This window comes from Cricetulus griseus, chromosome 5 (assembly GCF_003668045.3).
Source record: "Cricetulus griseus strain 17A/GY chromosome 5, alternate assembly CriGri-PICRH-1.0, whole genome shotgun sequence".
Lineage (NCBI taxonomy): Eukaryota > Metazoa > Chordata > Mammalia > Rodentia > Cricetidae > Cricetulus > Cricetulus griseus.
In genome coordinates, this window is record NC_048598.1 from 141,316,575 (window position 1) to 141,388,663 (window position 72,089).

The window sequence follows — 72,089 nt, forward strand, 5'->3', positions numbered from 1 at the left end:
TTTTTTTCAATTTTAGAGAGGCACATATTAGAATGCAGATGCTATGGAATAGATAACCAGAAGAAATTATTATTTTTTTCTGAGACAGGGTTTTTCTGTGGCTTTGCAGGCTGTCCTGGAACTAGCTCTTGTAGTCCAGGCTGGTCTTGAACTCACAGAGATCTGCCTGCCTCTGCCTCCTGAGTGCTGGGATTAAGACATGTGCCACCACCTTCCTGTTCAGAAGAAATTCTTAAAGCCTCAGAAAAACTATTTTTACATTCCACCAAGTAGATTTTTTTTTTTTGAGAAACTGACAGGTATTATTGATATCACATTTCTGTCCCTTTCTTATATCCACTGAATTAACATAACCTACCCACTTTTACAGATAGTAGGTTAAATCTAGAGTATACAAAAAAGATAGTCATTAAAAATTTTTTCTTTTCTTTTTGGTTTTTCGAAACAGGGTTTCTCTGTGTAGCTTTGGAGCCTATCCTGGCACTCGCTCTGGAGACCAGGCTGGCCTCAGACTCAAAGAGATCCGCCTGCCTCTGTCTCCCAAGTGCTGGGATTAAAGGTGTATGCAACCAATGCCTGGCCAGTCATTAAAATTTATCATTAAACATTATTTAAAACATTGAATGGCGATATTAATGCCAAAGAATTTCATTCACATAGATGATTGGCTCTTTTCTTGTCAGGGAAATCTTCTAGGTATTTCAGGATAATGGAATTTCTGGACAAGCTCAGTAGAACAGAGAAAAATATATTAAGGGAACGCATTTCAAAGCAAATATGCATAACAAAGACACACAGTGCTTATATAATGTTAGGATGTTACAATAAATTCAGTGGTACTCACACTCAGACTGTACAGGGGGTGATGCTCATTGTTTAACAATGGGTAAATAAAGTAAGACATTAAAGGCAAAGTCAAACAACCTATGGTTTATCTTAGATGACCAGGACACATCACAATGATTTAGGTGTGTGTTCTTCTCTTTTAGAATGAAACATAAAAGATATTGAGAAACAAGCCTCACACAACAGGGAAGTTAGAAAATTACACAGTAATTTAGATGAGATTTGGTGAATGGCATACAGCAAAAATGAAAGTGAATATGAGCTTGGTAAGTTTTAGATAAAAATTGACAAGCATTTGTGCCTGATTATTTATATCTTACAAATATAAACAATGTAGTAAAATGCAAACAGAAGGATTACAGGTAAATAAAGGTAATCTAATTATAAGATAAATTTGAAGTGTTCCTAAAAACTGGGTCTCAAACCTGAATTTACAAAAAAAAAAAAAAAAAAAAAAAAGAATTACCTAGGGCGGACAAAAAAACAAACTCTCATTCCATGACAAGACCAATTATATAAGAGTCCCAGGTGAGACATCTGTCCTTTGACAAAGTTTCCCCAGTGATTCTAATGTGCACACAGTGTTGAACACAACTGTTGTCTCAATCATTCTCCAGATGTTCTTTTGAGTTATAAAACAAAAGAAAATTAAATAGGAAGTGAAACTAGTATGAGAATTGCTTTTCCCTATGCTTATATTATAAGCAGAAACTGAGGCCACATGTAAACTCTGTAACAAGACAACTATGTGAGGCACGGATTCTGATCTGTGTTGCTTTTAAAAATAAACAACACGTAAGTAAATTTTCCAGACTAATCAAGCTATTGAAGCTGAGCTTGAGTCAGATCTTGTCTGACCATATGTTTGACATGTAAAACATTAAATTACACTTCAAGATACATAATTGCCTTACACTATTTCCTTGAAATTATTTAGAAATCCTCAAACATTTAAAGTATGTTATCATTTCTCAGCATAAAATTTTGGAAGAGTCTACATAGGTACTTAGTAAATCATTCTCAGATACACAAAGTAAATTAAAAATGGGCTCTAAACGTATGAACTTTGGTTGGTATAACAGAGCTCATAAAGAAAATAAAATCTCAGGTTTTCCCCATAACTTTAAGACTTAAAATAACAATACAGAAGATATAGAAACTGTGAGGTCAGAAACATCTTTAACTCTGAGGCCACAATTGCATATTTCACAGCACATATTTAAGAGAATGAAATTTCTGTGAAACAAGAGGTATATTGTTTTTCCCTTCACTGATTTACTTACAGGAAAATAAACTTACGTATGTTATGTTTTTTAAACTTGAAGAAAAATTTCACCAACCAGAGACCACTTTGTCAAAAATTCAGTTTTTATTATCCTCTAATTTATCAAAATTCATTTGATATATATTATAAAACAAGCATTTTTCTTATCATTTGATTCTCATAGAAATAATTATTCTATTCCATGGTCTTTAGCATATATTTCTGAATACAGAATTCACAAATTCATCTTGTTTTCACTGTAACCAAGTAATTTGTAAGCCCCTTTCCAATAATTTCCTATGCTGTCAGAATTTTCTCTTCCTGTTTCTTTCTTCTTTTTTTTTTTTTTTTGAGACAGGGTTTCTCTGTGGTTTGAACTAGCTCTTGTAGGCCAGGCTGGCCTCCAACTCACAGAGATCCACCTGGCTCTGCCTCCCAAGTACTGTGGTTAAAGGCAGGCCCCACCACCGATCGGCTTCCTGTTTTTAATTCATCAAATTTTTAAGTATCTTGGCCCAAATCTTATTATGTTTTCTAATGGAATTTTACTCTTCATACTTATTTAATTGATCTGACTTAAATATAAGGATTTCATAAGTGAATTACAGATTATATTACGAATTTTAATGTTTTACTTTGGAATATGTTAGATTTATATGCATACACACATTACCTATCTATATATATGAAGCATATTTAAAGTATTTTCCTTGTACATCTGTTAATGTGTTCATGATCAGATGCTTCTACCCATACATGATTTCATAATATTTTAAATATATTTCTATTATATCTCTGATTCACCCAATATTACTTCTACTATATTTTAGGTGTTAAGGGCTTAGTTTCTGGTATTTTTATTATAGGGACTTTTTTATTTAATTTTTATTTAATTTTTACAAATTATGATTTCACATGTCAATCCTATCTCCCTCTCCCCTCTCCTCCCCCCAATCCCCACCAGCACCTTCTCCCCTCCACTCCCCATAAAGGGACTTTGTTCTTCTCAAGAATTTTATATATGTCATAATGGAACATGATCATATTCATTCCCTTTTTTTCTGTCTCTGCTCTCTCTGTGTTCTTCCCCAATTTTTTAAAAATTTATTTATTAGTTCCAGTTAGGAACAAGCTTGTTTCACATGTAAGTCCCTTCTCCCTCTCCCTCCCTCCACCCCCATCCCTCCTGCCCACCCCACCCCATCCACCCACCACTCCCCAGGCAGGGTAGGGCCCACAAAGGGGACTCTGCAAAGTCCACCAATCTTCCTGTGCTGGTCCTGGGCCCTTCCCCATGTGTCCAAGGCCAGAGTGTACCCCTTCAAATGGGATGGGCTCTCAAAGTCCCTTCTTGCACCAGGGAAAAATACTAATCCACCACCAGAGCCTCCCTGGAGTGCAGAGGCCTCCTTATTGACATCCATGTTCAGGGGTCTGGATCAGTCTGGTACTGGCCTCCCAGAGAGCATCTGGGGTGGATGTGCTCTCCCTTGTTCAGGCTAACTGTTGCTGTGGGTTTCTCCATCCTGGTAGAGACCACTTTGCTCTTCATTCCTCCCTCTCTTCAACTAAATTCCAGATTTCAGCTCAGTGTATATCTGTGGATGACTGTCTCTGCTTCCATCAGCCCTGGATGAGGGCTCTAAGATGGCATAAAGAGAAGTCATCAATCTCATTTTAGGGGAAGGGCTTTTAAGTTATCCTCTCCACCATTGCTGGATTGTCAGATAGTGTCATCCTTGTAGGTCTCTTGAGATCTCCCTGATTCCAGATCTCTTCTCGGACCTATAGTGGCTCCCTCTGATATGGTATCTCTCGTCCCACTCTCTCTCCTCTATTCTTCCCCCAACTCAATATTTCTGCCCCTCCATTTCTTCTCCTCTACTCCTCTTCTCTTGCTCTTATTGTAGCAGCTCCCTCCCCCTACCCTCATGCTCCCAATTAGTTCAGGAGTTCATGCCACTTCCATTCCTGGGGACCATTTATCCCTTAGAGTCCTTCATGTTTCTTAGTTTTGTTTGGTGGAGAGGATTATAGGCTGGTAATCCTTTGTTCTATGTCTAAAATTCATATATGCGTGAGTACATACCATCTTTGTAGTAGGGATACTGATTTTTTTGAGTTAATTTTGTATCCTGCTACCTTGCTGAAGGTGTTTATCAACCATAGGAGTTCCCTGGTAGAGTTTTTTGGGTCACTAATGTAGACTATCATGCGGTCTTCAAATAGTGAAAGTATGACTTCATCCTTTCCAATTTGTATCCCTTTGATCTCTTTTTCTTGTCTTATTGCTCTAGCCAGAATTTCAACTACAATATTGAAGAGATATGGAGAGAGTGGACAGCCTTGTCTTGTTCCTGATTTTAGAGGAAACACTTTGAGTTCCTCTCCAATTAGTTTGATGTCGGCTATTGGTTTGGTGTATATTGCGTTCATCATGTTTAGCAATGTTCCTGTTATTCCTGTTCTCTCCAAGATCTTTATCATGAAGGGATGTTGGATTTTGTCAAAGGCTTTTTCAGTGTCTAGTGAGATGATCATGTGGTTTTCTTTTTCAGTTTGTTTATATGGTGGATTACATTGTTGGATTTTCGTATGTTGAACCATCCTTGAATCCCTGGGATGAAGCCTACTTGATCATGGTGGATGATTTTTCTGACATGTTCTTGGATTCGGTTCACCAATATTTTATTGAGTATTTTAGCATCAATGTTCATGAGGGATATCACTCTGTAGTTCTCTTTCTTAGTAATATCTTTGTGTGGCTTGGGTATCAAAGTGATTGTAGCCTCATAGAAAGAGTTTGGCAATATCCCATCTGCTTCTATTGTGCAAAACAGTTTGAGGAGTACTGGAATTAGCTCTTGTTTGAATTTCTGGTAGAATTCTGCAGTGAAGCCATCTGGCCCTGGGCTTTTTTGGTTGGGAGGCTTTTGATGACTGCTTCTATTTCATAAGGGGTTATAGGTCAATTTAAACTGTTTGTCTGATCTTGATTTAATTTTGGTAGGTGATATTTATCCAGAAAGCTGTCCATTTCCTTTAGATTTTCCAATTTTGTGGAGTACAGGTTTTCAAAGTATGACCTGAAGATTAGCTGGATTTCCTCATTGTCCGTTGTTATATCCCCGTTTTCATTTCTGATTTTGTTAATTGGCATGGTCTCTCTATCTCTCTATGCCTTTTGGTTAGTTTGGCTAGATGTTTATCTATCTTATTGATCTTCTCAAAGAACCAACTCTTTGTTTCATTGATTCTTTGTACTGTTTTCCTAGTTTCTACTTTGTTGATTTTGGCTCTCAGGTTGATTATTTTCTGGCATCTACTCCTCTTGGTGTGTTTGCTTCTTTTTGCTCTAAAGCTTTCAGTTGTTCTGTCAATTCTCTAATGTCACTTTCCTCTAGTTTCTTCATGTGGGTACTTAGGGCTATGAACTTCCCTCTTAGCACTGCTTTCAGAGTGTTCCATAAGTTTGTGTATGTTGTGTCTACATTCTCATTAAATTCTAGGAAGTCTTTAATTTCTTTTTTTATTTCTTCCTCAACCCAGGAAGGGTGCAATTGGGTGTTATTCATTTTCCACTCGAATGTAGGTTTTCTGCAATTCGTATTGCTGTTGAATTCTAGCTTTAATGCATGGTGGTCTGATAAGATACAGGGAGTTATTTCAAATCTTTTGTAACTGTGGAAGTTTGCTTTGCTGCCAACTATGTGGTCAATTTTTGAGAAGGTTACATGTGGCACTGAGAAGAAGGTATAGTCTTTTGTGTTTGGATGGAATGTTCTATAGATATCTGTTAAACCCAGTTGGGTCATAACTTCTGTCAGATCCTTTGTTTCTTTGTTAAGTTTCTGTCTGTTGGTCCTGTCTAGTGGTGTAAGGAGGATGTTGAAGTCTCCTACTATAAGTGTGTGTGGTTTTATGTGTGGTTAGAGCTTTAGTAATGTTTCTTTTACAAATGTGGGTGCCTTCGTATTTGGGGCATAGTTGTTCAGGACTGAGACTTCATCTTGATGGACTTTTCCTGTGATGAGCATGAAATGCCCTTCTTCATCTCTTTTGATTGATTTTAGTTTAAAGTCTAACTTTTGTTAGATTTTAGGATCGCTACAACAGCTTGTTTCTTGAGCCCATTTGATTGGAAAATTTTTTCCCATCCTTTTACTCTGAGGTATCACCTGTCCTTGAAGTTGAGGTATGTTTCTTGTAAACAGCAGAAGGATGGATTCTGTCTTCATATCCATTCTGTTATCCTATATCTTTTTATGGGTAAGTTAAGACCATTGACATTTAGGGATATTAATGTCCATTGTTCAATGTATCTTCTTTGTTTTGGATTTATTGTTGGTGGTGTTATTGCATGTGGATTTTGCCTTCCTACTTCTTTTTGTGTTTGGTAAATTTAGATTATCTATTGCCTGTGTTTTTGTGCATGTGGTTATGTTCCTTGGGTTGGAGTTTTCCTTCCAGAAACTTCTGTAGTGCTGGATTTTTGGATATGTGTTGTTTAAATCTATTTTTGTCATGGAATATCTTGTTTTCTCCATCTATAGTGATTGAAAGTTTTGCTGGGTACAGTAGTCTGTGTTGACATCCATGCTCCCTTAGTGCTTGTAAGGTATCTATCCAAGACCTCTGACTGTCAGAGTTTCCATTGAGAAGTCGGATGTGATTCTGATTGGTTTGCTTTATAATGTTACTTGTCCTTTTTTGTTTGCTATTCTTAATATTTTCCTCTTTATTCTGTAGATTTGGTGTTTTGATTATTATGTCTCAGGGGGACTTCTTTTGTGGTCCAGTCTGTTTGGTGTCCTGTAAGCTTCTTTTACTTTCTTAGGCATATCCTTCCGTAGGTTGGGGAAGTTTTCTTCTATGATTTGTTGAATATGATTTCTGTACTTTGAGCAGTGTTTCTTCACCTTCTTCTACACCTATTATTCTTAGATTTGGTCTTTTTACCATGTCCCACATTTCCTGGATATTTTGTGTTAGGGATTTGTTGGACTTGAGGTTTTCTTTGGTTGATGAATGTATATCCTCTAGTGAGTCTTCAAAAGCTGAGATTCTCACTTCCATCTCTTGAATTCTATTGGTTATATTCACATCTTTAGTTCCTGATCATTTATCCAGCCATTCCATTTCCAACATTGCCTCATTCTGTGTTTTCTTTATTGTGTCTATTTCAGCTTTCATGCTTTGATCTATTTCAAGAACTTCCTTCACTTGTTTGGATGTTTTTTCTTGGTTTCTTTAGATTCTTAGGAGATTTGTTTATTTCTTGAATTTTTGGTTTGTCTTTTCCTCGATTTCGTGTAATTTTTTGTTTGCTTTTTCTTCTATTTTTTTAAGGGATTTTCATGTTTCCTCTTTAAAGGTCTGTATCATCTTACTCAGACAATTTTTGAGGTCCATCTCATCTTCATGCTCTGTGTTGGGCTTTTCAGATCTTGTTGCAGTGTAGTCCCTAGATTGTGGTGGTGTCATATTGGTCTTTTTGTTGTTGAGTGAAATCTTATTCTGTCTTTTTCCCATATCTTCTTTTAGTGGGTGTAGGTGGGGTCTCTCTCTCCTCTTGTGACCCAGTGGTGTGTGGGGCCAGGAATTCAATGTCCACAACTCTGGATGATCTTGCCTTTCCTGGTAGTCTCCTCACTCGTTGTGGATAGGTTGGCAGAAAGAGATGGAAGAGTGGGGTGTTTCCAGATTCAGGGAGCTCCTCCGTCTCTATGCATGTCTACCCCAAGCAGGCGAGCACAGGCCAGGGGTGGTCAGGATGAGTGATGGTTTGGGTGGGGGTTGGGTAAGGGCAGATGCTCACTCACCTTGTTCCTGGGTCGGTTGCTGGAAAGGATTGAAGAGTGGGGTGCTACCAGATTCAGGAAGCAGGGATCTCCTCCCTGCCTGGCTATGTCTACCCCAAGCTGGCAGGCACAGGCACGGGGGTGGTCTGGGTGAGTGATGTTTTGGGCGGGAGTTGGGAAAGGGCAGAGACTCACTCACCTAGTTTTTGGGTCGGTCGGCGGAAAAGGCTCTTCCCAAAATTTTTATAGTTGAAATTAAGCTTAAAAGTGTGTGGTTTGTTTAATAAGGTTGACAGAGGCTTTATAGCATATCCGTGTTCTGCTCTGTGCTCTCACAATATTTTTCTTGTGGAATAATGGACAGCACAAACTAGTTTTATATAATATACTCGACAAATTGATTATTAATGACAAGACTTACCTTCTTTATTACTTGATTTTCTGTTGTGATAAAATTCCGTGACCATGGGCAACCTGAGTAGGAAAATTTATACTGGCTTGCAGTTCAAGAGACTTATTGTCTATAATAATAGGGATAGCATTATGTTTCAATTCAGCCTCACGTAAAGTCTCAGGATGAAGCAGAAAACTGTCAGATTGTCAAAACATCATGTGAATGATATCTAATTGAGTTGCTAATAAAGACCCAGCTTTCTTCTAAAGCCTCATGAGCCTAGTTCAATCCTTGTGACTCTCAACCTTACTCCCTAACGTCTTCCAGACTCTTAATAAAATGGTCTAGTTAAGCTATTCTTACAACATTCAGTGGCTTTTCTAGTACAAACTTTCAAAGTCCTCCAATACTCAAACTAATCAGGTTATTCAAAGCATAAACACAGCTTCCCTGTACTAACTCCTGTATTAAGGACTTTTCTGTGCCTGGGATAAAATGCTGAAACCAGAAGCATCTTAAGGAAAACATTTATTTTCTCTGACATTTCCAGTAATTTAGGATCTATAATGGTTGGAATGGTATGACATCAGGAGGTGGAAGCTGGTTGGTCACCTCTTGCATCCACACACAGGAAAAAGATATAGTTAGCAGTGAATGGGACAAGACCCTCAAAGCCTACTTCTACAGTTCTACTAAACATGGTTATTAATAATGTAGTATATACCTTTAAGTATCTAAAAACAGAGTAATTTGGTTATGCCTACCAGAAAGAAAATACAATAGACTGAAACAGATATGTGAATTATCTTGAATTGATTAATGACTTCCTAGTGTACCCATGAAGCAAAATATCACATTGCATTTCTCACATATGTAGTACCATGCAGAAATCAAATAAATTGAGAATTAATAACATGAAAGAAAATAGATAAAATTATGTAATTTGTTTTCAGTGTTAATGATCAAGATCAAATAATCACTTACTTTTATATTAAATTAATTATAATATAAGGCATTTTATAATGTGCATACAAACTCAGAAGATTAAAAAGATCAAGTAAATTTAAGCATTTTCCCTCTATATTGTCTGAATTCTTTTCTATTCTTTAGTTTTCCAAAATTGAGGCTGTGTTTAAGAGCAAAGCACCTTTGCCTAGTCTGATGGCTACAGACTTTTTAACATACATATCTTGAGGTGAGTTTTTGCAGTGAAAGTTGTAAAAGGATAGCTTCCACCAGGTTGGAACACACACTCTATATTTTTATTCTGTCATCTGGATGAGCTGCCAGGCATTGAATGTGATCTCGAAAGCATTCATCCGATGAAACCCCTGTTGTGACAAACAATGAGAACAGAGAGCTGATTCTTAGGCTTGAGGCACATCCATAAAATAGCTGTCCTATTTTTTTCTTAATCTTTTTACATCTTGTCTGAGACATTTCACAAAATTTTAGATTAAATTAATTCCCTGCACTACACATGAGTGGACTCGGCTTTTGAGAATATTGCATTTTACAAACTGAATGTGTACAGTGCTGTGAAACAACTCACCCAGATTGTGTGGATGCTCTGGGAAAGAATAGCTCTAAATTCAGCCTTGGACACCTGTGAGAATTGATTAAATCTAGATCAGATATTTTGTATGCTATTTGACACCCTCTAGTGATTCATAGACCCTTCTGTCCCAATTACATACACACATATATTAATGGCATGAAAAATAACTAAAATATATGTGCTGAAAATTAAAAACTTAAAGCTATCAAATATATATATATATATATATATATATATATATATATATATGCACAGTGTACCTGTCATTGTGTTGAGTACTCTCCGGCAATGTTTATTATATCTATGCATATACATGTTTAATGAAGAGTTAAGTGAAATGGTTAATATGCTTTGCATGCAGCATCTGTGAAGGAGAGAAAAGAAACTATATCAGAACTTCTGTAGCGGTCTTACAAAGATGGATTCATTGTAAGAAAATGGAGATCCACTGAATAGACCTAAACTATCTTTAGCATTAGTAGGGTCAAAGTGGAATGTTTGTTAATGTTCTCAGATACTAGTGTTGAAGACGCATATGCATGTAGTGAGCTTGGAGGAAAAGAAACTTAGGAATTACTATAAAAATATAGAGGGAGACATCAAAGAAAGGTTAATGCAGTGGAATCAAATAGCCAATTAACATTCACTGAATGCGAGAGTTGCCAGGATGACTATAGAGTTCCTTTTGGTCTAGACAGTGTAAAATGTCACCATCAGTAAAGTGAAAAATAGGAGCACAGTTATGGAAAATAGTGTGAGGCCATTTAGTAGCCAGGCTTTGTGGATTTGAGAAGCAAGATGATTTGTAAATGGGTCTATTTGGGGGAATGGTACACCCTAGATTGTATATGTATAGCATATATTAAAAAGATGCTTCAAGTGGTTAAAAATGTAAAACAAAGTGAACTCAACTTGTAACTGAATTACGGATAAGGGCACATACCTGAATTTGTAAAATTTATAGAAGTGTTACTTAATGTCATCCTATTTTATTTTACATTGAATTTATGAATGTATTACTTAATTAAATCTAGATTCAATCTTCTATTTTTTGCTTCTCATAAACACAACATTATTTGACTCTTGTTTCTTTGCATCCTGTAAATAGCACTGTCCTCTAAGTTATAGTTTTGATACTAAGACCTTTTTAAGAAAGTGTGGTTTGCTCTTCTTTTCTAAATTGTTATATTTATAAAGTGATCTGCAGGGCCACATCCAGCTTTTGGGGGGCTACATAACAAACACTGAGACAATATCATGTAGGATGAATTCTGTGCAGATATTTCCAGTAAAAGACAACTCCAAAACTTTTGACTTAAAGAATAAGGTTGACTCGGCCCCTGGGGACCAAGGAACCCAGAGTCTGCTGACTTATCTGTGCTAGTCCCACTCCCACCCACCTGGAGAGTGAGTGCCTGTACCCACCTTGACACACATCTGAGTATCTGACCCTCTTGCACCCACTGGAAGAGAACTTTGGACCCATACACACCAGGAGAGGAAGAGACATAATCTGCACTTACTGGAAGAAGATATGCAAAGACAACAATGTAAGAACTCATCCAAAAACAGAAAAACCAATATGATGCCATCAGAGTCTAGGGACTCTATGCCAGCAAGACCTGAACATCACAACACAGATGAAGCAGAAGAGAACAATCTTACAAACAGCATCATACAGATGATAGAGACTGTTAGAGGGGAAATGAGAAAATCCTTCAAATAAATGGAAGTAAAGACAAACCAAAAATTGCAAGAAACAATTCAAACAGAGCAAGGCTCAAAAGCCGACATAGAGACAATAAAAAAAAACCACAGTCTGTGGGAATGCTGGAATTAGAAAAAGTGGGTAAATGATCAGGAACTACAGATGGAAGCAGAAACAACAGAATACAAGAGATGGAAGAGAGAATCTCAGGGGTTGGAGATACACTAGGAGAAACAGATTCATTGACCAAAGAAAATCTTAAGCACAACAAATCCCTAAAACAAAATATCCAGGAAATATAGGACACCATGAAAAGGCCAAACATAAGAATAATAGGTATAGAAGAAGGTGAAGAAACCCAACTCAAAGATGCAGAAAACATATTCAACAAAATGATAGAAAAAAACTTTCCCAACCTAAAGAAATACATGCCAATGAAAGTACAAAAAGCCTACAAACACAAAATAGATTGTACCACAAAAAATTCCCCTCATCACATAATAATTAAAGCACCAAATATACAGAATAAAGAAAGAATATTAAGAGCAAAGGAAAAATGCTAAGTCACATATAAAGGCAAACCATGTCAGAATTACACCAGACTTTTCCATGGAAACTCTGAAAGCCAGAAGGTCGATAATAGATATTCTGCCTATACTAAGAGACCACGGATGCCAGCCCAAACTACTATACTCAACAAAGCTTTCAATCACTATAGATGGAAAAAAAGATATTCCATGAGGAAACCAGATTTAAACAATACATAGCCACTAATCCAGCCCTGCATAAAGTACTAGAAGAAAAACTAAAAGTTAAGTACACTTACAAAAACATAGGCAATAGATAATCCCACTTTATCAAAAGCCAAAAGAAAAAGCAGGGTAAATCCACAAACAATACCAACAACGGCAACAAATAAAAAACAAACAAGAATAAGCACTTAATGGTCCTAAATTTCCCTCAATATTAATGGTCTTAACTTGCCTATACAAAGACACAGGCTAACAGAGTGGATATAAAGAAAGAATCCATCCTTCTGCTGCATACAAGAAACATGTCTCAAATTCAAAGACAGACATTATCTCAGAGTAAAGGGTTGGGATAAGAAATTCCAATCAAATGGACCCAAGAAACCAGCTGGGTAGCTATTCTAGTATCTAAAAACTTTGACTTCAAACTAAAATCAATCAAAAGAGATGAAGAAGGTCATTTCACACTCACCACAGGAAAAATGCATCAGGAAGAAGTCTCAATTCTGAACGTTTATGCCCCAAATGCGAAGGCACCAACATTCGAAAAAGAAACATTAGTAAAACTCAAATAACACATTTGTTATTTGTGGTTATTCATAAAACAGTAAAAATTCCAGCTTAGAAGAGGCAGGCACTATGGCTACATATTGAATACTGCACTTTGAGTAACCTTAAATTGAAACCTATCACTAGAAGTATATTAAACAAATCTTGGAATTTTCAAGTTAGAAAATTTATAGTTATTCTTACATTTTATGCTAAATGAGTAGTTTTAGAAATGTTGCAAAATTCACAATCTCTAGGCATAACAGTATTTTGTGAAAACCTGTTACTAACTAAAATGTATGCCCTGGAATAAGTATTCATAATATAGTCAAGGAAATGTTTGTGTAAAGACATACTTTTAATTATAGTATGATGAATGAGATTATAATGCTTTGCCCATGGTTCGATTACAGTACAAATCAAAGATCAATATATTCTGTTTATTATATATGTAAATGCTTGCTTACAAGGTGGCTAAAAGGAAATTATAAGTAGAAATTTCAAAAACATTTTTTAAATCAAAAAATATAATTTATGTTATAAAAGATTCTGTGGTCAAGACTGAAAATGTAATACATTTCAAGGGCATTATCTGAGCCTAAAAGACAAGAAAGTATCTTTTATGTTTCCAAACATATCAACCAAATTTTATTGTCTTTGTTTACTTTGAAATTCAGAAAGTTTAGCATTGTAAGGCTCAAGATATGGAAGTATATTCTTTATTTTATTTCCTTTAAATATTCTAGGGGAGAAGTTATTGTTCTGACCTTTTGTTTATTTTTAAATAGTATACTTTGCAGTTTATAAATTTTGTTAAATACTTGTATATCAGCATATGTTTCTCTGAGCATATGTTTCTCTTATTCATACATGTGCAAAGCTCATAATAAATGGAAACAAATATATTTTGTGAATTACAGCTATTTGTAATGTCCTTAAAATGATTACAAGTCACATTGTCCTTTGTTCCATTATTTAACATAATGTGTTAGATAATATTTTACTTATTCATTTTGAAAGAGTGCAAATGTAATATTTCACTGGAAATATTTAGTTCCATTTAAAATAAATCCACCCTCTAAGAAAATGTCAGATAAATTTCTTTTGTTTTCTTCTATACAGTATGGCATAAATTTGGATAAAAAATGTAATGCATTGTCTGTGTTACCAAATCATTGGTATAGATTTCTATCCATGAATTGTTACATAAATTAACTTTGTTCAGACATCAGGCTTATACAATTCCATATGATTGGTTTATAAAACCTTATCTGAAATTTCTAAATTGTACCCAATTTTCATGAATATTTAGGAATGACCACTTATGCATTCTTGAAATTGCTTGGTAATAAGGGGTGCTAATAGAAGCATAATTTTCTTTATGTAGAATACATTCTATATTCTGTAGCATATTCACCTTGTATTTTGGAAAGAGAAAACAAATAAACAACTTGTATTAATGCTTATTCTGGCTTTACATAACGTTGATTTTGAACTTATTATGTTTCCACAGTTTACAAGGGAAACATGAAAGTGATAATAATTCCTCTTGGTAGTACTTAAAACTTGAGTAGTAAAATGTTTAAATTTGATGAAGTTAAGTCACTTCAGCCCATGTTAGCCTGTATCCACAGTAACATTATCTCAACCATGCATTTACCAAAAACATCACAGACATATCTGTAATAACTGATGCCAGAATTAGTGACTGAAACTTTTGTTATTATGTTACCCATCACAAATGTGTCTATATGATGAATTAGTGGCCAACTGTTGATACTGATCATTTTAGAAAGATTTGACTGCTCTTCTCTCTGCACTCCTATATATTAGTCACATCCTGAGTACTATACTTTTTTCTCATAATATTTTTTGTCTTCTTATATGGTCATAAGATTCTTCAAGGTAATAGAATTTTTTTTCAGTCTGCTGACCTGAAATGATACCTTTTAAAGTGCATTTGATACATGCATGTCCTTCTACATATCCAATATTCAAGTAAATGATGTACATAATGAGAATATATTTGGCAGGAATATATAGCTAAATATATACTTAATTTTGTTAACAACATATCATTAATTTAGAATAGAGATTTATAATATAATTAACTCATTTAAATGTGACTTATTATAAATTAAATATATTTAAATTGTATTATGCTTTAATGCCACTTTAAAGGTTAAAGTAATTACATATTAGTCATAAAATTAACTATGTGACAAGTCTATACACTGGATTAAATAATTTTGTTCCAGTCATTGAATCTAATCCATTATGTTTCCTTTTGAAATATATTGTAGAGGGTCATTTTTTTTCAAACTCATGACAGACCTTAAAATTATGTCTAAAAATAAAAGGTGCTTTACAGGAGATGTAATGGATTTAGTAAATATTGAAGATAGAATATTATCAGACCATTCATATTGGATGTAATGTTTATGAAATAAACATAATTCTATTTCAAAGAAATATTTTTAAAATAGTATAAGCTGGTACTACATTTAACATAAACTAAGTTTTAGATGTAGTAACATTATAGGTAATAAAATTAGTAATCAATTCACAAAGTAAATGCATTTAAAATATTTATTGGGGGTGGTACATGCACATGAGTTCAGGTGACCATGGTGGCTTTGAGTCCACTAAAATGGGACTATCAGGCAATTATAACCTGCTTAACATAGATTCTGGGAATATAGATTAAGTTCCTCTACAAAATGGGTGCATTGGTACATACTGTTAACTATGGAGCCATCTGCCATCTATAACATTCAAATCTGTTTTTGTTGTTTTTTTTGTTTGTTTGTTTTGTTGTGTTGTGTTTTTGAGTGTGTGTAGATGCATATGACTGCATGTGGGTGTGGAAGGCAGAGGAGTGCAATTCTTAGAGCTGGAATTACAGGCAGTTCTTAGATATCTGACATGAGGGACTGAACTCTCATTTTTGGCCATAGCAGTATTTGTTCTTAACTACCTGGCATCATTTTATAATATTAGCTTAAAGTTTTTTATTTAAACAGGTTCTATGGAATTTTTGACTAATCACACTATTTCTTTACCTTTTATCTCCCTATTATTTCAAAACCCAGAAGTTATAAGAGGATTGGGTAGCATGGGCCTGCAATAGAGATGGCCAGGCCCAGGTCCTTGAACTATCCTTTGAAATAAGAAATACTTGTTTTACATGTGGTAGACAGATTCCCATTTCCCTGAGGAATCTCCATACTGATTTCCAAAGTGGTTGTATGAGTTGGCACTCCCACCTGCAGTGGAGGAGTGTTCCTCTTTCTCCACATCCTCTCCAGAATAAACTTTCCTTGGTAAAACAAGCTTGTTTCTAATTTTAAAAAAGAAAAACCCTGACTAATACAAACACCAAGATCCGGGGGAGGGGGAAAAATCATTGTCTATAAAAAAAAAATACAAGTTACAACTAAGAAAAAATTACTTGAAGTCTCGACTAAGTACACAAACTTAACTATGTCTGTGATAAAAGCAACTGACCATTTAAAATTCCATTATAATTTTTGTCTTTTTATAGACCCATGCAAAACACATTTTCCTATTATTATATAATAGCCTGAAGAATTTTACTATTGTACACTTTGAGTTATAGGCACATAAAATGCGCATCAGATAACACAGTGCTGGTGTTCAAAATGTAAATATGGATGACCCTTAAATATAAAGTTAACACAGCAGTCTATAAACTTTTTTATACAGAACTTTTCTTCAAGGTAATAACCCATTCCTATGCCATGGGATGGGGCAATAAATAAACTAAACTGGTGTGTTTTGTATGGAAACCTAAGAAAACTGCAGCTTTTCATCAAGATCACTTCAGCTTTTACCAGAGTGACAGCTGTAATGCACATAATTCATTTGGCGCATTGGAGCTGTCCATCTGCTGGGTGCTGAATTCATGGTTGACTAATCATCTGTAATAGAATTCCTGTCTAGTTCTTTGTGCATAACACCATATTCTAATGACTTCAGATCATTTATCCTGCATCAACTTAGAACAAAACATCACACTATTCTCTCTGGAGAAATACTATGAAAACAACTAACTACAGAGAGTAATTTCACTAAAAATAGCACTCAAGGCATATAGTAATTATATTTTAACATATATCGCTACATTTACATATCTTTGAAATCATATGGTGACATTGGTCTTCCAGAGAAGTGCTCATTTGTTAGCAATTACTAGAGGTTTATCATTTATTTAATGTTCATTATTGGGACATTATTTTACTGATATTAATAACTACTGATTTAGAGTAGTAATAAAACTGCCCTAATTAGTATTTCATTATTGTTAACATTTAAGCAGAAATTCTGACTGGAAATGATGTTCAATTATTTCCCAGTCTAATTATTCACCCAGCAAGCACTTAATTTCAGCATGCAGATTTTATACTCCAGATGCTTTGATATGTTTCCACAATAATAATGAATAGTCTTAACTTGAATTCTTTTGATTTTACATAGTGAATCAGTTGTAACATGATATGGTACAGAAGTATACATCACTATGCATCATTTGACCAGTACCTGAAAAAAACAATGGATTCTACTGTAAGAGAATATGCTTTTTTGGGCACATAGGATATACATGGCTTAAAAAACTTTGGACTACCTACTCCTGTAGCTTGTCAGTTTACATATATTGAAAGTCAACATCTTTGTTTTTGAATAGCAGAAAAAAATTCCACATCAAATCCCTCTGCTCAGGGTTCAGGGAAATGTGTACAAGGGTGGGCAGAAAGAGTACAAGAGTCAGAGGGGATGGTGGACACCAATGACTCAAGGCCTTATAGAAAGAACAGAGAAAGTCCACATATGATCTCTCAGAAAATGAGTCAGCATGCATTGGGCCTGCATGGGTCTGCACAAGATGGGGTCTTAAAGCAGAAGAAGTGAATGCATGACCTCAACCCTAACTCAGAAGATATTCAGTTTATATTCACTTGCAAATGAAAAGAATTACTTTTCTTCAAGGGGAAATATAATGGGAACTCATCACTCTAAGTTGAAACCTCATGCCAAGCAGTAGCTGGCCAACATAAATGAACGCAAAAGCATTCTCCCTGGTATCTGTGGAGGTTCTTTGTCTCATAATGTTTTCAGGTATATTCTTTGTTTGTTTATTTGTTTTCAATCTTACAGGACCATTGTTTATATATTATAGTTTCTAGTTTTGTGTTTTATGGGATTCCTGTGTTTTTGAATTTGTTTATATGTGTTTCCTATGCTTTTCTTTGTGTTTTATATTTATTTTTTGGTTTGTTATTTGTTCTATTCTGATTTTTCTAGTTTATTTTATTATTCATCAGATATCTAATGAGAGACAGAAAGGAGTGGATAGGACGGAAGGCAGGGAGGACATTGGAATAGCAATAACAGGGGAAACCATAATCAGAATATACTATGTGAAAAGTCTATTTTCATTACAAGAAAATGTTATAAAGAGAAAGAAAACAGAAAAACAAAACCATCAATCAACCAAAGAAAGAACTGGATAGACCAAAAATGCAATGTGTAACAGTTTTGCATTTTTTATCCAAATAGCTTGTCTATTAGAATTTTGGTAGCAATTTTTTATCAATAGATTTACACAAAGCAGCAATAAGATACATTAAAGCAATTTTCTTTGACCATTGTCAATATATATGGTATAGTGGAGGTGTCTGATGACAGTAGGTGTAGAGACTTATATTTATTTATTTATTTATTTATTGATTGTTTGATTGATTGATTAGCTTTAATTGATTCTTAGTGAATTTCACATGATGCATTCCTTCCTGCTTCTCTCCCAGTCTCCCTGAATCTATCTGCCCTCTGCCTTTACAAGCTGCCCCCTACAATCAACACCCAAAACTAAACAAAACAAAGAAACAAAACAAAAACACAACAGAGGAATCTTGTCATGGAAGCTGTAATGTGTCCAACTGAGACACATAGTTTACCTACTAGTCTGTTATCAAAAATTTTTCATAGATAATAAGTGTGAGATTTTAGGAATACAGAATTTGTAAGAGTACATTTAAATGACAGTAGATCACATTTTATGGAATGATAATAATAGAGAGATCCACATTGAATTTGGTAGCCACTTATTGGTGAAACAAAATTTGGCAAGTAATTTCACTGTCAATCTTACCAGTTTGATGATTGGGAATATTTGACAACATTATGTCATTTATTAATAAACATCAAAAGAGAGAGGGGAATTATTCAAAAGTTGGTCTTCATTGTTTGCTCTACTGAAACATTTTTAAATTTAGAACAGACATTCAAGGTGACTGAGATGAGACAACAAAGACAAAATGGTTTGTTATTGCTTTGCTTTTACTGGGGCTTCATTTGAGTTCTAATAGATTTTAATATTAGTTAATATTAGTTATTATTACATTGCTATTGTGTATCTACTTAAATGAATTAGTACAACTTAGAAAACTTTGTTATAGTTTCATACAGTCTTTCCAACACCACCTCCCATTTTGTCTGTGTAATAACATTTCTTATTCCATATTTAATTTGTTTTTCTCTACTCATGTTCATATTTTTTGGAAGTTTTCACCTTAATTTTAGAGTTTGTTTCTTATATGAAGTAACCAATTAGTCTTTGGGGGACCATGTAGGTCTCTCTTGAGGCCCTCGGTGTTTCGTAGCTTCTCTGGCAGTGTGGATTGTAAGATGGCACTCCTTTGCTCTATGTCTAAAATCCATATATGAGTGAGTACATAACATTTTTTGTCTTTTTGTGACTTGGTTACTTCACTCAGGGTGGTTTCTTTTAGTTCTATCCATTTTCATGCAAATTAGAAGATTCCAACATTACATGGAAAAACAAAAGACCCAGGATAGCCAAAACAACCCTATACAATAAAGGAATATCCAGAGACATCACCATCCTCGACTTCAACTCTATTATAGAGTGAAAGTCTTGAAAACAGCTTAGTATTTGGCACAAAAATAGACAAGTAGACCAATGGAATCAAATTGAAAACCCTGATATTAACCCAAACACCTACGAACACCTGATTTTTTATTTTTTATCTTAATTAGAAAGAAAATTATTTTACCTGTCAATCCCACATCCCTCTCCCTCCCTTTTTCCCCTCCTCCCCTGACCCCCCAACTAACAACCTACCTATCCCATACCCTTTCTGCTCCCCAGGGATGGTGAACACCTGATTTTTGACAAAAATGCTAAAATTATACGATAGTAAAAAACAAAGCATCTTCAACAAATGGTTCTGGCATACCTGAATGCTGGCATGTAGAAGATGGCAGATAGATCTATATCTGTCACCATGCACAAAACTTATGTCCAAATGGATCAAAGACCTCAACATAACTCCAGCCACACTGAATCCCTTAGAATAGGAAGTTCGGGGTACCCTCAAATGAATTGGTACAGGAAAACACTTCCTGAACATCACACCAGTAGCATAGACACTGAGATTGACAATCAATAAATGGGACCTCCTGAAACTGAGAAGGTTTTATAAGGCAAAGGACACAGTTACCAGACAAAACAGCAGTCTACGGAATGGGAAAAGATATTCACAAACTGTGCATCTGAGAGAGGGCTGATCTCCAAAATTTATAAAGAACTCAAGAAGGTAGTTTTAAAAATACCCAATAATCCAATTAAAATTGGGGTACAGAACTAAATAGAGAATTTTCAATAGAGGAATCTAAAATGGCTGAAACACATAAGAAAGTGTTCAACATCCTTAGCCATAGGGGAAATGCAAATCAAAAAAACTCTGAGATAACCATTTTACTCCTGTCAGATTGGCTAAAATCAAAAACACAGTTCTGGAGAGGATGAGGAGAAATTGGAACACTCTTCCATTGCTGATGGGAGTGTCAACTCATACAGCCAATTTGGAAATCAGTATGTAGGTTCCTCAGGAAAATGGGAATCAATCTACCACAAGATCCAGCAATTCCACTCTTAGGTATATACCCAAAAGATGCACATTCATACAACAAGGGCATCTGTTCAACCATGTTTATAGCAGTATTATTTATAATAGCCAGAATCTAGATGCAATCTAGATGCCCTTCTACTGAAGAATAGGTGGAGAAAATGTGTGACATTTACACAGTGGAGTACTACTCACTGAAGAATGTCTTCTTGGTATGTCTGAACTAGTCAGAGTCACTCTATGATGGAATGCTGTGATAAGTGAGTAAGAGATATGGAGAAATCCCCTTTAGGGCTGAATGTTCCAAGTTCTCTCACTCATTGTGTATTGTCTGGTTGTGGGTCTCCATATTTGCTTTCATCTGATAGGGGTTGAAGCTTTTCTGATGATAAATGAGCCAGGCACTAATCTATGAGCACAGCAGAAAGTCATTAAGAGTTATTTTACAGCTATATTTATTTAATGGAACAGTGGTTTTTTTTTCTTCTAAGTCCCTGGCCTATCCAGTCCAGGTTCTCGGCCAGCACTGGGTATGAGGTCCCTCTCATGGAGTTGGCTTTAACTAAAATCAGTTATTGTTTGGTTACTCCCATAGTCTTTGTTCCACTATTACATCAATACACCTTTCCAGTAAGTAACACCTATAGAATGAAGGGTATATGGTTGGGTTGGTGTTTGCCTTTCTCCTTTGGTTATATTCAGAGCACTTTCTAGTATCTTAAACACAAGTCTGTATGGATGAAAGCTCTCAGGTAAGTACCAGTTCAGCTAAATTTGCCATGGTCAATAAATGGTATAGGTGTAGTCCTCAGCAATAGGACCTTACCATCAGTTTGGTAAGAGCCAACAATAACCTTGGCAATATTCTGGATTGTTAACATCCAAGACTTTTACGGTTTTTCACTCTCATGTACCTCCTTCCATATAGGGTGTTTCCTCCTATTAGATCTGATAAGATATTGATAATTATGTTGTTTTCATTCTTATATGACATATTATATTATGAGTGAAACATATAAGACTGCTTACTACAACTCCCTAGGAAAAATGGCAAATAAAATCTAATATTTGCTTTCTCCAGTAGATCTTAGACATTTCTGGCACCATTAATATGCCAAAGGCTGTAGAGATGGCTATCCTCATATATGTCTTTGTTCTTCTCCAGCCAGACACCAGCAGAAGATGGATGAACTAGAGACAATGGTTATAGAATCTCAGAGACACAGGAAGTGAAAGACCCCTGTCCCTTAGCCCTTTCTTTCTCAAGTTTGTCTCCTCTTCCTCCTGTCGGCGGCTTCCCCGATCCCCACCCCCGGTGGCCTTTCCCCGCCCGGCCCGAGAACAAGCACCAGGTGGGCCAGCCCGAGAACGAGCACCGGGTGGGCTGGCACGAGGGCGAGCACCAGGTGGGTCAGCACGAGAACAAACACTGAGTGAGCCGGCCTGGAGCTCTGCCCCTGAGCCCCCGCCCCGCCCGAAGAGAAACACTCCGTCCCAAGGTCTCCGCCCCCAAGGTCAGCCATCAGGAAAGGGGGGGAATTGAGTCTGCTGTACCAGACACCAGACCTTGAGAATATGCTGATCTGGAATGGCTCTGTGTCTCATTTGAACCATCCAATGGAAATGATTCTGTATTTCGCCTCATTTGAAAGACTCTGTGTTTCACCTCATTTGAATAACTCTGTACTTTGCCTCATTTGAATAACCCTGTATAGCGCCTCATATACATTGACCAATGGGAATAGCTCTGTACAATGCCTCATTAGAATTATCCAATAGAATCCCTGCTCCTAGCTTGCGCCTTTTTCCCTATATAAGGACCCCTTTCCCTTGGCTCGGGGCGCTTAGCCACACAAAGGCTAAGTCGCCCCGGGTACCCGCGTCTCCAATAAAGCCTCTTGTTTTTTGCATCCAGTTCGTGGCCTCACTGATTCCTGGGTGTGTGGGTCTCCCTCTACGAAAGTACCTCTTCGGGGGTCTTTCATTTGGGGGCTCGTCCGGGATTAGAGACCCCCCACTCAGGGACCACCGACCCACGTCTGGGAGGTAAGTGTTGTGCGGATCCGCTGTTTTTTCTTGTCTGGTCTGAGTCCGTTTTGTGAATTGCGCTTGCGTTTGTAGTATACAGCTGTGTACATTTGTATTTGGCGGATCCGAGAGGAGCTGACGAGCTCGGACTCCCAACCGCGGCTCCAGGAGACGTCCTGGTAGCATTTGAAGCCCTCAGGGTGAGGGATTTGTATTTTGAACTTGGGAAGCCCTCAGGGTGAGGGATTTGTACTTTGAACTTAGATCTATGACTGGACATTTTCCCAGTCTCTTTGGAGAAGGCCCTCGGCTTGAGGGATTTGCAATCTTTACTGGGGACGAGGAAGGAGGGCCCCCTTCCTCGACCCCCTCTCAATTCCTTCTGTCGACTCTCTGTCGAAACCGCGCTTCGAAAGTCTGTTCTGTGTTATTCGGTCTTTGTCTTGTAGCTGTCATTTGTGTCCTCCTAAGCCTAGAAACTATGGGGCAAACGGTCACCACTCCTTTGTCCCTAACACTCTCGCACTGGAGAGATGTACAGGAATATGCTCATAACCAATCTGTTAATGTGCGTAAACGCAAATGGATTACTCTTTGTTCTTCAGAATGGCCGACCTTTGACGTAGGCTGGCCGCGAGATGGTACCTTTAACCCCCAGACTATATTCCAGGTAAAAGAGAAGATTATGGATCCTGGACCACACGGGCATCCCGATCAAGTGGCTTATATCGTCACTTGGGAGGCTTTGGTTCAGGACCCCCCTCCCTGGGTACGTCCTTTCTTACATCCCAAGGGCCCCTCTCTCCTTCCCCCCTCTAACCGCTCCAACCGACCCATTCCTTCGGCCCCTACACCTCCCACTCCTTTGATTCCTCCCAACCCCCCTTCCCATTCCAACCTTTACCCTACCGTGGTGAAAGACACTAAGGCTAAAGAAAAGAAGACACCTAAGGTACTCCCCCCGGGAGAAGACCAGTTGGTTGATCTATTAACGGAGGAGCCCCCGCCATATCCGCCACTGCCGCCCCCACCAGAGGCAGAAGCGGACTCCGCCGCCTTGGCGGAAGCGGCCCCTGACCCTTCACCAATGGCTTATCGACTAAGAGGTCGCAGGGAGCAGCCCGTTCCAGATTCAACCACTTTGCCCCTCCGAACTGGACTGAACGGCCAACCTCAGTATTGGCCATTCTCAGCATCGGACCTCTATAACTGGAAAAATAATAATCCTTCTTTTTCTGCAGACCCCGTGAGGCTGACATCTCTCATAGAGTCGGTACTCACGACTCACCAACCCACCTGGGATGATTGTCAGCAGCTTTTGCAGGTCCTCTTAACCTCGGAGGAGAAACAGCGCGTGCTACTAGAAGCACGAAAAAATGTCCCAGGAGTAAACGGGCAGCCCACCCAGCTACCCAATGAAATTGATGCGGCTTGCCCTCTTGAAAGACCTGAATGGGATTTTACCACCGAAGCAGGTAGGACCCACCTGCGTCTCTATCGCCAGTTGCTGGTAGCGGGACTCCGGGGGGCAGGACGCAGACCCACTAATTTGGCCCAGGTGAAGCAGATAATACAGGGTGCGGAGGAATCACCTGCCGCTTTTCTAGAGAGATTGAAAGAAGCGTACAGGATGTATACTCCCTATAATCCGGAAGATCCAGGTCAGGCCACCAACGTTTCTATGTCCTTTATTTGGCAATCAGCCCCGGACATAAGAAACAAGCTTCAAAGGCTAGAAAATCTACAGGGATATACACTCCAAGATTTGTTGAAGGAAGCAGAACGTATTTTTAATAAGAGGGAAACACAGACAGAAAGAGAAGAACGTTGGAGGAAGGAAACTCAGGAGAGAGAGGAAAGACTAAGACAGGAAGCTGAGGAAAAAGAGGTTGCGAGAGACCGTAAGCGGAATAAAGAAATGAGCAGGTTATTGGCCACAGTAGTGACAGGCCAGAGACAGAATAGACAGAGGGATGACAGAAGGGGGCCCCACCTGGACAGGGACCAATGTGCTTACTGTAAAGAAAAAGGACATTGGGCAAGAGAATGCCCTAAGAACCCCCGGGCCAAGCTTCCACCGCCAAGGGTTTCTGACCTCCTGAACCTAGAAGATTAGAGGAGTCGGGGCCAGGAGCCCCCCCCTGAGCCCAGGATAACACTGCAAGTCGGGGGGCATCCGGTCACCTTCCTAGTCGATACAGGGGCACAACATTCCGTTCTGAATCGGTCACCCGGACCCCTGAGTCACCGGACTGCATGGGTACAGGGAGCTACAGGCGGAAAGCAGTACCATTGGACTACAAATCGGCAGCTCCAGCTCGCGACCGGTAAGGTTATGCATTCTTTCCTCCATGTGCCAGATTGCCCCTACCCCTTACTAGGACGGGACCTATTGACCAAATTAAAAGCTCAAATACACTTTGAGAGGTCAGAAGTCAAAGTCACAGGGCCAGAGGGAATTCCCCTTACCATCTTGACAATGTCCATAGAAGATGAATATAGACTCCATGAAAAGAGGACTAATTCGAACAATCAGGAAACCCTTGATCACTGGCTTGCGGAATTTCCCCAAGCCTGGGCTGAAACAGGAGGAATGGGCCTTGCCATTAACCAGGCCCCAATTATAGTAACCTTAAAAGCTGCCATCCTTCCTGCATCCGTCAGACAGTATCCAATGCCTAAAGAAGCCCGCGAAGGAATTCGGCCACATATTAAAAGGTTACTTGAACAAGGGATTCTGGTGCCCTGTAAATCTCCTTGGAATACACCCTTGCTACCCGTTAGGAAGCCGGGAACTAATGACTACCGGCCAGTGCAGGACCTGAGAGAAGTCAATAAAAGGATAGAGGACATACACCCTACTGTCCCCAACCCTTACAATTTGCTGAGTGGATTGCCACCTAACTATACCTGGTACACAGTCTTAGATCTTAAAGACGCTTTCTTCTGCCTCCGCCTGCATCCCACCAGCCAGCCTATATTTGCCTTTGAATGGCAGGACGCGGCCCTTGGAATCTCTGGGCAGCTGACTTGGACTAGGCTACCTCAAGGGTTTAAGAACAGCCCTACCCTTTTTGATGAAGCTTTACATCAGGACCTGGCAGAATTCCGGGTTAGGTACCCCGCTCTAATCCTCTTACAATATGTAGATGACATTCTCCTGGCAGCCAAAACCAAAGGGGAATGCAAGGAAGGCACTCAAGCCCTCCTCCAGACTCTTGGGAGCCTAGGGTACCGGGCATCCGCCAAGAAGGCCCAGATATGTCAGAAACAGGTGACCTATTTAGGATACAAGATAAAGGATGGACGTCGATGGCTAACGGAAGCCCGTATGCGAGCCATCTTAGACATTCCCACCCCACAAAATCCCCGCCAACTGAGAGAGTTCTTGGGAACGGCAGGCTTCTGCCGCCTATGGATCCCTGGGTTTGCCGAAATGGCGGCTCCCCTCTACCCCCTCACTCGGCCAGGGGTTGCTTTTAAATGGGAAGAGCCCCAAAAGAAAGCCTTCACCGACATCAAAAAGGCTCTCCTTGAATCACCAGCCCTGGGTCTACCGGACTTAGCTAAGCCATTTGAACTTTTTATAGATGAGAAAGAGGGCTATGCTAAGGGAGTCCTCACCCAAAAACTGGGGCCTTGGAGAAGGCCCACTGCATACCTCTCCAAGAAATTGGATCCTGTGGCATCGGGATGGCCACCCTGCCTTCGAATGATTGCCGCTATAGCCCTGCTGGTAAAAGATTCTCACAAGCTAACCTTGGGGCAGCCTTTGACCATACATGCCCCTCATGCAGTAGAGGCAGTCATCAGACAGCCTCCAGACAGATGGCTTACTAATGCCCGAATGACTCATTACCAGACTATGCTGTTAGACAAAGACCGGGTCCACTTCGGGCCTTTGGTGACTCTGAACCCAGCCACCCTGCTCCCCCTCCCTGGGGAGCCCGAGGCTCATGATTGCTTACAGGTATTGGCCGAGGCCCATGGAGCGAGATCCGACCTGACTGACCAGCCTCTACCTAGCCCGGACCACATCTGGTTCACGGATGGAAGCAGCTTTTTGCATCAAGGAGAACGAAGGGCGGGCGCGGCAGTCACCACAGAGAATCAGGTCGTCTGGGCCCAGGCACTCCCCCCTGGAACTTCCGCACAGAGGGCAGAACTCATAGCACTCACGCAGGCTCTAAAATTGGCAGAAGGTAAGAGGCTCACCGTGTATACAGACAGTCGTTATGCCTTCGCCACTGCCCATATACATGGAGAAATTTACAGACGGAGGGGGCTGCTTACCTCCGAAGGGAAAGACATTAAAAATAAGGAGGAAATCCTCGCTCTCTTAAGGGCTCTTCATCTGCCCGCTGCCTTAAGTATCATACATTGCCCTGGACACCAAAAAGGGGATTCTTTCGAAGCAAGGGGCAATCGAAGGGCAGACTTGGCTGCCCGAGAGGCGGCCCTGACCACAGACACCACTAACCTCCTGGCTCTAGAGCCCACCAACGACCATCCCTTCCCCTCATGGGACTATGAACAAAGAGACATCCAAACCCTAGAGAAATTGGGAGCCGCAAAGGAACCAAACGGGGATTGGACTTATGAAGGAAAGACTGTCATCCCCTACCGGGTAACCAAGTACCTAGTGACATTTTTACATAAGATGACACATCTGAGCTCCAAGAAGATGCGGGAGCTCCTCAAACGAGAAGAGGAATTCAATTTCCTTTTGGGGAAGAACGATATTCTAAAACAGGTAACTGAGCAATGTGATGCGTGCGCCCGAGTCAACGCATCCAGACTGAAGCTTCCTCCCGGGAACCGGTCAGAGGCTACCGGCCCGGAACACATTGGGAGATAGATTTCACTGAGATTAAACCAGGAAAATATGGATACAAGTATCTATTAATTTTTGTAGACACCTTTTCAGGATGGGTTGAAGCCTTCCCTACTAAACATGAAACAGCCAAGATCGTTACTAAGAAATTGCTTGAAGAAATCTTTCCCCGTTATGGGATGCCTCAGGTATTGGGAACAGACAATGGGCCCGCCTTCGTCTCCCAGGTAAGTCAGTCAGTGGCCACCTTGTTGGGGATTGATTGGAAATTACATTGTGCTTATAGACCCCAAAGTTCAGGACAGGTAGAAAGGATGAATAGAACAATCAAGGAGACTTTAACAAAATTGTCGCTTGCAACTGGCACTAGAGACTGGGTCCTCCTACTCCCCCTAGCACTCTACCGCGCTCGTAATACCCCTGGACCACATGGGCTCACACCCTTTGAGATCCTGTATGGAGTACCTACTCCTATCATTAACTTTCTTGATCAAGATGTCTCAGATTTTGCTAACTCCCCTTCTCTCCAAGCTCATTTACAGGCCCTCCAACTAGTACAACGGGAGGTCTGGAAACCCCTTGCTCAAGCTTATAAAGACCAGAGGGACCATCCCACCATCCCCCATTCCTACCAGATCGGGGACACTGTTTGGGTCCGGCGTCACCAGGCCAAGAACCTTGAACCCCGCTGGAAGGGACCCTACATCGTTTTGCTTACCACTCCCACCGCACTCAAGGTAGACGGCATTGCAGCTTGGATACATGCTTCACATGTAAAGCCAGCCCGACCCACCGATTCAGCCACTGCATCAGAATGGACCGCACACCGCACTCAAAATCCTTTAAAGATAAGACTCTCTCGTACACCCTCCTGTTGATTGGTTGTCTGTTTACCCCCCATGTAGCAACTAACCCCCACAGGGTTTATAATATCACCTGGAAAATAGCCAATCTAGGGACCGGGGAAATAGCCAACCTCAGCACTTATATAGGGACTCTACATGATGGGTTCCCTCCTCTCTATGTCGACCTATGTGACTTAGTAGGGTCTGATTGGGATCCCTCTGACCAGGAACCATTCCCAGGGTACGGATGCCACCACCCTGGGGGAAGGATAGGAACAAGAAGCAAGGATTTTTATGTTTGCCCCGGCCATAAACCAACTCATGGCTGCGGGGGGCCGCAGGAAGGGTACTGTGCAAGATGGGGATGTGAAACCACAGGGGAGGCTTACTGGAAACCCTCTTCCTCTTGGGATTTCATCACTCTCAAACGGAGGGAGATCCCAGGGTACGCAGGGAAAGGACCATGGAGATGTGGGCAAAGAGCCTGCGGACCTTGTTATGATAGTGCCGGAGGGGGAGGTTTTCAAGGCGCCACCCCCGGAGGAAAATGCAACCCTCTCATCCTAAGGTTCACAGATGCTGGAAAAAGAACTACTTGGGATAGTCCTAAGGTCTGGGGACTCAGGCTGCACCGAGCAGGGAAAGATCCGGTGACTTTATTCTCCCTGTACAGACAAATTACTCCCCTAAGCCAACAATCAGTCTGGCCAAACATAGTAATAGCGGACCAGAGATCCCCAACCCATTTTCAAGTCCCTAAACCCCCTACCGTTCCTAAAGCTATCACTCCTACACCAGGTGCTGTCACCTTCTCCCCCACCCCAGATGCCCTAAACATCGAGATAACCAGAGACCCTCCAGGTACCAGAGATAGATTATTACAATTAATCCAAGGAGTTTACCAAGCCTTAAATTTTTCAGACCCCAACAAGACTCAGGAATGCTGGTTATGCCTAGTTTCCCGGCCCCCATATTATGAAGGCGTGGCAATACTGGGCAACTACTCCAACCAGACCTCAGCACCTACCAGTTGCGGAGCTGCTATGCAGCACAAGCTCACAATATCTGAGGTCTCAGGAAAGGGGCTATGCATAGGCAGGATTCCTTCCTCACATCAAGAATTATGTAACCAAGTAGAGCCATTATCTCAGGACAGCCGATACCTTGTTGCCCCTTATGGAACTTATTGGGCTTGCAGTACTGGGTTGACTCCCTGTGTCTCTACCACTGTTCTCAACACCACCATTGACTTTTGTATATTGATAGAACTTTGGCCCAAAGTCACATACCACCAACCTGAATATGTTTACAGCGTACTAGAGAAATCAACCCGATATAAGAGGGAGCCAATATCCTTTACCGTGGCCCTATTATTAGGAGGAATAACAGTGGGGGGCATAGCAGCCGGCATAGGGACCGGAACCGTTGCCCTACAGGGAATTAATCATTTTAAGCTTCTACAACAAGCCATGCACACGGATATCCAGGTCCTAGAAGAGTCAGTCAGTGCACTCGAGAAATCCTTAACATCACTCTCTGAGGTGGTCCTGCAAAACAGACGAGGATTAGATTTATTATTTTTACAGGAAGGGGGGCTATGTGCTGCCCTCAAGGAAGAATGCTGCTTTTATGCAGATCATACAGGAATAGTTAGGGATAGCATGGCCAAACTTAGGGAGAGGCTAAAACAGAGGCAACAGCTATTTGAGTCTCAACAAGGATGGTTCGAAGGATGGTTCGCTAAGTCCCCCTGGTTGACTACCCTTATATCCACGCTCATGGGACCTCTGGTTATTCTATTTTTGATCCTCATATTTGGTCCCTGCATTCTGAACAAACTGACTCAATTCATCAGAGAACGACTATCTGTTGTACAGGCCTTAGTCTTAACTCAACAATATCATCAGCTAAAGCAAATAGATCCAGAGTATCCAGAGACCTCTGAATGAAAGATTCCATTCAGTTACAAGAGAAATGGGGGAATGAAAGACCCCTGTCCCTTAGCCCTTTCTTTCTCAAGTTTGTCTCCTCTTCCTCCTGTCGGCGGCTTCCCCGATCCCCACCCCCGGTGGCCTTTCCCCGCCCGGCCCGAGAACAAGCACCAGGTGGGCCAGCCCGAGAACGAGCACCGGGTGGGCTGGCACGAGAACAAACACTGAGTGAGCCGGCCTGGAGCTCTGCCCCTGAGCCCCCGCCCTGCCCGAAGAGAAACACTCCGTCCCAAGGTCTCCGCCCCCAAGGTCAGCCATCAGGAAAGGGGGGGGAATTGAGTCTGCTGTACCAGACACCAGACCTTGAGAATATGCTGATCTGGAATGGCTCTGTGTCTCATTTGAACCATCCAATGGAAATGATTCTGTATTTCGCCTCATTTGAAAGACTCTGTGTTTCACCTCATTTGAATAACTCTGTACTTTGCCTCATTTGAATAACCCTGTATAGCGCCTCATATACATTGACCAATGGGAATAGCTCTGTACAATGCCTCATTAGAATTATCCAATCGAATCCCTGCTCCTAGCTTGCGCCTTTTTCCCTATATAAGGACCCCTTTCCCTTGGCTCGGGGCGCTTAGCCACACAAAGGCTAAGTCGCCCCGGGTACCCGCGTCTCCAATAAAGCCTCTTGTTTTTTGCATCCAGTTCGTGGCCTCGCTGATTCCTGGGTGTGTGGGTCTCCCTCTACGAAAGTACCTCTTCGGGGGTCTTTCAGAAGTAGATGTGAAGGTAAATAATTCTTAGTGTCTCTATGGTTAGAACAGACTTAAAAGGCCTTAGCTATATCACAAGAGAACATAAATAAGGTCTTCAATTTCCATTAGAGACATAATTAGAGCATCTTTCTATAGGCCATTAATGGTATTTACTTTTTCTTCGTTACATCTCTAAGTGATTTTATTGGTATCTCTCAGGTAGAACAAAATCTCATGGGCCAACAAGATGCAAAATATCATGCTGGTTGTACAGCTCTGTATCAGAGGCTGAATAACACCAGCCTAGCAGGTTCAGACACCTGCTATTTCTGTGAAGTTTGAAGGATCTCTTGATTGACATTAGTTAATATCCTTTTCTAGTAGAATGTAAATTTCAATTTCTTTCATATCTTATCACAATAACTCTGACATGTGTGCTTAAAGTGGCAGATCCTTATTAGACATCTGTATATGTGGTTTGCCTCCTTATACAAATTCAAGGATATTCTTTTTTGGATCCATTTCATAATGTCTAGGTTTTATTGCAAAACAATTGATCCACAAAGGGATCAGCACATAGAATATAATAAATAAGATTGTTTAATGAAGGGTTTAGATATCGTTCTGATAATGCTTTTCTAGTAAGTAGATTAAAGCATATTGACCTTGTCACCATCAAGAGGAATATATTTAATTTATTTGATTTGTATTGGGAATAAGCACACAAGTGAGTATTTATTAAGGGAAACTTTAGGACAGCTATAAGACAACATGGGAATCAAGGGAATGGTCTTTTATGAGAGTCATTTAAATCTAACATCAGATATTATTGATGTATATAGATATTTTTGGAAAAAGCAAGATTACCTACAGTTAAAGTGTAACCCCAATCTGGTAAATAAGGCTGTTCAAAGTTTTGCATACATATTTCATGATGACAGTATTTAAAACATTTATTAAAGATGTAAACTTCTGGCTTCCTGGAGTTGGGCGATTGTCATTATCAACCTTCATAGCCACTGCTTTACCCACTGACACTGTATTCTTCTGACCGTCGCCTACCCTTCACTTCTCTTCCTTTTGGGAGGGATAGATAATTCCACTGAGAAGAGTTTTTTATTTGTTTCTTTATGTTTGTTTGCTTGGTTGTTTTCCAGGTGAGTACAGGTCACTAGTGAATCTTTGAGAAAACATGGAGGATAATAGTTTTTCTCACATTGAATAGACAGAAGATGGGAAGGAGTGTACACCTGGAGCATTGTAGGTGTTCCTGGAACTACATGGAACACCCTGGGATGTGACTGGAAGGACTCTATTTTCTAAGTACTTTCTAAGTGTCCATGGACCCAGACAGGGCTCTGCTGCCTCCTACAGTTTCCTCAGGTTAATATCGGGTTGGAGGAAGTTTTCAGCTAAGAAATAGTCATTCACACGTTATTTTATGGGAGAAATGTAGACATGTACCTTCTTTCCTCCTCCATATTCCTGCCACTATTTCTGTTTCTCCTTTTTTCCCAGTCTCCTTTTTTTTCTCACCCTTTATCTTATAGTCACTCCTCAATCTACTCATGAACAAAACAAAATCCCATTTCTATTATGAATAAAATATTTGTTTGAAAAATACTTATCAAAAATTCCATGACATCCTTCGGGATATTTTTGATTCATAATGTTTATTTTAAGAAATAGAGAGGTGTATTTTTATAATATATTAAAATAAATTTGATTATTCTGTTTCCCACATAACATCCTTCAAATATATTTGTTTATAATATATATGTTTCCATATAAAAATAATGCAGATATGTGCAATTATGAAAACATACATTGGAAGCCATAATATTGCATATAGGCATTTCATTATTTGGCATTTTCTTGCATTATGTTTCTGTGTCATTTCATATAATAGTGACTGACTGCAAATGTTCCCTACTATTTTCTTAATCATTTATAATCATTAAACTTTTAAATATTTCTTGTTATTTCTGTTCTAGGGGCTTCTTCTTCCTTTTAATCTCCCCTTTCTTCTTTTCTTTCTTATTCTCATTTTCATTTTGTTTTGCAATTTTGCAGATAAGCACAGCAATTATTCTATCACCAGTCATTAGCAGTCAGTTTGCTTTTATGCATTAGTTGTCTATAAAAAGGATTATATGTGAATATGCTCATTCATGAATTTTTACATTTCATGCTATTACTTTAAGATGTATTTATATTAAATGAAATGATGTAAATGTGAAATCTAGCACTATATCATTGCCAATAGTGTACGTAAGGATGATGCTATCCTGAAATATTTTCTTTGTACAGCAATCTAGTACAGCATTCTCAGTTTTCAGTTAAATGAAGCAAAACATCCAAAACAAGTGATACATATGTTATTAATCTGTTATTATATGAAGACATCAAGTAAAATAAATGATGTAAAATAGAGCCTATGAAGCAAAGGCTATGCAGTATATCAGTTTGATGCCAGAGATGAAGAAGTTAGCTTTGAAATTCACAGTAGAATGAAATATGCAATCTACACAAAAAATATCTATGTATGGACATTGTATTACTATTGGAGATAAATTGTAATTACACCTTTCTATTTTATACTAGATATGCAAATGTGTAGCAAAATACCCTAGGAAAAATGTGGGCTAATAAATGCAAGCATCACCACAATATCCCAATAGTAATTGCAATGCTTCACCGTGAAAAACTCAGTGATCTGGTTCAGCAAAAGTCCACAAATATGTTTCTGTGCTGACAAGAAACAAATTAATTGGATTCAAAGTATTAAAGTGCAAAAAGAATGAAACAAATTCTGTTTCTTAATGGTATACTCCAATTGTCTTAATTTCTATTTGATATCACTCTAACATGGTTCAAGAGATATACATTCATACCAGCTGAAATTCATACAGAGAACCCAAATTTATTCTAATTTGGATATATAATATAAATGAAGACAGAAAAATACCTGCATACATAAAATCTGTTAATTGCTTCATGGATTGGCATTCCCCAAGAGTGTATCCCAAGTCTGTCTGATATCACTCGACCTGCTATTACAGTGAGCATTCTAAATGGGATGAATGATGGTTGTAATTACATGGTGCCAGATGGCTCTCCTGTGACTATACATTTATAGAACCTTTTGCAGGTTGTTTATTGCAATCAAATTTGAAATAATTCAGCTACATAAGCGAGTTATCCTTTATTATTGTTAACAAAGAAAAATAAGAATAAATTCTTTTAGTCATTTAAAAGATGTTTTTGATCAAATGTGTATTTTAAATTATAAGTCATAAAATATAACCCATATAATAACATCATGACACTGTAATTATTTTTCTCTTTTTCAACTTAAATTAGAAACAAGCTTGTTTTACATGTCAATTCCCAGTTCTCTCTCCCCTCCCTCCTTCCCTGCCCCCCACCAACTCCCTATCCCATTCTCTTCTGCTCCCCAGGGAGGTCAAGTCTTCCATGGGGGATCTTCAAAGTCAGTCTATTTGCATCAGGGCCTAGACCCTCTCCCATGTGTATAGGCTGAGAGAGTTTCCCTTTATGTGGAGTGGGCTCCCAAAGTCCATTCTTGTATTAAGGATAAATAGTGATCCACTGCCAGAGGCTCCATAGATTAACCAGGCCTCCAAAGTGTCATCGTTATTCAGAGGGTCTGGAACCGTCCTATGGTATTTTCCCAACTCTCAGTCTGGGGCCCATGAGCTCATCCTTGTTCAGGCCAGCTGTTTCTGTGGGTTTCTCCAGCCTGGTCTTGACCCCTTTGCTCATCACTCCTCCTTCTTCTCAACTGGATTTCAGAGTTTATCTCAGTGTTTAGCTGTGGGTGTCTGCTTCTGCTTCCATCAGCTAAGTATAATTACACCTTTTTAAGTATTGCAATTCTGTAACAAGAAGTAAAGATGAAATATTGATCTTTAACAGTATGAAAGGATCCAGTTTATTAATGCATAAATGGGTAGAGTCATTGTGGTTAGACTAACTTATGCATATTATAGTTAAATCTAAATTAACTACATTTATTTTACATTTTTGCAATTGGGACTTGTTAGACTAGCACTGATAAAGGTTCTGTGAAATAAATAAAAAGGAGACCAGCCTCTTCTGGAACAGATTGTCCTTTAACCAGGACAGGGAAGGGCAGCAGTGTCTCCAGGAAGTGGAGACTTGAAGGTTTCAAAGGATTGAAAAGGAAACTTGATGGGTGGAAGATTTTATCTGTAGATCTGTGCCCCTGTAAATACCAATGAAAGTTGGTATATTGATATTGGGAGCTTCTCAGATACCTATATCATCCTAAAGGAGATGTTAACAACATGTCAAATTTCCTGTCTAGAGTTTCTCATCTCACACCAGGTTTTTGAAATACTAACACCTTAGGATACATAATGAAAAATCAAAATAATATAAATCGTTTCCATTTTATTATGTAATGTGTTCTTCCATGGAAATTTTGGCATTAATTAGATTGGTATTTAATCATCTTGTATTCATTATATCTGATTACATATGTAGCAAATGTTTTTATGAATTTAATATTACTAAGTAGCTGGGAGATATGATCAAGAATTATAAAATATGCACATGTAATTTGTATTCCTTTAAATAAGCTATGATTACCCAGCTATAAAGATTTGTCTTTGAAAATTAAACCCCAGAGGCTAGGGATGTGGCTCAGTGTATAAAAGCACCTGTTATGCAACTATGCAGACCTGGGTTCAAACATTTTAATACCCACTTAGGATGTGCAGACATTGTCAGGCAAAGTTGTGGTTGCAGCAAAGGGGGGTGGTATAAAAACAGAGGCTCACTGAGCATTGTTTAACTGCTAGTCTAGTTGAAAAACAGGGAGTTCAGGTTCATGGACAGACTATGTCTCAAGGAAATCAGATGGAGAATGATAGAGCAGGACAATTGATGTCCTTCTCTGGCCTCCTCACCTACTCATGGGTGTGCACACCCATACATACATGTTCACTCACACACATGCACTATACAGAGATGATGATACACATAATATCTCTCAAGATTATATTGGAATGTTATACATCTTGGGTTTAGATTTCCATGAGTAAGTATTATTCCAGGAGTAGTGAATCCCTTGTTATGTCAGAAAGACTTAAGGGGAATAATGTAACCTGCTTAATCACAATATTTATAATGTTTTATTATTTCCTGACACATGAATAGTCACAATGATTCCTAGGGAGTAATTTCTAATTTTTGCAATGCTCTTGTGTTTAACCATGTCCTTGATATTAGAAAATTCACTAATATGTTATTATTTGTGATTCTGTGTTAATAAAAACTGTAATCTAGGAAACTGGTTTCTAGAAAACTGAATGATTGAAGAACACCCAAATGATCACTATATTTACTTTTTTTGTTTGATTTTTCCACACAGGGTTTCTCTGTGTCTTTGGAGGCTGTCCTGGAACTAGCTCTTGTAGACAAGGCTGGTCTCAAACTCACAGAGATCCGCCTGCCTGTGCCTCCTGAGTGCTGGGATTAAAGGTGTGTGCCACCAACACTCGGCACTATACTTATTTTTAGTGAACTGCTTTGTAACATTTATATTGAATTAGAGAAAATGCTCTCATGTATGGCAAAAACATTTATTTATAATGTGCTCAATGTATCTCTATACTTCTTTGTATAGCCTTTTGCTTTTCTCCTTCCTATGGAACCTCTCGTCCCTACTCCCAGCCCATCCCCATTTTAAGTGTCACTTTACAATACCTAGAAACACTTATCAATAACACTCAGTGGCCAGACCTAGAAGGATCCTGGGAGAATTCTATACCATGCAACACAAATCCACCATATAATACTAAGAAGCAGAGAGGTTAACAGAAACCAAGGCACCAAACACACACAAAACAAAGACAAGACTGGATATCAGTACTTAGAATTATAATCATCCCAAACACAAATGCATTAACTACCAGTAAAAAAAAGAAAACCAATAACAACCATGACAATATGACAGCCCCAAACACTACAACTGTGGGTCCTGTAAATTGTGAAAAAAATGTCTAAAGCATAAGAAAAAGACCTTTAAAATATTAAAGTTCCTTAAAGAAGAAATTAATCAATCCCTTACTGAAATCACCATCACAGGAAAGAAATTAATAAAATAATAAACCAATTAAAGACAGAAAAGTGGAAATAGGATAAAGAGAGAAGATACTAAGGGAAATCTGGAAATAAAAAATTTAAGAGCTAGAAGAAGCAACTCAGTAGCAAGTGTCACCAACAGAATATAAGTGATGAAAGAGAGAATCTAAGGAATGAAGACACAATAGAAGAAAGAGATACCACAAAGAAAATGTTGGCTAAAAAAATCATGCTAGAAAACATCTAGGAATTCATAACACCATGAATAAACCAAATTGAATAATAACAGGAGCAAAGGAAGGACAATAAACCCATTCAAAGGCTAAAGACATCGGACAACATCAAAGAAGAAAATTTCCCTAACCAAGGTAAAATGGCATACAGACCAAAAGATAGACTGAAACAGAAAGGAAATTCTAGTAGGCACACAACAATCAAAACACTAAAAATAAGGATAAGAGAAAGGGTACTAAGAGTTGGAAAGGAAAAAGACCAAGGGATATAAGGGAAGACCTATTAGAATAACGCCTGACTACAAGATAGAACTGACAACAGACAGCACCCAAGATTACTATTCCCAGGAAAACTTTCAGTAAAAATCAATGAAAATAAGACATTGTATGATAAAATTTACACAATATCTTTTAATAAATCCAACCTTAGAGAAGGAAAACTATAGCTGAAAAGTTGACCATACATAAGAAAACACAAAAAAGTAAATAGTCCCAAACCAGCAAATAAAAAAATGGAAAATGTACAGACACCACCCCCATTACCATTACCAACAGCAACATAAATAGAATCCACAGACATTGTTCACTGGTATCTCTAAAAATCAATGTTCTCAATTACCTGATAAAAATACACATACTAACAGAATAGATATGTAAAAGGACCCATCCTTCTGCTTCATACAAGAAACATACCTTAACATCAAGGATAGATATCACCTCAGAGTAAAGGGTAAGCAAAACTTTTGCATGACAATCCCAGTTCCCTTCTCCCTCCCTTCCTTCCCTACCACCCCTGAAACTAAAACCCTACTTACCACATATCCTTTCTTCTAATCTACACCTGACTTAAACTTTCTGCTCCCTCCTGACCTCTGCATCCTTCCTCTTATTCCCTTCTCAAGATTGTCATGTAATTCAATCTTGTTTGTAATTTAACAAAAGAAATTAGATACCAGAAAATGTAAAAATAAATAAATAAATAAATAAATGGAAAACAAGAAAAACGTTTTTCAAGAAAAAAAAACGCACATAAAAAATAATCTGGTGTAGCCATTTTAATAGTTGAAAATAGACAAAAGCTAATGAAAATAGACACAGAATGATTTTATATACCTATCAGAGGGAAAATCAACCATGGGGATATTTTTAATATATGCCCCAAATATAAGGGCAGCCAAGTTGGTAAATGAAACAGTACTACAGTTTAAATCACATGTTAAACCTCACAATGATAGTGAGAGACTTCAATACTCATTCTCAGCACTAGAAAAGTCATTTAGAAAATGATCCTAACAGGTACTTGCAGATGATGTCTCCGAAACACAAAAGATTATATTTTCTTTTCAGTATCACATGGAATTTTCTCCGTAACTAACAACACAAAGGAAGTCCCAACAGATAAAAGGAAACTGAAATAACAATGTGCCTCCTATTTGAGCACTATGTGTTAAGCCTGGATATCCACAACAGAAATAAGAGAATGCTTACAAACCCATGAAAATTGAACAGCTCTCTTCAGAATGAAAAAAATGCATCAAGAAATTAAAGACTTTCTGGGATTAAATGAAAATAATACACAAGAAACCCAAATTTATGGGACACAATGCAGGTGGTCCTAAGAGGAATGGTTTTTAAGTGCTTGTATACAAAAGTTAGAAGGCCTTCCCCTAAAATGAGATTGATGACTACTTTATGCCATCCTAGAGCCCTCATCCAGTGGCTGATGGATGCAGAGGCAGACACCCACAGCTAAACACTGAACTGAAATCTGGAATTTAGTTCAAGAGATGGAGGAATGAAGATCAAAGGGGTCTGTACCAGGTTGGAGAAACCCACAGAAACAGTTGGCCTGAACAAGGGAGAGCCCATCGACCCCAGATGCTGTCTGGGAGGCCAGTACAATACTGATCCAGACACATGAACATGGATAAGGAGGCCTCTGCACTCCAGGGAGCCTCTGGTAGTGGATTAGTATTTTTCCCTGGTGCAAGAAGGGACTTTGAGAGCCCATCCCACATGAAGGGATACACTCTGGCCCTGGACACATGGGGAAGGGCCCAGGCCCAGCACAGGAAGATTTGGTGGACTTTGCAGAGCCCCTTTGAGGGCCCTACCCTGCCTGGGGAGTGGTGGGTGGATGGGGTGGGGAGTAGGTTGGGAGTGGGTGAGGAGGGATGGGGTGAGAGGAGGGAGAGGGAGAAGGGACTTACATGTGAAACAACTTGTTCCCTAACTGGAACTAATAATAAAAAAATAGATCTCTTATCAGCAATGTAAGGTCACAGCTGAAAGCTATTGAACAATTGTTGTTAATCTTCCTACCGCTACAACCCTTTAATACAATTCCTCATTTTGTGGTGACTCTCAACCATAAAAATTTTTGTTGCTACGTCATAAATGTAATTTCACTGCTGTTATAAATTATAATGTAAATATCTGTTTTTTGATGGCCTTGGGTAAGCCCTGAGGAAGGATTGTTTGACCCCCAAAGGGATCACAACCTAAATGTTCAGAATTACTGCTCTAGAACAAAAAGAAGAAATCACAACCAAAACATATAGCAAGATATAATGAAATACAGAGTTGACAGAAATAAAATAGAAATAAAAGAAAAATAGGAATAAAAATTATAGAAGATATTTTAAGATAGAGATATCGGGCATGCTTTTAGGAATATAAGCAGGGTTAATACAGTAAAAAATGACCATCCACCAAAAATGGTCTACAAATTCAATGTAATGCTCACAAAATTTCAATATAATTATTTACAGATCTTGAAAGGACAATTTTAGTTTCTTATGGAAATATAAAATCTATGATATCTAAAAAAAATCCTTCACAATCAAAATCTGCAATAGAATTATAGACCAAAGATAAATAAGAACTCCTATTGACATCTGATTTTTGATAAAGAAGTTTACCATCATTCAGAGAATGCAGCATATTACAGAATGGGAAAAGATTTTTACTAACTACCAATGACTGATGGGATACAAAATTGTACAACCACTATGGAAATCAGTGTGGTGATACCTAAAGAAGATAGCAATGGATGTACCACAATATCCTGCTATATATAGGACTCTTTGCCGTACACCCAAATGATATTTTATCCTACAATAAAGATATTTACTCAACAATGGTCATTTGCTATTCTATTCACAATAGTCACCAGCAACTGAAAACAATCCAGATGTCCCTCAACAGATGAATAGATAAAGAAAATGTGGTATATTTAAACAGTAGTTTATACTCACCCATTAAGTTAATGAATTTATTTCACTATATAAATAGTATGAAAGGCAAAAGCCACAATAAATAACAAAAAGGCCTTAAACAAACCCCAATACCTTTTCATGATGAAATTCCTGTAGATATTAGGAACACATTGAACCTACCTCAGTATTATAAAGGCAGTATACAGCAATAGGTAGAAATTCAAACAATTCCACTAAAATCATGAAGACAAGGTTATCCACTCTCTGTACCTATTCAAAAGGATGCAAATCTAAGCTATAGCAATAAGGCAACTAAAGGAGACTATGGGAATACAAAGATGGAAAGGAAGGAATCAAAGTACTTTTATTTGCAGATGACATGATATTATACATAAGTGACCCTAAAAATTCCAGTTTCACTTATATTCTGCAATAATTTTTTATTTCAACTTAGCTCAATTTTCTTCTTTGTTGTGTCATTTCTTTGGGTATATGTTGATCTCATGTTGCTTCTCAGTTCTTCATGTAAGATCTTCAATTAAGAAGTGATGGTTTCTCCTCTTTGTTATCTCTTGTGACATATGTGGTGCATTATGTAGGTGTGGTTTCAATTTCATTCACTCTACTGTATATTTTAATTTCCTTGTGACTTGATCCTAAGGCTTTGGATATTTTAGAATTTTTCTTTACATTTCTATGCATTTCCTGTTATTTAAGAGTACATTGTGTTTGAGTTCAATTCTTTTAAATTTCTTCATTTTCTTATATATCTCAAATTTATATTATGGTAGTGGATATTCAGTGAAATTAGAAGAATGGCTGTTTCTCTACTATTAGTTGGAGAGTTATATAGATTGTTCTTACATCTTTTAATCAATGACAAATTTATACTCTCTATATCCTAATTCATTTGTAAATTGTTGAGAGGTAATGTTAAAATATCAATTTTAATTAATTCATATATCTATTTATCATATCAAGGCTTACCAATTTTGTTTCACTTACTTTACAGTGGCTATGTATGATTCATACTTATGATGCTATGATGTATGTGAGTAAGTATATAATTTAAAAATCCACAATTCCTAAATTGTAATTCCTACATTAAGATGGGACATAGAATCTTTTTCCCCCTTCTTTAGCTGCCAAAAAGAAAGTGTCTGACCTATTGTGTCTGAGGGTAAAACAAAAGATACTTTTGATGCCAGAGATTGACTTCAAATCATGAGAAGGAAAAAATCTCCCATCCCCCTTTTCTCCCCTCTTTCTCTTTCCTTCCTCCCCTTTTTCTCTTTCTCATACTTTTTCTTCTTCCCATTTTTTATTTCTTCATTACATCTTTTCTCCCTTCTTTCTTTTCCTTTGTTTTGAGAAAAAGGGCTTGTGATATATTTCAGGCTTTCCTGGCCTCCAACTTGTGATCTCCCTGCCTCAGCCAACTGCAGGAATTATAGTCTTGCACTTTTAGGTCCCCATCAACTCTATGTATGTTAGATTATGCCATTCTGGTCTACTCACAGTTCCATATAGTTGTTAACATGTGAATTATGAAGTCCACTTTTTCTTTCCCCAAAATCTTATTCTATGCCTCTTATTTTATGATAAGGCAAAGATTTATAAGTATAGCAGAATTCCATCAGTAGTCATTTTATTGCTATGTTCTGTTTGTAGAACCATAGTAGTTGGATTTTCCCCCAAGGTCCCTGAGCTATTTTCTCTCAGGTTCCTGGTCATTCCAGCAGATTTGATTTATATCTCATAGCATTGGTCATAAATCAAATCAGATATTGATTGCTTGTACCCAATAGCTTTGTACCACCATTGCACTAGTGTAGTTTTCAAGAAGATTATTTGGTGGATTGCAGGGTTTTTTAGGCAGGTGTGTAGCTGGGATAGGTTTACATTTCTCCTTTGGTAGCATATAGAACACCTTCTTGTATGAAGAACACCAGACAGTAGGGGTAAAGTTTCTATGTAAGAACCAGCTCAACTCTGTTTTCAGTGAATTGTGTAGCTGTTTTCTTCAGCAATGGTGGGTTTCCTTCAGTTTGAGGAGAATAACATTGTACTCATTACCCATTTTAACAGCATGGATTATTTAGGTACTGTCTTAAATTTCCATACAACCCCTCAAATTGCATTTACTTATGGGAAGGCGTTCTTTCCCATATTCCTCCCTTGTCTCTCTTTTCCCTCCTCCCCTCACACTTTATCCTCTAGTTCCAGCACCCTCTTCCATCCATAACCATCTATTCTATTTCCCCTTCCTGGGATATCATCATCCTCCCTATTCCTTTACTTTGGACCCTTAGGTTCTGTGGTTCTCCAGATTTCAGCTTTTTCAATCTTTGACTTAATAGCTGGCATCTGCATATAAACAAATACATAACCATTTTTTTCTGGGTCAGGGTTACTTCACACAAGATAAGTATTTTTCTAGTTTAATTAATTTGACTGTGATTTTCTTTTTTTATTAGAAAGAAAATTATTTTACATGTCAATCCCAGGTCCCTCTGCCTCCCCTGCTCCCACCCCACATAACGCCCTACCTATCCTATACCCTTTCTGCTCCCCAGGGAGGGTGAGGCCTTCCATAGGAGGTCTACAAAATCTGTCATATTCTTTGGGATAGGGCCTAAGCCAAACCCCCTGGTGTTTCATAAGTATTGTTTTAGTGGGCGAGTAATGTTCCATTATATAAGTGTTGCATTTTTTTGTCTATTCCTCCATTGATGTACATTTAAGTTCTTTCCAATTTCAGGTCATTATAAATAGAGCATCAATGAATACAGTGGAGTAGTATCTCTATAGTAGGATAAGATGTCCTTTGGGTATACACCCAAGAGTAAAATAGCTGGATCTTAAGATAGTTTGATTCCCATCTTCCTTAGGAACTGCCATTACTAATAGGTAGCTATAGAGAATACAAATATATTACCACATCTTCTGTCTGTCTCTTTTGACTTTTATTGTCTCATTTATTAATTTATTCTTGTACTTTGCTGTGGTAGAGATTCATCTGAGGTTCTTATATGTGCCAGACAAGCACTTTAGCACTATGCTGCACAGGAAAGGACTGGTTTTAAAGTATAAACAAATTTTACATTTGTCATGCATGGGAAATTTTTAAATAGTTTTAGTAGCTGGTTATACTAAATATGTTCTAATAGCAACCTTTTTAAATTTTAGATAATTATCCATATTTTAACAATTTTAAGCTTTTTTCTCATGAAACATAGCACTTAGTCTAGTAAAACATTACACTTTATAAAGTGTAATTCATTTAGTCCAGGCTTTTCTATCAATCTTATGTAATCTGTTTGTGAGTTCTCATTTTAGCTCCAAATTCTCTTAACATAAGAATGGATCTTTTAATTGTTATATTATAATTTTCATGCAGAAGCATTTCATGTAGCAAATCAATGTAGAGTTCATTTTATTTCATTGAGTTTTATTTTATTGAGTCATTTATGGTGCTGGGGATCAGAGTCCTAGACTCACAAAAGATAGGCAACAGTCCTACCCTTGTCTGTTCACCCATCCATTATTTATAGTAGACATTTTCTAATTGATTTCTTAGACTTGTCTGTGATTTATGATCTTTCTGGCATTGTATCCGGAGTGTTAGGTTCACTACCAGGCCTAGTTAACATAAATCTTTTAAAGATAGATTTATGTGTATGTGTGTTGTTTTAAGAGAATATATACTTTTTATATTATGACTAGACTACTGCTTATATAATACATTCAGATAAATTCCCTTTATTCATCCTAGAAGTTAGTTAAACATGTATTCCGATTGTATCTAAGTTTAGAAGATCTTTAAGATAATATTCTATTAAATTTCTGGTCTTTTGGTAGCAAATTAACAACCACTTGAATGAAAGCCTCGTATTTTTGTGTTTTTAGAATTTAAAGATTCTGATTTTGCTCTTTTCAAAATCTATCCTAATTCTGGGGAAACAAATTTAATATTTTGTCTTTGCATAATTCTAACCACCTTCACAGCATCCATTTCCATGCATGATGACTATGGGATTAAAGCACTAAAAACAGACCTGTGTACAGGCCAAGGCTCAGGAAGCTGGGCTCTAAAGCCAGGCAGCAGCACCAAGACAAAACATGCCTCTGCAACTTTGCAGTCAACTTTCTCTCCAAAGACTTGGATTCTGAAAATCAACCAACACAACAGCTGTGGATAGGTCAGAGCCCCCTTCTCTGACTAATTAAAAATGTTTGAGAGAACTAAGACCTCTGAAAACTGTAAACTTGCCTTTCAAGCCTCTGTGGACATTGACACATAATCCTCTGCCTTGTAAGAACACACACCATCAAAGCCTAGTTGTACAGATGTGAAATAAGTAGAGTGGAGTTTTAATCATGCAGATACAACTTCTGATGCTTTTGAACTTAATTGTTGTCAGTAATAACTGCTCTTAACGAAAAAGTTCTTTTTGAAAATTATGTTATGGCAAGATATCATGGGAGAACTTCTTGGTAGACTTTTACTAATTCTACCCTTAATATCTTAGTAACTTTCTCTCAGGAAGGTACTATCAGTTGAGGGTATAAGATACAGAAACTACAAAAGGGAATCATATGAAATAATGTGCAGGTAAGTAGATTGTGTCCTATGAGATACTTTTGGAAAGTGTGCTGTCCATTTTGTCCTGACATTTGTCTTTTCATATCAGATCTCTATCTTTTACTCTGTATCTTCTAAAGTTAGAGGAAAAACAGCCACTCCTACTTCACTGAGCAAGAAATTGCTTTCACCAAGTTAGAAGTCACTCTGCATTTTATCTTAAATATCTCTCCAACTTTCTAAACTTACTCTTACGTTGTCTCTGACTTGATTTGATTCCCTCATTGAATCCCATTCTCCCCTTATCATTTTAAATCTCTCTGTAGTCAGCTCTGTGAGACAGCCATCTTTCATTTCTGATACTGCTCTATTCATTTTATCTCTGTTCAGAGAATGTCTGCATGAAACAACCAGCTTTTCTATTAAATATACATGAGGTAACTTCACATGGATTCAGCAGAATTCTGTCTGCTGGAAAGGCATTGCATTTCATTCCCAGGCATTTGGGGAGTGGATTATTCATCATATTTCCTGGAACATGATGGCTTTTAATAAATTATGAGTCTGTGTCTCATGGTTTTAAGTTCATGAGCTGAGCTTTGCATCAATACATATTCACTATATCTGGCTCTGACTTACACAGAATTCCTAAGTTAGCAGCATTACTAAATCACTTACCTCAACAAATCTTCTAGAGTCATATGATATACTTGAAATCTTTTACTATGAACATTTACATTCTTTAAAAGATCTTCTTCACCAAATGAAGAATGACCTGAACTTTTCAGAAACACTGCCACTTCTTCAGAGTCCTCACTGTTACCACAACTTTGCAGTCATCTAGGCATAGAGGGGACTTAAGGCAAGTCAAGTCTATAGATGGGCAGAAGACACTGTTTTGTTTGGAGAAAGTGCTCTAAGAACAGAAACATTTGGTCCTTTGACTTTCTGTGAACCTCACACCAGAATGAACACACTAGCAAAAGAAGACTTACTTTGTTAAATTCAATGATAAGACATTAGTAAGTGGATACCAGCCTAGCACATTCAGCTGTGTATTTTGATGCTATCATATATTTTCCCAGAGAGTTTTAATCACTTTGTGTGGTGTATGTTTTAATTTATTATGTTGATAAAAGGTTCTACTTTTCATTGAATGACTTCATAGTAGGCAAAAAATCTAAGACACTAGACAGAGTAACAATACTCCTAGCATATATGGTGTTTTCTGGGTAATGAAACACAAGGACAATTAATATTGCAATATATCATGACAAATGTTGTGGACAGGGAAACACTGAGTTTAAGTTACAAAATCTTTCCTTGACAGGCCATTTGGGGATGTGTCTGAAAGGAAGTTATAACATTTTAACTAAAAAATCCTTTATATACTTTTAAAAACATAACCAACTTACTATTATTCTAGTCTAGGATGAATTTCACTTTCCAGGCAAGATTATTGATTCCTATTTGAGGGCAGTAATAGTAAGACTGCATTGTCCTCTAGTGGATCCCTCTTCACTGGCTTGGCCTGAGGCTTGTGGACAGTAAAGGACATTTTATTTTGCCCTTCTTCCTTCTGTCTTCCCTCATTTCAATCCCTCCAAATCAGCTCCCTACCTTCCTTCTTGCTTATAGTTGTCAAGGTTTAACTCAAAACGGTCCTATACATTCTAGTAAGAGATCCAACATGCAGCTATATGACCCAGTCAGAAAGCACGTTCAAAAATTTAATTTCATCATATTTCTAACCATTTTGGGCTGCTTTTTTTTCTTCAGACTGTGTGGTTTTATTTACTATACAAAAATTATTATCTAATTAGTTATTGTTGCTATTTTATTTTTGTTGCTTTTTGTTTTGTGTGTGTGTGTGTGTGTGTGTGTGTGTGTGTGTGTGTGTGTGTGTGTGTGTGTGTGTTGATAGAGAATAAATACTTGTACATGCTCATTGAGTGATCTGCCAATGAGTTACATCCTCAACCCATTTTTTTGAAACATGATCTCCTTAAGATACCAAGGCTTGATTTGACTGGCTTGCAGCTGAGGAAGACCTTGAACTTAAAATTCTCCTGCCTGGGCTCCCTAAGTAGGAGGGACTAGATACCAATTCCATGCTACCTGTTTACTTTGTTGTACTTAAAGACATATAGAAGCAACTCAACCAAAAATATCACAGTAACTTCAAAAATATTTGCATATACTTATCTTATCCTATACATACACAGAGATTAGTAAATGCCATGCCATGATTTCTAACTTTTAAATAATTCGAAAACCTGCAAATAAATCACTTTTACTTAGTATATTAAGCTTTAATAATTGAAAATAGGTTATCTTGATGATCATGTCTATTGGCTGTGATGGGTAAAATTACTTGTCAACTTGACAGTATCTAGAATGACTTAACTGACAAACCTTTAGACATATTTATTGACTTAGATAATGAAAATGGAAGACCCAACTTAAGTTTGGGCAGCACCATTCCCTGGGCTATGGCCTGGGAATAAATAAAACAGAGAGAATTAAGCATATAAAGTGCTTGCCATGCATTCAATGAGGACCCCATGTCAAGAGTTAAAAGCTGGATACTTGTATTCTCTCAGAGGAAGGCAGAGAAAGGCGATCCAGAATGCTCACTGGCTAGTTGTTATGGCCAATCTTTGAGTTTAAGATTATGCCCCAAAATAAGGTGAACAGTGATAAGGGCCCCTTAAAGTCCAACTGTGCTTCCAAAACACACACATTGGCACATAAACCTGCACACACATGGATCACAAATATACATATGTGAATGCATACACACACACACACACACACACACACACACACACACACACACACTCACACACACACACACACACACACTGAGTATGGACACACACCTATCTCTGACTCCTGACTGGGGGCAGAATTTTAGCAACTGCCTTGATTGTGCTTTCAGGACTCTTCTGCAACTGTATTTTGTAATCTCTTTAATCTGTAGTCAGTCTTTCTTTGGACTGACAGCTCCTGCAAAATAACAAAAGGACTTCATATTAAAGTATCAAAGCTTTGCCTTAGCTTAGGCTTTTTTTCCAGTTAGCTCTTAAGTCTTAAATTAACCCATTTATATTAACCTATGTTCTGTCACATGGATCTTTCCCTCTCCTGTTTACAGTATATCCAGTTTCCAGACTTTTGCTAGTAAATCTCTGCCTCTCTGATTCCTTCCAAGACTTCCTGTCTCTGCTTGGAAGTACCACCTATTCTTTCCTGCCTAGCTTTTGGCAGTTCAGCTCTTATTTATTTATTTATTTATTTATTTATTTATTTATTTATTTTTGCTTTTATTTATTCTTTGTGGATTTCTCATCATACTGCATTCTGATTGCACTTGTCTCCCTATCCTTTCTCATCTGGCCTCTGCCCTTGAAACTTCCCCCACCCAAAACAAAAGAAACACAGGAAGATTTGGTGGACATTGCAGAGCTCTCTTTGAGGGTACTACCATGCCTGGGGAGTCAAGGTTGGATGGGATGGGGGGTAGGTCCAAGGGGAGGGAGAGGGAGAAGGGATTTACATGTGAAATAAGCTTGTTCCCAACTTGAACTAATAAAAAAAGTAAAAAAAGACATAAAACCATACCAAAACAAAATCAAAACAGAAACGATAAACAAAAAGAATATTAAGAAGAATAAGATATATAAGAATAAGAGTAATAAAATAATAATAATAATAATAATAATAATAATAATAATAATAATAATAATGATAACCTTGTGGAAGCTGCATTATTGCCTGTTGAGACACACAGTGTCTTAGTTTGGGTTTTTATTGCTGTGAAGAAATACCATAACCATGGAAACTCTTATAAAGAAAACATTATTTGAGTTGGCTTACAGTTTCAGAAGTTCAGTCCATTATCATCATGAAAGGGAGCATGGCAATGCACAAGGAGATGTGGTGTTGAAGTTGAGATTGCCAAATTTTGTAGGCAACAGGAAGTCAATTGACTGTCACACTTAGAAGATTGAGAACAGGAGACCTCAAAGCCCACGCCCACAGTGACACACTTCCTCCATAAGGCCACATCTCTTAAAATGCCACACCTTATGGAGGCCATTTTCTTTCAAAACACCACACACATTTCACCCTTTAGTCTGTTCATCTTTACTTCCAATTGGTCATTGTCATGAGTCATTGGGATAGCTCAAGATCTCTGGTTTCTACTATACCACTGATAATGTTCACTCACTGGGATCTTCATGGATATCCTATTGTAGTCCTGTGACATGGAAATCCTGCTGTTTGGATTCGTAGGTCCATCCATTTCACATGCTCCAATAGTTCATAGATTTGATGGGTGTTGGCATGGGCCAACTCATAGCCTTGCTTATGGGCCTGGGTGGTAGCTGAGTTGGTCAGCTAACTAGATTTCCCACATCACCCCAATCTATAGGAGTTCTCCAGCAATGCTTTGGCTAGCTCACCAAATGCAGTCTACAGCAAGGAGCAGGACTAGTTCACCTGCTCTTGATCTGAGTCTCCCTCATTTATATTGCCAGGGCCAGTTCTCCTGTTTTCCCCAGGCAAGGTACAGGGCCCTCTCTCCCAATTGCTATAGAGGGAATAGTTGTGGGGAGGGTTCTGTTCTCTTGCTCTCATGTCCTAAAGTCTGGCTCACCTGTGACCCAACAACAGGGTCAGCTCTAGTCTTCTGCCCAGGTGACGTGCAGGGCCTGTTCTCCTGTGTGCTGTAGGTGTTATTAGTTCTCTCACTCTCATGCTCCCAGGCACAGCTCTCTCACATGCCACAGGTAGCAAGGAACCAAAGTCGGGAGGGCCTCTTTCCCTCACCCAGGCCACCATATGGTAGACTGGAGGCAGTGGATTCAGCTCACAGCAAGGTCAGCTCTATTATGCTGCCCAGATATGAAGAAGAGGTTGTTTTCTCATGTGCTACAGCTGGAGAGAGTCGGGGCTGGCCCTCACCAAAGACAGTAATGGATGCCTGGGCCCAGCTTGTATCAGTCCCATGCTATAGAGGCTATTTATTCCAGATTTATTTCTTTGGGGCTTCGATCAGGTCCAATCTAAAGGCCCTGGGTCCATCTCAGACTTGGGGAGTGCTGGACTGGGAAACTCCTAGCTACCCAATGGCAATAAAGAGGAGACACAAACATCTTGTCATTTCAGGGGGGCTCTCAGACCATGCTGGAGTCTGGAGTCCATGGTTTATTCCAGCATCTTCTTAAATAGCTTTCCAACAGTGGGAGTGACTGCAGAAGATATCTACTATTATGTATAAAGCTAATATCAACTAATTCTTTTAATCACAGAGGCACTCCTAAACAATACCTAGGCATGTAAAAAATCCCTCAGAACAGATGTGGAGGCACCCAGGGCCTAGGTCTGTTGTTATAAAAACTAGGAGACACCTGGTGTTAATTAGCTGGCATCTGAAAGACAATGGGAAATTCAGGCTCCTGGCATCCAGCTGAGGTTTGGACCAAAAAATATTATAATTGATAATTTTTTGCACCCCAACAACTAGGTGAAGAGGAGAAGGCATCTTTCCCTCACCCACACCACCAAATGGCAGAAAGAAGGGGATCTCTCCTAATCTCATGCCTTCAGGTTGGCTCACCTGCATCCCTGACCACCAGTTCAGCTGTAGTGTATTTCCCATGTGAAGTGAATGTGTATGGTGAGGGCATGGCTATCTTTCCTGAGTGTGTGTGCAAGGACTGACCTGTGGAGTAAACCCAGCTCCCTTGCCTCAATATCTAGCAAAAGTTAGGACCAGCCATCCTAGGACCAGTGAAGGGCAGGGCCAGCCGTCTCAGCACAGCATAGTTCCAATGATCCCCATGATACCACAGGCCATGAACATCACCAAGGACCGCAGCTTTACCAGAGCCATGGAAACAGACATGGCCCTCAGTAGCAACTCAGGCCCAGATGCCATCATGGCCTCAGTGGCAACACAGTTTCCTCTGATTTCCTCCTCATCTTGCTGGCAAATCTTTGCCTCTCTGATTTCTCCAAAAAATTCCTATCTCTGCCTGGAAGTCTTTCCTATACTCTCCTGCCTAGCTATTGACCATTTAGCTCTTTATTAAATCAATCAAAAATGCCTTGGCAGAGACACATCTTCACAGTGTACAAAAAGATTATCCCACAACATTAACTGAAACAAACTCTTCTTTCTGAAGTTGATAATGTCATAACAATCAGAAACATAACTAATGTGCAGGCTAATGTTCTAAGAGAACTATGCTTTTATTCACTCACCACATAAAACCAAGAGATATTTGACAATGCCATAAGAAAATTTTGGCTGTTAAGCTGGGGCCTGTGTGCTCCTATGATGGCAAGGGTAGCAAGAACTACTATGTTGCTATACACCCTGTAATGTCCAAGGAAGCTTCTTTTAAGAGATAATTTTCCATTCCGGAATCTCACTAGTACCGGTATACTACACTATAGCAGAGAGGTATTTTTCTAATGAAATTATATCCATCGTTAATTTTTAAGAATTTAGCGACTTTATCGATTCTTTAGTGTTTTCACATCATGCACCCAAATTCTGCATATCAGAGATTTCTCTGTGTCTCTCTCTGTGTGTATGTTTGCATGTATGTGTTTTAGCCCTCCTACACCTACCTCATCTCCCAAAGGTAGCATCATCATCATGGTAATTTATATTATTTTAATTAATAAAAATTGTTTACAAGTAATAGCATACCTAGACTTTGTGAAATTTTTAAAAAAAATTTGCAATCAGGATACTAGAATCTGAATTTTTGTGTTGATGAGGAATGAAGCAAGTGTTGGTTAAAGATTCTCACATTTTAAGTAAAACATATTTCCCTACATAGTAAGGATAAATGATTAAATCCTTCAGTGTATACAGGATAATGTGAGGCTGCTTTACAAATGTTTTTGGTAAATGATAGTTTAAGTAAATATTGTATAGATAACAGTGAACAATACAATACCCCTTGATACTTACCATGTTTCCTGATCTAACTCATTTTAGACAGTACATAACCAAAATGTATCTTTCCTTCGAGTAAATAAAGCAAGAAATAGCATTTATTTGATATCTGTCTGATACACCAACACAGATTTTTCACAAGAGATATTGTGACAGACACATTTTTAAAAACTAAATGAAAGCGTATTCAACATTATTGCTATTAGAACCAAGTGGTTGGGAGTTGAAATGAGTTCCATAGAGATTTGAAAAATACAGGTATGAATACTCCACAGTTCCTGAGGGGCTTAGGTAGAGATTTGGTCATTATGATCAAGCCATATTTCTCTGCCTCTATCTCTGTCTCTGTCTCTGTCTCTCTCTCTCTCTCTCTCTCTCTCTCTCTGTGTCTCTCTCTCTCTCTCTCTGTGTGTGTGTGTGTGTGTGTGTGTGTATGAACTGCTCAGTGTAGTAAGATTCTCAACATCCTATGAAAGCTAGTATCCTAAGGTGATACCATTTTTCATAATCAAAGTATAAAGGATGGCTTCCATGTCACTAAGAAAATCATTTCTATACTGGACAAGATTTTACTATCAAAGAACCAAGAAGTATGTAATCACAAGATTTTTAAAAGTAAGTATTCTAAGTAAAAGTTAATCAAGAACATAGAATCAAGGCAATGCTTTGACAAGTAATGGGAACACTAAGGAGTCATGGCATGTCAATATGTTCTGTGCCTATGTCAATTAAATTAAAAGTCCTAATAATTATTATAGACCTATATATATATATATATAATCTTATAAAAAGAAAAGATGCTGCCAGATTTAAATACAATATTTTTGGTAAGAGATGAAATGCATCTTCATTTCCAAAACCTAGGTTACCTGTCACCTGCTTTTGAGTTTCAAATATGCTTCCATACTCTTTGTGTTGCAACATTTATCTTTCTATTTCTTCATATTTTCTTTATACAGACTTGTAAAATGGATTTATTTCCTAATGTGGTCATCAAAATCCCCTGTCGACTCTGATGTCCCTGCCATCATACCCTCATACTGGCGCTTTTATTCCCTTTGATGTTACATAGATCATGTTCCCATGAAAAGGAGATGCCAGGTTATCTTCTGATTAGGCTTTGTCACAGCAAAGGTCATGGAATGATCAACCTTGTGGGTAGTCTAAGTTCATAGTATTGCCTGTTAGTGAATAGAAACAAGATTTTCCTGTTTGCATTTGGTATCTGGTATCAGATGTTTTGTTCATATAGTTAAAGAATTAAAATGCTGGAAAAGGTCATCCCAGACACAGTGCACACAATACAAAGTGAAAAATATTTATTGACAAGTCTTATGGACTTATTGGTTCGAGAAAGGGACTCCATAGCCAGAGGGAAAACGGACTGCAAAGGGCTTTGCAATTCCATTTGGATTTTTTAAGTACCACCTGGTAATTTCCTTGCCTGTCCTTTTGTTCTATTGATCTAAGGTTGTCTATGTCTGCCTACTATATCAGGGATTGACACTCTTTTTGCCATGGAGCTTAGAAATCATTGAATTGTTGATTGACTGAGGTAAGAACAATCATCCCAAACCCTTTTGCTCTGTGTGGTGTGATAGGTCAGAAGACCCAGCACACACAGTGGGAAATGAGCTACATTTCAGGGAAATAAAGTAGTGACAAAGAAGTCCCTACAGACAGAAGAATCCATTAAAACAGCAGAGGGAGAAGCACTGGGGAGGAGACATCTCAGCAGTTGTGAGCATTTGCTACTCTTCTGAAGGATTCATAGTTGTTTTCTGGCACCCATACAGCCTATCATAGCCTGTCTGTAAATCTAGTTCCAGAGGTCAGAACTCTCTTCTGGCCTCCTTGGGCACCAGGAAAACAAGTGGTACTCAGACATATGAGTAGTCAAAACATCCATACACACAAAATAAAAATAAAGAGAACAAAATATCTCAAACTGTGGTTATTTTAGTCTTCTCTGTGGGCTCAAATTTACGGATAAGAGAATGGTGTTTCAAGGTCAATGGTACCCTCATGCAAAACCAGAAGCTGTGACCTTGTTCCTGTCATCAGATAGAACTGGAAATAAGTTCTGCCTGAAATAGTCATTTCAACAAAGAAAAAAAGAGCTCAGGTTAGGTATAGCCCAACAGCTAAGGCCCTGGAGAGAACCAAGCCTCATTGTTCTAATGGTGATACAGGGTTTACATAGCTTGTGGTAGTTTTAAGGCAGCACTAGAAAACTTACACAACTTGACTTTTGTGAATAAGTCAGTATCTTCCTTACTATAAATCCATAAATTTCAGCACTTTCATCTTTATCGAGCATTTCTCTATTAACAGGTGTTTTATACCTCTGCATGGTGATTATGGCAGGAAAACCTCTGCATGGTGATTATGGCAGGAAAACCCTTCAGCTTTTGTGATTAGCACTTGTGAGTCTCAGCCAGATGATTCTAGCCAGCACTCCTGATACACTGCTGCATCGAAAAGAGTTTCTATGGATGTGTTTTATTTTATTTTTATTAATGTAACATATTCTGTGGAACAACCTCCAAGATTTTACTCTTTGGACAGAAACGTGAATTCCATATCCTTTCAATGCAAGTTCACCCAAGTTTCTAAGGAACCCAGGATTTCTATGTTCCATTAGTTTATACTCAAGCTGTGAGTAATACCTGTGTGTTTAATTAGAATAGAAATTAGCTATTATTAAACTCAGTTCATAGTACATGTTAGAAAAACACATTTGAAGTTGTTAAAATACTTCTATCAAAAAGAGAATAAAGGAGATAGAACATTTTCTGTTTTAAGAAATGAAACCTCTAATGATATTACAATTATATTATGTCACACAGGCTAAGAAAATAATGAGAGTTAAAAACAATTACTTGAGCCTGGATCCATTTGGTCAATGGACTTCCAGAACTGTGACTGCTGATAGCTTATCTTTGTGGTGGTCTGTGTCTTCGATTGTGCATCCTTTACCTTACTATTCAATAAAATTGAGGGATTAATTCTATTGAAGGATTCCCATTTTCCAGATCCATATTTTAGCATCCAGGTTTTAATGATACAATACTACCCATTCTAGACAAGTTGTTTTCCATTCCTGTTTTTGTGTATTACCCTGATAAACAGCATCCAAATATAGTGAGCTTAAAATGCCCCTCTTAGTCTTGTACTGGCCTCCCTGACAACATCTGGGGTCCATGTGCTCTCCCTTGTTCAGGCCAACTGTTCCTGTGGGTTTCTCCAACCTGGTACAGAACCCTTCGTTCTTCATTCCTTCCTTTCTTCAACTAAATTCCCGATTTCAGCTCAGTGTATATCTGTGGATGTCTGTCTTTGCTTCGATCAGCCACTGGGTGAGGGCTCTAGGATGGCATAAAGAGAAGCCATCAATCTCATTTTAGGGGAAGGGCTTTTAGGTTATCCTCTCCACCATTGCCTGGATTGTCAGATTGTGTCATCCTTGTAGGTCTCTGGAGATCTCCCTGGTTCCAGATCTCTTCTCGGACCTATAGTGGCTCCCTCTGATATTGTATCTCTCATCCTGCTTTCTTTCCTCTATTCTTCCCCCAAGTCAATATTTCCCTCCATTTTTTCTCCTCTACTCCTTTTCTCTTGCTCTTATTGTAGCAGCTCCTTACCCCCCTACTCTCATCTCCCCAATTAGTTCAGGAGTTAATGCCACTTCCATGAACATGGATGTCAATAAGGAGGCCTCTGCACTTCAGGGAGCCTCTGGTGGTGGATTAGTTTTTTTTCCCTGGTGCAAGAAGGGACTTTGAGAGCCCATCCCATGTGAAGGATTACACTCTGGCCCTGGACACATGGGGAAGGGCCCAGGACCAGCACAGGAAGATTTGGTGGACTTTGCAGAGCCCCCGTTGAGGGCCCTACCCTGCCTGGGGAGTGGTGGGTGGATGGGGTGGGGGGTGGGCTGGGGGGGAGGAGGTTTGGGGGTGAGTGGAGGGAAAGGGAGAAGGGACTTGAAACAAGCTTGTTCCCTAACTAGAACTAATAAATAAATTTTAAAAAATGCCCCTCTTAGAGTATTTAACATGCTAATGTGCACTGCATACCACAGCTCCAATGGAGAAAAATTCTTCTAGTCAGTGAGGCTCCAGTTTAATTTACCAACTTGTTCCAGGACTTTTTTCATACAAAGTTAAATGTCATGATGTCAGTGTTTATAGAGATATACTGTTGAAAGAACTCAGAAGTCACATTACTAACAAGAGACATACTTACATCTTAAAATAACTATGAATACAGACATATTATCTATGTAGTCACTACTATTTTTCTTGAAAAACTGAAATTGATTTGTGAATATCAGACATTTTAATGCTTGTCATTATTACTGTAAGTTATCTTTAAGCCTGACTGTATCACTTTACAGTGAAGTAGAACCAAGACTCTAGTTTTCATAACTAATGTAGACTTTGGTATCATTAATGAGTTCTGCATATAACCTTTATTTCATCATAATCTTTATAAGTTTATTTCAACTTAGAGATGAAGGACACATCAATATATTTGTATTTAATGATCATATTTGAATGATGATTTTAAGGATTGCTTCAACACTGCTGATTCTGTAATTAATTAGCTGTAAATGATCATAAAATTATGTTAATCCTCAAAAATATTGTTCCAGTATAAGTTTAATTACTTGGAATACAAAGTAAGCTGAATTGACATGGCATCATGCCAACCCCTAAATGTATATACCCACAAACACTTCTCTTTGTCTGAAACAAAGAAATATCTCCTGACAGTGAATAGAGTGAAAGTCAAAACTTATATTTACAAAAGATGCTGAGAAGTAATGACAGTTACGGGCTCATTCCAAGATGATATTTATACCACTACCTTAGGAATTAGGGAACATCACCAAAGAGGGGGCAGAAAGAACAGTCAGAGGATGAGGAAAGGGGCTGCAAAACACCATCTCCTATATAGGAAATAGACAGCAGAACCACAAACCCACCTGTTGGGGGCCCAAAAGTCAGTCATCATAACAATGAGCCTTGGAGTAGAAATGGACCTACAGTGCCCTACAACACAAAGCTGATTTGTCAGTTTGTGGGTAGTTGTTAGGTTATAAGATTGGGAATACCATAGAGTAGAGCTGAGCAGCCACCAACAGCTCTGAAGGTTATTTCCAAACTCAGGATTGCACACAGCTCTGACTCTTCTCTACAGAACAGTAGACAAAGCCGGAACGAAAATTTACAGGAAAGTATTTGGGAGCAGGAGTTAAAGGTACAGAGAAGAGGGACAAAAATTCACGGTGTACATACATGACAATGTGAAATAATAAAATTGCTGATAAAAAGAAAAAGAAATAACTTTAGTGTTAATAATACTACAGTAAACAATCAATATTTTTAGTAATGGTTGTTTTTTGATTAATTGCTTAACATTTTTTAACAAGTTTAATTTATAGAAAAAAAATGTAGAGACCGCTGACCCAAGCTAGAGGGAGCTCAGTGACTATGGACTGACATCTGGGGAACATGCATGGCACTGAACTAGACCCTCTGAATGTGGGTAGCAGCTATGTGACTTGATCTGTTGAGGGGGCTGGAAGTGACACCAGGACCTATCTCAGGTTCATGAACTGGCTTTTTAGTGTCCATTCCCTGTGGTAGGATACATTTCTCAGCCTTGAAACAGTGGGGAGAAGCTTGGTACTGCCTCAACTTGGTATGAAAGACTTTGTTGACTCCCCAAAGAAGGTCTCACCTCCTCTGAGGAGTGGATGGGGCATGAGAAGGGTGGGAGGCAAGGGAGGGCCTTGGGGAAGGGGAAGAAGGATGAACTATGGTTGGTATGTAAAATGAAAACAATTTTTTTAAATAAAAAAAGAAAACTTGGGTGGGAAGTAGAGTTTTTGTTGTTGTTTTTTGAGACAGGGTTTCTCTGTGTAGCTTTCGAGCCTGACCTGGAACTTCCAACTCACAGAGATCCATCTGCCTCTGCCTCCCCAGTGCTGGGATTAAAGGCTTGTGCCACCACTACCTGGCTGTAAGTAAAGTTTTAAAATTCTTCTTTACCTTCCATCCTTGGGTTTCACCTTATCTATATGTGCCAAGGGTATGGAATATTTGTTAAAATAGATGAATCTCATCTTTGTTGGCATAATCTAAGGTACATAGTTTCTATTTGAGTTCTCTATTATACTCTGTAGTTATTTTGATTTTGTCCACTACTCAGTTAGCTATGCAACAGAGGGCCTTTTTCAATTTAAGATAAGCCATGCCAATAAAATTCTGTTTTATAACAATATTTAAAATATACCTCAGATTAAATAGTACAAATAAAATAAAAACATATAAATTGCATGTCTTGTACATAATAACATAAGGCTCTTGAAGGTCTCAAAATATGCTTTAACAACATTATCATTGAGGAGGGTTTTTTATATTAAAAACATAAATTATGTGTATGTGTATGTTAGAACAGAATTTCAAAATGAATGGAGCATATGCATAACTGGAAGTAGAATTAGAAATGCAAAAATAGCATTTTGAAATTTTGAATAGATATACAGTATCTAAGGAAGCTCGTTAGGAATTTTAAAACTACCTACCCAGAAAACACATGCACTTTTGGTTTATTGTAAATCTTTTGACTATTTCAAGAAAAATTTAATAGGAAACCTTCATCAGTTCTTCAAAATTCCTAGAGAATGAACACATACAAACTTACTCTATGAAACTGTAGTGACAAAATGCAAATGTAAATATAACAAGTAAAAATATCAAGTGAACATGAACATCCATTAAGTCTCTTCACAAATACTTAAAATGCTAGCAATGTTTTGTTTGTTTGTTTGTTTTTCTTTTGGATTCATGAGACAGGGTTTCTCTGTGAAGCCTTGGCTGTCCAGGAACTCACTCTGCAGACCAGGCTGGCCTCAAACACAGATAGGTGCCTGCCTCTGCCTCCTGAGGCCTGGGATTAAATATGTGCATACCATTGCCCAGCCAATACTGGCAAATTTAAATATAGAAAGGACTGTCACCCAGACTTTGACAATCCCCCATAGAACACCTTGCCCTTTCTATAGAGCAGAAGAGAGATGGAATGGGAGTTGGTGGTGGGTCATGGGAGAATGGGAGGGGGAGGGAACTGGGATTGACATATAAAATAGAATCTTTCTAATTTAAATTAAGAAAGGGATAAAAGGCTCTCACCTTTGAAGAAAGATTTATTCCAACAATGTAAAATTACTTAATACTAATGAAAATGAAAAAACCTATGAAAATTCATTTTATTAATTTATTAAGAGAATACTAGAAAAAATGTTATGATTTCCTAACAGAATACAGACACAGAAAAGGCATTTGATCAAGTCTAGTGACTTTTCATTAAAACCCACAGAAGGGAAATTGAAGGGAACTTTATCCACCTGATCCAAGTTACTAAATATATAGAGTAAGTTATACAACTGGTATGTATTAATTATAAATACATTAGACCAGTCAAATGGCTTCACAGGGAAGGGTGCTTGCTGTAAGGACCAATGAACTAGGTTTTATCCCCCAAACCCAACCAATAGATTAAGACCAAACCCAATCTTCAAATTGTTCTATGATCTACACTCACATATCCTAGCATACTAGTACACACCTACACCCACCCACAAAGTAAATGAACAGGAAAACTAAATTTTTTTGAAAGATAGAATTATCTTAAGGTAAGACCAGGACAAAGTCAAGAGAGACATAACCTGGTCACTTATTTTTGTTTGTTTTGTTTTTTGAGAATGTGCTGGAGTTTTAGCAAGGGTTCATAAGCAAGAAAATGATAATCAAAGGTTCTTTGTTTCCAGAACACCTAAGTGTATATAATGAAAGGCTTATGAAAGTTATTACTGATGGTTGAATACAATAAGCACATTTAGCAGTATTTGCAGTTATAATCAGTCTACAAAAGTCATTTGTATGGATTAGAGGTGAATCACACACATTGATAATTAAGAAAAGCAATTTTCTTCATAATATTATAAAAAACAAAGTTATTAGAATAAATTTATTGAAAACATTTTATGATATATACTGAAGTAAAATTGTTGGAAATAGTTCTGAAGCCCTTAAATAAATAAATGAGGATTGTTGTGAATGGATTGAAGCACTTAATGTCCTTAAGGTAATGACTCCCCTAAGTGATCTGAACATTCAATGAGATTTCTATTAAAATCCCATCTCCTTGTCAGAAATTGACAAACTGTTCATAAAACTCAGAGTCTTGAGTAGATAAACAACTTATCTATGGAAGGGAGAGCAGCCAAAACGTCTCGACAAAAGACAATGCTAAGTGATTCAAGTATTCTCATGTCATAGCCTTCGTGGAAAGTGACAGAATATGTACCACAAAACATGGAAGTTTAGCAAACTGACTCCTATGAACAAGAAACACCTGACAGAAGATGGAAGAACTGCACTTTAACTCATCTCACTTTTTCTTTCTCAATAAAGAATATTGATGCCCCCCCACACACATGAATATACTATCTGCTAGTAGAAAAAGGAACATTTCTCAGGAGAGCCCTGGAAAAAAATTAGTAAGACAATTCAGTATAAAACACCTTTTTTTAAAAAAAAATTTATACATTGTTTTAGACCTAGAGTTTCTCTTTACACTATAGTGCAGAATGTTCAAGTTTGTAACTTCTTTGAATTTATATGTTCTTACTATGTCTCTCGTGTCCAGTCAAATTTACGTGTATTTGTATGCATTTTCTGTTGCTTATCTGTCTTATCTCACTTTAATTTCCAGATCAACCTTAAAATTCTTAAGAGAAAGTGGTAATGATTTGCTTCCCCTGAACTTTAAATGTCCAGCACTTAAGGAAGAATGACTTTGCCACAGATAAGCACTGAAGTAGAATGGAAAAGAGAGGAACATTTATTTCTGTGGTCAGTTGGTATTTCCTAATAGTGCTCAGGTCATTCAATTGGAAAAATAGTAGCATTTTCCGTGAATAAGTATAAAAAACCTGAATATTTACCTGCAAAAGAATGATGCATATTAAAATAAGCTAAAATCAACCACACACCTATTAGTGCATAAAACGTATAATGTAAATTTCTCACCAGAACAATGAAATCCATGTTTATTCTTGAATGATTCAGTGCTTTTTTCATGTCTAAAATTATCAGTTAAAGTGAAAATGAACAGGTTTTCCTTCAGATGACTTTTCTGTAGCATACAAGAGATAAAAACTCAAAAAAAGGACTTCACTGTTTGGTGAGCATTCCATTAGCAATGAGGCTTGCTCCTTCCAGGCTTTATATTTCAACATCTTAGTGATCTTGACATACTCACCTTATTTTGTAGTTGTTGTTGCTGTTAAATTTGGTTTTGGTTTTTTCTCACAGTTGAACAATGAATTCTCATGCATCTTACCTGAACTTTCCCCTTTCTGCCTCCTGCACTTACCAAGCCACTCTCTTCCATACAAGTTTCTGTTCCACTCATCTCTTTGTGTTTTATTTTGAAACTCAGTAAATTGGGACAGCAGGGACAGCACTGTGTTGATATGGGGACTGGTGGGTTCATTTTCAGTTAGCTAAATGATCACAGTGACTTTTCATTACCCAGAATCTATCAGCAACTACTAGTTCAATGGGGCCAGAAGGGCCTCTTAAATATCTCCTACATCCATGATTGGCTGTTGAAATATTCTTGTGAAAACTCAGTGCCCACATGTAGCAATGAGTTTATAATTACAGCATCATGACCAGAAGATGGCATTCAGTAGTTCTTTAATAAAAAGTGTAATGACCACTATAGTTCCTTTTTCTGTAGTCATTCCTATCATTCAACATTAATTTATTTTTATTGTAAATAAATTGTATTTTCCCCTGATCATTGGTTTTTCCTTATTGGAATGCTGGCCCACAGTACCAGAAAATTTTGTCCATTTTTCCATTTCTGTCTATTTAAAAGCATAATAATCTCTATTTAACATGCATAATAAGTAATGTACAAATGAAAGAATGGATCATGGATGCTTATACCTGGAAGAACACTTTAGATTACATATAAATATGCATAGGCATTGATGGATAGGTGACATGGTCACTTTTCCCATTCATATCATTTTCCCTCTCTCAGCAGTTTATACAGAATAATGATAATTTAGTCTCATACTTCATGGGGAGCAATGTGATCTTATATTCTTTAGGTTATGACATAATTGGTTATGCACTTTCATTCATGATTTCTCCAAGAATTACCTTTAGGCTGGAGGTAGGTCTCAGTTGTACAGTGTGTCACCTTCATGCACAAGGACTTGAGTTTGATTCTTATCAACTCACAATGATACATACATATACATATAATCTTTTGAAGAATTATCTTTAATTAATGCTTGCTATATTGCTTTTATGCACTCTGTCTCCAGAATTAGCAGAGGTGATTGCTGTTAAACTCAGCATGGAGCAAACCAAAGTTAATCCAACCAGGGACAGTGCTATCAGCTTCCTGTACTGCTAAAATCAGCAACATAATTATCTGCTAGGGACAATTCTGCAAAAAGTTACCACCAATAAGGACCCTTAATACAATAGATTTTTGTAAATAAGAGTCAACAATCTATAAATAATCAATTTTAATCTCTGTTCCAAATCCATTTTTCCACATTATGGAATAATATTAGTTGCAAATACTTGATGGTTTTGTCCTCATGCTGTTATTTTGCCATATGAAATGTTTGTCACTTACATGAGAGAAAATGAGACTGAAGTGGCAGGATAATAATGTTAAACCTAGAAGGAAAATATAAGATGATATTTGTGTATAACCAGAGAACAGGGAAAGGTATTCATTAAATAACATAGTGAAAGTATTTTAATTAATAAATTGTGTCAGTGGAAATAGTGCAATTTGATAGAGCTTCAGAGTAGCAATATTTAAAAATATAACACATTCTCTTTACAGTAGTTATTCATGAATACTGATTTCTAAAATACTCAGCATAGAATAATCCCCAAGATATAGCTAAGGGGTATATCAATAAGGCTTCCATCTCTAGCTCTTATAAAGAAAAGAAAAGTTGCTGGAACTATGCATTGATAAAAGCCACAGAAACTTCATCATGTTCAGAAGCCAATCTTGCCCTTTCAAGCACTTTGATGCAAAGATATACATGTGGCTTTAACTATTGCCTCTCTCTGTTTACTTTTGATGTCCTTCAGTGGGTGGTGCTTATTATATAGTTCTGAAAACATTCTTAGGGAAGTTAAGTCTAGTAACAATCCAGGAATAACCATGTTAAAGTCCTTAGGAGACATAAGTATGTACATTGATTCCAAAATTGAAATATAGTGTACCTCTGTGCCTCACATTACAAAAGTCAATTGTAGCTAAGAACAACTTAGGTTCATGCTATATTTGTCTTCAACAACAATAATGTCTTTATGGAGATATGCAGTTGCAGTAAATTCTTGAAACTATATTATATTTCCTTGATACATAAAATAATGAGTTTTTCATTAACCACTGAAAATAGAAATGATGTAAATAATAAATATTACTATTTCATATCTAAATTAATTTTTTAAAAAATGAAAATTTTTGGTAGTTCTACTGGAAGTTACTTGACTGACAGAGAAAAATTAAGTAAAATACTTGTTTTTGTGTCTAGAGGAAACAAAAGACCCATAGAAAAAGCACAAGAAGCATAAAAATGCAGAGATAGACAGACATTCACATACTAAAAGGAATTCCATTGAAAACCCCAATCCAAAAGCTAGAAAACCAGCATAGGAATGATCCAGACCCCCTGAACATGGATGTCAGTTTGGAGTTCTGGGCAATCTATGGGGCCTCTGGTAGTGAATCAGTATTTATCTCTAGTACACAAATGGACTTTGGGAGCCCACTCCACATAGAGAGATACTCTCTCATCCTGGACACAAGGGAGATGGCCTAAGGCCCTGCTCCAAACGATATGACAGACTTTGAAGATTAATCAAGGATGGCCTCACCATCCCTGAGGTGCAGAAAGGAGATGAGATAGGCGAGTGGCAGAGACATTTTAAAAGAAGAGTGGTTTGTTTTCCTAGTGAGACTCCCTTAGAAACAAGTGAAGTTTTCATTTGTAAGTGGTTATCAATTGGAGATAATTTCTATGGTGTGTATCTATTAGTTCTTTCAGATCTAGTTCCCATCTGCTCCAGACAGCCCCTGTGCATACAGCCTCACTATTTTTTGAGTTCATATATGCACCATACCTGTTGGGTCTAAAAGACCATGACTGCTTGTTGTCTTCCATTGTCTCTTGCTCTTACATTCTTTCTAGATCCTCCTCCTGAGTGTTCCTTGAGGGGAAAATTGTCATAAAGACATCCCTTTTAGGGCTGAGTATTCTAAAGATCTATACCTCCTTGCATATTGTCTGGCTGTGGGCTCTGTATTTATTCCCACCTGCTAAAAGAAGAAGCTTATCTGATGATTTCTGAGCAAGGTCCACATTTATAAATATAACAGATCTCATTAAGAATTATATAAGAGTTATTTTATTCCTAAGTTCCTTTAGCAAAAGAGTAGTGTTTGGTTTTCTCCTAGGCCATGGTCTATCTATTTTCAGGTTTTGGTCACCAAAGCAGAGTTGGTTATGGGTTCTATCAAATGGATTGTGCCTTAGGTCAAATCAATTATTGATTTGTTTCTCCCACAAGCTTTGGGCCACTATTTCACCAGAATATCTTGCAGTCACTTTTTCAGATAAAAGGTTTAGAAGCTGGGTTGGTATTTATTCTTCAACTTTGGTAATGTGCAGAACACATTCCAATATCATGATTACCATAGGGGTGAAGGCTCTAGGTAGGCACCAGCTCAACTTCTCTGTGTTCAATGAGTTGTGTAGGTCTTGTCTTCCACAAAGGATATTTCTATCAGTTTGTGAAGAACCATCAACAGTCTTAGCAACAGACAGGGTTGTTTTCAGGGTCCCATAGACACCTTTAGACAAATATGTAACACATTCCTGGTACTGAAAGCTGCATTTGATGACAATAGATATCCAGTTGGGGATATATATACTTCTAATGTATTAGGGTACATGCAACCTCTCAAATGGTCGTTAGTTTTAGCTGTCTCTCCGAGTGTTCCATCTCTCACTGCTGTATTCCCTCTGCCTCCCTGTTTAATGTTCTCATTCTACTCCCTAACCATTAATACCTATTCTACACCCCTTCCTAGGGCGATGCATCCCTCCTGCTTAGGCCCTCACTCTTTAATCTCTGTAATTATACAGATTTTAGCTTGTTTATCAATGGCAATAGCTTAAACACACATATAAGCAAATAAATATAGTTTTCTTTCTAGGTCTGAACTACCTCACTCAAGATTGCTTTTCTCTGATTCCATCCATTCACCTGAAAATATCTAGATTTCCATTTTAACAGTTGAGCAATATTACATTGTGTACATGTACCAATTTTTTCATCATTCATTCATTAATGCACATCTACATTGCTTCCACTTTCTGCTAATCATAAATAGAGCAACAATGAACATGGTTTGCAACAACTTTATAGTAGGTTGAAGCATCCTTTGTTTATATTCCCAAGAATAATATAGCTAGATCTTGAGGCAGATAGATTCCCAACTTTCTGTGGAACAACTACACTGATTTCCATAATGCATTACCAAGTTACATTCGTTATCAACAAGAAATGGATGTGCCGATTGCTCCATATCCTTGCAATCATTGGTTGTCTGCTGTTTTATTGATCTTGGCTATTCTGGTTGGTAAAAGATGAAATCGCACACAAAGTAATTTTAGTTTGTATTTTCTTGATGATGGAGGATGTCAAACATTTCTTTAGATGTTTATCAAGTATTTGAGTTTCTTTTATTGAGAATTTCTTTTTAAACTATCCCATTTCTAAACAGGTTATTTGTTCTCTTTGTGTTTAGTATTTTTAGTTCCTCATATATTTTGAATGTTAGCCCTCTATTGATATATTTCTGGTAAAAAATCTATTCTTATTTTATAACCTGCAGGTCTTTGAATGATTTAGTCTAGCTAGACCTCTGTTACAGTGCTGGTGATGAGAGTAAGTGCTTGGAAGTAGAGAAAAGAAAGGAGAGTGAAGTCTGAAGAATTCTACCTGCTTCCATGGCCAATGTGGACAGCACATTTCCAGGAGTTCATGTGAAAAATGATGGCTGAGACAAATTGGAGATGGGGGTAGAGATTAAAGGAAGGCTGCAGCAGGTGGTCAGATCCAAGGCTGGGTATTAGACCAGGGGAATAGATTTGGAGGAGAGGAAGGGAAAAGAAGATCTGAAGATTGCTCACTTGACCCCCTGTACCATGTTTTATTTTTTAATTTTATAACCTATATTTAATTGTTATGGATCTAACACAGGGCAGTATAAAATACCTTAACTGCATCTTAATGCACATTGGTTCACTTAGTAGAAAGCAGTCAGTTGCCTGTTTTCTCTTTTTAAAGCATCAGTGTCTTATGATTTAGATCTCTAGTATTTGGCTGATATTATACTGCACAATTGGGATTGCTTCTCGGAGTTTATGAGCAAAAGCAGGTAATAATCTCTTATAGTTTCTTTCATGGTCCTGGATCCTTAGGCTATGGATAGGGCAATTCTTATGGATTTATGGTCTTGGGATATGGTGAAGAAGAATGGAACTTTCTAGAAATAAGAAGTTTGAGCACCTTCTTTAAATTCTACTTTCTTCTGTGTCTGATATAATGTTTGCTGACTTGGGGCATGCAGTGCAGGAGTGCTACAAAGAGCTAGACAGAGCAGAGCTAACATTGGCTCATTCAAATTCTCCGTCTGTGTAGCAGCAGTCATTAGCCTCTTCTTACTTTGAAATGCCTGATGAAGAGAGTTTGAAGCTAAATCAAGTACATGGAAAATTGACATATTCTGTCCAAGACTACAAAAACCACTGAAAAGCTAGTTATACCCTAGTAACAAATTCAGAACCACAGTAAAATGACCAGCCTTTGTTGAGATTATAGTGAAGGAACAACCTTGTTCAGAAAGCATCCAATGTGGACAGCCCTTTGAAATGCTTAATGATACTGCAACAAATAGTGACATCAATGTGGTTATGAGATCTGGCTGCTATATGACAAATAAATGAAGTCATGATATCCTTTAGTGGATATCTTGACATGCTTCAACTAACATGCTTCGATTATCTAAAATTTCCCTTTTAGCTGGTTCCCTTCAGAATTTTGGTGTGTTTTCTTCTTTGTTTAGGTTTACATGAATATTTCATCCTAATAAATCAACACTCTTAATGGAGTCAGAAGAGTGGATGTGCCCAGAGCTGTGGTCATGTGTATGTGCGTGTGTTTACATGCATAGTACAGTACCTGCACAATAATGCCAATAGATGTTGATGCTGATATCACCCACAGCCTGACATCACTTTTCATTCCTTCAGTAGATACTGAAAACCAAAAGAAGTACCTGGTTGCTATGAGTTCTGTGCCATAGAACTTGAGTCTGTGTGAACAAGTGAGAAACACCAAAGTGAATCTTAATAACATCCAAATAGTCACAATGTAAAGAAGCCACATAGGGTAAACTTTCATCTTTCTGCAGCTGCACAGGGATAGTGTGCAATTTTTTTGTTTGTTTGATTGTTTTTTTTTCTTTTGCGTTTTCTAGACAGGGTTTCACTGTGGCTTTGGAGGATGTCCTGGAACTAGCTCTTGTAGACCAGGCAGGTCTTGAACTCACAGAAATCCTCCTACCTCTGCCTCCTGAGTGCTAGGATTAAAGGCGTGTGCCACCACCTCCCTGTGTAAAATTCTTAATGTTCAAAAGCAATCTCATGAAAATAATTTGGAACTTAATCATTGACAGAAGAATAAGAGAGTTATTATTGTCCTTTATTATATTAATTTATGCTAATTCGTATTAAATATTTAACAAATATAAGATATTAATATACCAGAGTACTTACAAGTTTCATTTACTTGTATGGTATGCCCTATAAGAGTAAATATAATACAGAAAATATCTTAGACTAAGAGTAACATAATGTGCTATGATTTATTTCATTTTCGTATCTTCAATGCTGTGTATCTTTCCTATTACAGATAATCAGTTTTACTTCTAGTTCAAGCAAAAGCATATTAATACAAATTAAGGTTATTTGTTATTTTTTTGTATTTGTTTGGTTTACCTTTTTTTAAGACAAGATCTCATGAAGCTCAGGCTAATCTCAGACTACTATGTACCTGAGGATGACTTTGAACTTCTGATCTTCCTAACTCAAATTTCAGGGTTCTGGGATTGAAGCATCACAGAGTGTGATGGCACTCCTGATTTATACAGTATAGGACCTCATGCATGCTAGACAAGCACTTGTCGACTGAAACTACACCTCCTACCCACAAAATAAAGTTTGTATTTCTTCTCACATAGACATTACATTTCCCTGATAGTATTGCTTACAATGCAGAGAGATTACATACCACTAATCCTATGATGGCCACTATTGAGGATGGGGCCCAATGAACTGCAGGTACATCAATGTGTGAGTTTACCTTAATTTGGAAATATTATTAAACTGTAAGATACAGACATATTAGATATTTTGAACCAATTAGATGACTCAGTGTGTAAAGGCACTTTCCTGATAAGTCTGGTATTTAGAGTTTAATTCCCGATTCCAAGTCAAAGAGAAAAACATAACAGGCTACATGAACTTGTTCTCTGATCTCCACATAAGCACAAGGGCGGAAAAACAATCATACATCATTTACACAAAGAAACATCATAATAGTAAGTTAATTATTTTAAAATAATTGAGTCTATATTATTCTATATTATATAGTTATTAACATCTTTCAATGCAGGGAAAAATGAAGACATCATTTCTTGGACAAAACTCTTTGTAATGTGTTATGTTTTGTATCAATGCCCTTAAATATATTTAGGTTATTGTGTAAACTTAAAACTCATCTTTCAAACAACAGGAGGAACCCTAATGAAATTAAACATGTTATGTAGAAGCAAAAAGTGTGAAAACAAGGAGTTAGTAGAGTGTTAGACACACTTAAAAGCTCAGTTGATGGGCAATGTTTTCTGCCTTGTAGCAGTGTAGGTTGAATATTAATAGGCTTGGGTTTTATCTAAAAGAGACTGAACATATGCTCTTGCACTGCAGTGAAAATCTGCTATTATTTACTCTTAAAAACACTTGCCAAAGTTCAATATAAAGCACGAATGTTCCACACTGCTTCTGACTTGGTGATGAGCAAAAATATCCCCCACGCTGTTGTAAGGGCAGGTCAGGCTAAATTCTTGCAACAGTGAAAGGAGCCAAAAATAAAGCAGGTATCTGTAATGAAAATCACACAGAAATGTCAGTAAAATAAACAAACAAACTAAGTAATTCATTAATAATGTATCTACCATAGAAACAGGCATGCATGTCACACCACATTTATGCAACAGGCAGCAGGAAATCAGGGAACAAATTGCTCTTTATACCAACTGGTGGGCAATATTGCTTCTCTGCTGGTAATGAACTAAAAACTATAGAGTTAAACAGATATGGGGGAAGATGTGTATGAATATAATACAGCACGCAATAACCAGGTTTTTTGTTCATTTCCTGATTAGCAGCTGTAAACTTACTCTTTATGCTCCTTCCCAGTGAAGGTATGTGGGTTAAAATAGAATCAGGTGGAGGTGAGCATTCTGTTTCTCACTGAAACACAACATGTGAAACTGTATATGCACTTTCATCTCTGGCATTTTCAAACAACTTCATTCTCCTGTCTGAGAATCCCTGCAAAGAGAAAAATACACATGAAATATCTGTTCAATGTATGTTAGCTTTATTTTCTGCTTGTGACTTAATTTCATGCTACGTTTATCTAATATCTACTCTGTTCTCATGACATGTGATAATAAGATAGATAATTATAGGTACATGGTCTTTTACTCATGGAACCAACAAGGGTTTCTTCAAAATCTGTCAAGTCCAGTTGGAACTGTGGATCACCGAAAGTAGATTTTGCAATTACAGAGTCTCATAATGATTTTATTTTAGATTATAAATATATTCCTTATAAAGCATTCAGATAGTTTGCTATTTATCTGTTTGATTTTTGTTTTGAATGTATATTTCATATGTAATAATGGTGTTAATAAATTGACCCAAAACAGCTAATTTACGACACAATATCATATGGTCTATAGTAAAAACTGAATTTCTTAACTACTATGCTATTTTTAAATATATTTTTGTCATTGATGCCCTAAGTATTGCGAAGGACAGTTCATAGATTACCTCCTACTTATCCAGTGTCTCAATGGAAAAGTCCATATAAATGCTGTTGGTGGAGGTCATGACTGTACATGTTTTGTTACCCCTTTAATTGTCATAAGAATGACACTAAAGATGTTGGCTTTTACATAATTTGATTGAACTCTAGTAGTATAACTACTGCATTGTAGACTTCCTGTTTGTTTTTAATTATCATGTTTCTCCATTATAATAGCTCTCAAACGTACAAGTTGAAAATGCCATTTACTTAGATTGTCATGTAAGATACTCATGTTTTTCTGAATTTACACATCATTATCACAAAGAGTGCATTTCTCCTGTCCTTTGATATTTCAGCTTAAATCACTGAAGCAAGACACATGCCACACACTTCATTATTCCCAGTTCATAACAATGAATTTGCACATGAATTTACTTAAGAAGTGAAATTTTAAGTTAAAATGTAATTAATTAATAAAAGATGTATTCTCTAGTGGGGTGGGTTGTAAATAGTTAGCTAACAAGCAGGACTCTAAGAGAGACTTACATGATCCCGAAGAGAAGGTGAGAAGGACAAGATCTCCTGAGAAAGTTGGGAGCATGGGGGGAGGGGAGAGGGAGACAGGAGAATGAGAGGTAAGGAGTGAGGAGGATGTAAAGGAGCAGGAAGGTTGTGTAGGGGGAAGAATAGAGGAGAGCAGAACAAGAGATGCCATCAGAGAGGGAGCCAGTATAGGTTTAAAGAGAAATCAGGCACTAGGGAAATGTCCAGAGATCTACAAGGATGACACCAATTAACCATCTAAGCATCAGGGGAAAGGCTACCTTAAATATCTGCCCCTGATAATGAGATTGATGACTAACTTATACTCTATCCTAGAGCCTTCATCCAGCTGCTGATGGAAGTAGAAGCAGATACCAACAGCTAAACACTGAACTCAACTGGAATCCAGTTCAAGAGATGGAGGAGTGATGAGCAAAGTGGACAAGACCAGGTTGGTGAAACCCACAGAAACAGCTGAGCTTAACAAGGGAGGAGCTCTTTGCCCCCAGACTGATCACTGGGAAACCAGCATGGAACTGATCCAGACCCCATGAATGTGAGTGTCAGTGAGGAGGTTTCAGAAATCTATGGGGCCTCTTGTAGTAGATCAGTACTATCCCTAGCATTGGAAAGGAATTTGGGAGCCCATTTCACATAGAGGGATAATTCCCTCAGGCCTAGACACACGGGGGATGGCCTAGGCCTTAACCCAAAGGATATGACAGACTCTGAAGACCCCCCCCAAGGAGGACCTCATTCTCTCTGGGGAGCAGAAATTATATGGGATACGTAGGGTATTAGTGGGGGCAAGGATGGAGGGGAGGGAGAGGGAACTGGGATTGACATAAAACAATCTTGTTTCTAATTTAAATAAAAATGGAGAAAAAAATAAAAA

General features: G+C 37.9%; 2 protein-coding genes across 2 annotated transcripts; both read left to right on the forward strand.

The window, feature by feature from the left end:
• Positions 1–23,327: 23,327 nt before the first annotated feature.
• On the forward strand, positions 23,328–25,174 carry LOC113836208 (bromodomain-containing protein 4-like). The gene has a single exon (XM_027419637.2). It carries the CDS (start codon positions 23,328–23,330, stop codon positions 24,960–24,962), a length of 1,635 nt encoding a protein of 544 aa, XP_027275438.2. The 3' UTR covers positions 24,963–25,174.
• A 3,184-nt stretch (positions 25,175–28,358) lies between these two features.
• On the forward strand, positions 28,359–30,489 carry LOC113836207 (MLV-related proviral Env polyprotein-like). Its single transcript, XM_027419636.2, has one exon. The coding sequence runs from the start codon at positions 28,495–28,497 to the stop codon at positions 30,472–30,474; it is 1,980 nt and encodes a 659-aa protein (XP_027275437.1). The 5' UTR covers positions 28,359–28,494; the 3' UTR covers positions 30,475–30,489.
• The last annotated feature ends 41,600 nt before the right edge of the window (positions 30,490–72,089 follow it).

Excerpts from the sequence above, each read along its gene's own strand:
- LOC113836208 (XM_027419637.2), top strand. The coding sequence starts at position 23,328 with ATGGGGCAAACGGTCACCACTCCTTTGTCCCTAACACTCTCGCACTGG.
- LOC113836207 (XM_027419636.2), top strand. The coding sequence starts at position 28,495 with ATGGACCGCACACCGCACTCAAAATCCTTTAAAGATAAGACTCTCTCG.